The sequence below is a fragment of the Cibotium barometz genome, chromosome 4 (genome assembly GCF_041138505.1).
Source record: "Cibotium barometz isolate CiBa-2024 chromosome 4, ASM4113850v1, whole genome shotgun sequence".
In the NCBI taxonomy this organism is placed as follows: Eukaryota; Viridiplantae; Streptophyta; class Polypodiopsida; order Cyatheales; family Cibotiaceae; genus Cibotium; species Cibotium barometz.
The window spans coordinates 6,372,445-6,444,533 of record NC_141049.1 but is presented as its reverse complement, the minus strand read 5'-3'; the positions used below and the strand labels follow the sequence as shown (position 1 = coordinate 6,444,533).

Genomic DNA, 72,089 nt, shown 5'->3' with positions numbered 1-72,089 from the left:
CTGTGAGAAGGCAGCAAGTAGCCTCAAGGTAATCCTAGAGTTTGAGATGTATATATCCCTTCATTCTTATCTAATATCTTAGAAAAGAAGCTTAGATTGCTATGGTCTTTCAGAGAAAGAGACCAAAACTCCATAGCTTTTCTTTTAGAGAAAGAATAGTATTTATTCCGTAGCCCTGTAAGAGAAGAAGGCTATTTTGCCATAGACCTTAGAAAGAGAGAAGAGTCACAATACGAGTAAGAAGAGATAAAGCTTGGAGATTATTGGATAATTTCAATCAAAACACAAGGTATTAGAAGACTCTATTCTCATATGTCAAGTCCTAAAGCTCTTGTTAACGAGCAAAGGCAACGATAAATGACAAATTTCTATAAGGTATATACATATTTTGTTTTTTAATTATATATCATTCTTAGGGGTTGAGGTATGGCCCCGGCTTCTCTATTGATTATAGTGATCTATTTGATTGATTTACTATTTAAAGTTTATATTCTTTTAAACAACAGCATATGCCTTAATAAAGAATGTCTTATCGCAATCTCAAGTTGAAATGCTAAAGTCTTTGTGAAAAGGATTGTTTTCTTAAGAAGGTGACATGGATCCTAGTCCTATGGCTTAGTGAGTAAATGGATTGTTATCTTGGTTAAATTAAGGTACAGGTACAACTCTCCCTGCCTTGACGTTGCCCCGTTCTTGTGCTTGTATAGCTGGACGGCGGAGATGTTAGTAAGGCCCGGAGTTGGCCCATGGTATCCCTCATACCATTGGGAGAATGAGGTTTGCCGATTGAGGCGAGTGATTGTGATGCTGCCTAGTTCTGAGGGCCCAGGCTAGTGCGGTAAATTAGCCCACCCTAGTGCGCAGACATCCCTCTGAGGGGCGGGAGGATCGAGCGATGGAGCCTGAGAGGGCGACAGACCGGCTTGAGTCCTCGCTAGCGGCCGACGATGAGGTGTATGGTCCCGTAGGGTTTTGCCCAGCATGTAGAGACTGGAAGGCCGAATTCTAGATCATCGGCGGTATAAAAGAAAAGAATAAGAGAGCCGATTTGGCTGTATGGAATTGATTCATGTATAAACTTTATATATATCTTATCTTTGGCATGATTGTATTGTGTAAAAAGGCTGTCTTAACAAACCTTGTGAAAAGGGCCTTAATTAAGGAACATGTTTTTTTATATCAAACAGTGTGGTAGGATTAATTAGAAAACAAATTGACATGTGAGTAGGGTGGAAAGTGGAAGGATGGAATGCCCCGACGGCACCATCCTACGAACGGGTGGACCCGATTAGTCGGGTAGCTTTCCAATATATTAAGTGAAAGCCCTACGTTAGATAAATAGGTTCTCGAGCAATTCTATTCTAGAAGACTAGGCCAGCGGCTGTGCCTTGCATGGATGAGGAAAAAAGCGTTGTCTCTAGGAATCAAGACTAGTAGTTGCCTAAATTATAATCAATTACCCTATGGGTGATTTGATTTTTAGAAGACCACGCTCTCCCTGCGAGATAGAACTAGGTCTTACCTATGAATCGTATCCTTGAATCTCTGTATGGTCAAGGTATCGATGAGTAGGAAATTTTCTCCAAGATAAGACTTAGTGGACTATCTTAAGTGTTTCCCCTATTTTTGGAAGGGGGGAACCTTACACTTTTATTATGAAAGTGTTACTTTCATCAAAATAGATTTTATGCATAAAAGAATATTTTTCTTTTATTATGAAAGTGTTACTTTCATCAAAATAGATTTTTTTGCATAAAAGAATGTTTTTCTTTTATTATGAAAGTGTTACTTTCATCAAAATAGATTTTTATAGATAAAGGAATATTTTTAAAAGTATTACTTTTATCATAATTGATTTTCATGCATAAAAGTATGCACAAAAGATTATTTCTTTATATAAAAGTGTTACTTTTATCATAGATGATTTTTATGCATAAATGGGTGCATAAAAGATATTTTTTATATTAAAAGTGTGATTTTCATCATAAATGATTTTATGCATAAATAGGATGCGTAAGAAAATTTCTTTTATTCTAAAAGTGTAATTCCTACTAAATTAGATTTATGCATGGAAAGATGCATAAAAAATTATTTTAATCCAAAAGTGTTATTCTCATCAATTTTGATTTTATGCATAGAAAGATGCATAAAGAATCTATTTTTAGTTCAAAAGAGTTATTTTCATCAATTTTGATTTTATGCATTGAAAGATGCATAAAGAAATCTATTTTTAGTTCAAAAGAGTTATTTTCATCAATTTTGATTTTATACATAGAAAGATGCATAAAATCAAAAGATGCATAGAAAGATGTATAAAGAAATCTATTTTTAGTTCAAAAGAGTTATTTTCATCAATTTTGATTTTATGCATAGAAAGATGCATAAAGAAATCTATTTTTAGTTCAAAAGAGTTATTTTCATCAATTTTGATTTTATGCATAAGCAAAAGCATAAAAGATTGAATTTTAATTCAAAAGTGTCATTTTCATTTAAAATAAATTTATGCGTAAGAAGATGCATAAAAGATTGATTTCTATTTCGAAAGTGTTATTCTCCTTAAAATGGAATTTATGCATAAACAAATGCGTAAAGAAATCTTATATCAAAAATAAGAATTCTCTTGTATTCTATGAATAGATACGAGGATGTGAAACGAATCAGATAGATGAAAATGAACGAGGAATAGATGGAGATGTATGTATGTGAAAGAATGGACGTAGTTATATCTATGTGAAAGAAATGATGTGGATGTATGGATGTGAATGTGGATGTGGATGTGGATGTATGGATGTAGATACGGATGTGGATGTATGTATGTGGATGTGGATGTATGAATGAGGATGTGAAAATGGATGTATGCATGTAAATGTGTATGTATGAATGTGAATGTGGATGTGGATGTGGATGTGGATGTATGGATGTAGATACGGATGTGGATGTATGTATGTGGATGTGTATGAATAAATGTGAATGTGAATGTGGATGTGGATGTGGATGTATGGATGTGGATATGGATATGTATGTATGAATGCGGATATGGGATTGGATGTATAATGTGGATGTACGAACATGGATGTGTATGTAGAATAATGAATGTGAATGTGTATGTGAAATAATGTGTCGTCGATATGAGTGAATGGATGAGAATGAGTACACATATGAATGGAATGTGGAATAAGTAATGTGGACTGAGGAGGGATAATGTGGAAAGACGAGAGTTCGATATAGAAACTGTATTTTGTGACCTATTTGTAAATGACTGTTTTATGTCAAGAATGCTGGGGAAGCATTTTAACCGTCTTGTGGATTAAGGTCATGGAGACCTAACTGATAAAGTTGCAACTGCTGGAGGACGTCTCGCGTAGCAAGGTCGACCGAGGTCTTGACCAGCCTCGGTTCGATTTAAATGGTGAGCTTCCGGTATGGTGGATGAGGGACCAAGGAAGCGGTCTATGAGTGAAGCGCTAGGTCACCTGCGAAGGATCCTAGAGGGTGCTAACCATACGGTGCTCAGGCTTTGGGTCGCCAAAGATACCCACACGTGCGTCGTGGAAGATATTGGAACAAGGAGTAAGAGTTGTTTTCTGAAACCGGGCATGGATCTGGTTGATTGACCTTGCTGGTCCTCAACGGATGAGTCCATGGCTCTCTTATATGGATCTGTTGATTGATCTTGCTGATCTTCAACAAGGATTCTATCTTGATTTTTATATGTGAAAATATTCCCGGTTACTATAAGCTAGGAACTATTGAAAAGGCCCCTGAGTGAACAAGTGGTGAGCGTTTTGGTTGCCAATGATGCCATAAGTACACCGATGAATGAATGATTAGAAATATAGATTCAACCAGACATTTTGAGGATTGTGATCAGTGACTTAATGGTTTCATTAAAGGATTGTTTTAAAGTTAGCTAATGTGGAGAAAAAGGCAATTTCATATTGGGTGTGTAAGTGGTGTGACTAGTTTTATGTTTGCATGAACTTTCGGCTAGGGGGCCTGGGAACTCTTTTCCCTGGTACCCGGGACAAAACCTAATTCTAAATTGGATCCCATCACTACAGTGGTTGGGCGGTTGGCTAACCCATGGGACTGGATGGGGTTAGGCTGGACTGATGAATCCGTAAATCAAGACTCAATTTCTGTTATTACGATAGATGAAGTAAAGCCCGGATAGTAATTGTTCTATGGATAGGAATCAACGGCTGTGCCTCTTGATGGGGGAAAAAGCGTTGATCCCAATGATCCAAGTGCAAGTTTCTTCCTTGATCTGACCGAGTATCTTTATAGGTGCAGTCGGATCAGCTTGATCAGTAATGATCTTGACTACGTTAGAGTAAAAAATTAGCCTTGTGGAATCGCCCATGCTTTCCGGGCAAAGGAAGTTTTTTTTCGGATTCGGTTTTGGAAAAACCGACAGATTAGTCTCTTGTCCGGATATCCGTGGGGGCGAGGCCCCAAGTGTGGGATCCTGCCCCGCGCAAGAAGTGCTACTTCCGCTGCTAGCACCCCGAATCCATTGCGTGGTAGGGACAGGGATCTCACAGGCCTGTGGAAAGGGTGGTGCCTGTAAAGCGGGCCAAAGGTGGGGGGTGCGCATACACTTTCCAGGGCAATGGTTGCATGGGTGTCCACGTGGTGGCCAGTGGGTGGAGACCATATACGCTAGGGCGATCAATTTTTGGTTTATGTGTGGGTGCCCTCGTATGTGTACGATCCAGGGTAAGGTCCTTTGATGCACATTTCCCAAGGAGGTATATTTTGGGGCGAAGACCCTCTTATTTGGACATCGACCTCGATATACGTGTCGGTGTGTCTGATGCCTACCAATTTTTTTTGGGGTGAAATTGTCCGAGGTGTTTTCTTGGTCGCAAGGGGTGCAATTCATTTTTCAATCGGACACCCGAACATGCATTTATTAAGGTCGGAAGTTTACCATAATTTAACTAAAAATTTACGTAGAGGCATATTCCGATGTCTGTTTTGAGTGCTGTAAAATCCTACATTAGGATAAAATCATGTGTAGATTTCAAATGTGGACTCAAAATTTTAAGATTCCAAGTAGAAATAGTCAATTGTTAAAATGATGATTTTAACACTATAAAAAGAACCATTATTTCATTTATTAAATGGACATATATTATTATTGAAGGTGGGCATGTTACATCCTCCATCTCTTTAAGAAATTGAGATGTACTCATCATCTCGTCATGAATTCGAGGTAATCTCTTAAGAGTGTAGCTTCATCTTCCCAAGTTGCATCCTCTTCAGGGTAGTCTTTCCATTGCACTAGATGTTCTGTAAGGGTTCGATTACAGAGCTGCTTTCTCTAGAATCTATGATTCTACTAGGTTGCAACTCAAGGACTCCTGGAGTTGGGATTACAACTTGCTCATCATCAAGAATATGATCGAGAGTGTGAACCTTAACATGGACTTGAAGCTGTAGTTTATAGGCACTTATGTCTAAACACTTGATGATTGTATAGGGCCCACAATATCTTGGGTTGAGTTTCTTATATTTCCTAAGTGATAGAGAGCTACGCTTGGGTTATACCCATAGAAGAACTTTGTCTCCTTCCTTGAAGATCCTTTCACACCTCCTTGTGTCAGCATAATGTTTCTGCCGATCATGAGCAGCTTTAATATCTTTCTAGATAGCCTTGGTGTGCTCTTCCATCTCCTTGAGAACTTTTCTGGAGGCTTCAACTCTTAAGATTGGATCAAAGAAATATAGAGGAGATAAGAATTCCTTCTCATAGAGTGCCTTAAATGGTGACATCCCTATGCTCTGGTGGATAAGATGTATTATAGGCAAATTCTACTAGTAGAGAAAGATATTGAATCCATCTTCTTGGCTCCTGCCTGCAATATACTCTGAGAATGTCCTCAATTACTTGGTTGACTCTCTCAGTCTGGCCATCAGTATCTGGATGGTAAGCTGTATTGAAGCAAAGTTGAGTACCCAAGGCGTGAAATAAGAACTTCCAGATCTTTAAAGTGAAGTCAAAGTCCCAATCGTCATCACTAACTATCCTTTTAGGTAAACCATGAAGCTTTAAGACCTCCTTGATGAATAATCGGGTAACTTCAGAAGCTTTGAAGGTTTTCTTTGTCGGTACTTCATTTGAGGAATATCCAAGGGTTGAAGCTTTCTAGGCATCTTGACTCTTTTAGCTTTGATCCATTGCTTCAAGTATCGAAGGACATCATTTTTCAAGCCTGCCCAATGATAGCTCCTTCTTAGAGCATTCAAGGTCTTTGCATAACATGGGTGCCTTGCAGCGGGGCTATCATGGGCTTCATGGAGGATTTCCTTCTTTAGGGAAGGATCCTTAGGAATACACAGCCTCTGATTGAAGTGGAGGCACCCATCATGTGTGAAGTAAACCTTGATTAGATTTTTCTCCTTCTCTGAGGTTCCCCTTTCTTCATTTAAGTTCACCATCCTTTAGTAGTCAGGATCACGAAATGAGACTTTTTTCACCATAACCAGTATGGGGTCATTTGGCATAGAAATTGCACTTAAGAAAGATTTGCAGCTAAGTACGTCTGCTAACCACATTATCCTTCCCAGGGCAGAATTTAATGTCAAAGTCATATTCTTGTAGGAATTCAACCCATCTTCTCTGCCTCATATTGAGGTTAGGCTAGGTGAAGATCCACTTTAGCCTCTTGTGGTCAGTTACAAGCTGGAACTTGCGTCCCAAGAGGTAGTGTCTCCATAACTTGAGGCAATGAACAACTGATAAGAGTTCCAAATCATGGATGGTATAGTTGACTTCATATTGCTTCAACTTGCAAGAAGTATAAGCCATGGGTCTTCCTTCTTGGGCTAAAACACCACCAAGTGCTAGACTACTGGCATCAGTAACCACCTTAAATTTCCTACTGAAATCGAAAAGTTTTAGGACTGGTGTTGAGATAATGATGGCTTTGAGTAATTAAAGTTGACTTGATGGATTGGTAACCACACTATTTTGCAATTGTTCTTAAGAATATCAGTCAAGGGTGCAACTACCAGGGAGTAATCTTTGATGAAAATCTTGTACCATCATGTGATTCCCAAAAATCCATGAATTTTGCGCATTGAATTAGGGGGTTGCCATTCCAGTATATCTTTGACCTTGGCGGGATTTACTGAGATACCATCTTGGGAGACAATGAATCCAAGATACTCAATCTGGTAAGTAAAGAAGGTACATTTACTTTTCTTAGCATAAAGTTTATGTCTATGCAACAATTGCAGCACTCTACACACATGCTCCTCTTGTTCTTCTACCGACTTAGAGTACACTAGATTGTCGTCAAAAAAGACGAACAAATTCATCCAAGTAGGGATGGAATATATCTTGCATTAGGCAGTTGAAAGTTACAGGAGCATTGGTTAACCCGAATGACATCACAGTAAACTCATAGTGGCCGTAACGGGTATTGAAAGTTGTCTTGGGTATATCTGCTTCCTTGACTTTGATCTGATATTAGCCAGACCTTAAATCTATCTTAGAGAAAATCTTGGTCCCATGAAGCCTATCAAGAAGCTCGTCGATGCGAGGGATAGAGTACTTGTTCTTGATAGTGACTTGATTTAGTCCCTCGATAATCTATGCAGAAATGAAGAGTGTCGTCCTTCTTCTTTTGGAAAAGAACGGGTGCTCCCCAAGGAGAGTTGTTGGGGCGTACAAATCCTTGCTCAATGAGTTGGCAAAGTTTCTCCTTTAGTTCAACGGCTTGTGAAAGAGACATCTTATAGGGTCTTTTGGAGACAAGTTCAACATCGGGAATTAGCTCGATCTCATGGTCAACTTCTCGAGGAGGTGGTAGTCCTGTAAGCTCATCAGGAAAGATGTCAGAGAATTCTTGGAGCCAAGAGAGTTCTGATTCTTTACTAGGTTCAGCAACTTTGTTGAGCTTGACAAGGAAAACTTGTTGTCCCTTATGTGCTCCCTTTAGAAGATGTTTTGCCTTGACTACCCTAGAGTTGGGTATACTTGTCTTCCCCTGACATTGGCTAATGGTGATCATAGGCATGCTTTATGGCTTCTACTTCGATGTTATTTTTGGGATTGTGTGCACGAAATTGTAGCACATGAAGAGCTTATGAATGGGCACAAATGAAGCTTAGAAGACATGCTTAAGGGACTTGGAAGTGAAGAGATAGACTACTACATGTGATGGTTGCCTTGGTCATGGACATATGGCTATAGTGGTTGGCATGGCATCTTTGAATATGATTTTGGAAATTGTATCATTTCCAAATGTCATGATTTTGGGGATAAAATCTTAGAATGGGATGAATTGTAATGAAAATGTTAAATAATATCCTAAAAAGCTTGTAAAATTACCATATGGTCGTTTAGTAGGAGAAAACCTATAAATAGGGGTGAAAACCCATGAGATAGGACTTTTGGATCATTTGTAGTCCTTATCAGAACACAAAGAAGATATGTGATGTCGCATATCTTCCAAGAGTCGTGATTCACCCAATATTTCATGTTACTTGATTGAAAGACCGTCTAGGTCAAGAGATGACGTAATTCCAAAGGATGACTTTTCTAATCTTGAGAGTAAAAGCAAGTATGTTCTTTTAAAATTTTAGTTCGTCCTAAATCAACATATTAAAATATGTTTGGAAAGATTCTTAAGGGAAGAAGTTCGATACATCCAAGTCCAAAGACAAGTTACCATATCTAGCTTAGGATTAAGTTGACCTTGACACTAAGATAAGGCATCTAAAGGGGAGGGCTAGTAGTATAAAAAGACAATAGACTAATTATAGTTCCTAGCTTATAAGAGGACTATATAAGTCAATTTTTACACAATTCATGAAGACATTGATCATTACATGTGTGAGCTATGCCTCTAGATACCTTTAGACCTCCAACCTAAGGCCTCAACAATTGGGCGCTAAGCTAAATGCCAAGTTCTCAATTAGAAACAAGTGTGGTTTTGCAAGATGTGGTCCTTACACACACTCTCATTGCCCACAGCCTTTTTCACCTGAGGTGGTCCTCTAGATCCCATAAATTCTATGGAGGCACACGGATGCCCCTCCATGGGTAGTGGATGTTGAGGGTGTCTCTTTTATTATCTCATTGGCAAGAGGCTACCTTGTACTTTTACGGATTCAGTTTGTACTCACACATGATTACTGTTGTATAGGTAGCTAGTCTGTTCGCCTCTCTCTTTGTAACTACTGTAACACTTTCGACCCTTTGGGTCGCTTGAGGGCGTTAACTCTCTCTCTCTCTCTCTCTCTCTCTCTCTCTCTCTCTCTCTTTTTCATAAAATGGTGTTTTATATTATATGTAAAAATATACATCAGCCACATGGCTCACACAGAACCTATGGCCCCAAAAAAAACCCCACAAAAGATCCTCTAAAGGATCATGACCATGCAAACCTGTACACTAATAAGAAAGCCTCCTAGCCAAATAAGCATCCCAGATAAAAGCATCAAAGATGAGCCAGCCGAGCCGCCGTAGACCATAACGAAATAACATCTCCATCCAGTAGCTGAGCTGAGAGAAGAAAAGAAAACTGCTAAAGCAGCAAACCGCGGATACGTAGAATGTGCCCATGTATTCCAGACAAGGAATCAAAGATGAACCCATTCCGTGTAGTCCAAATATGCCAAAGTCATGTCCATCTAAGGAAATGGAATATCACAAGGTGACTGTCCAAAGTAATGACTTGAGGACAAATCCCAAATATCCACTGATGAGCCGAAACAGTAGACCTCTCTACTGCCTCCCAAACGTGAGAGACAAAAGACCAAATCTGACAGACCACTGGACAACTCATGAAGAGATGCATAACTGTTTCAGTGCATGTCGTGCAAAAGAAGCAAGAGGCCAATGTAATTTTACGACGACTGAGCTGATCCCGTGTAGGTCACCCTCCCACCATCATCCTCCAAATGAAAACCTTACCTTGGTAAGGAAGTTTAGACTGCCAACCACGCATAAGAGTTTTCTGCCACCATGATTTAGACTTGTGCAATCCCCACACCTTATTGGCCTTGGCTGAAACCCAATCTTTCTTTGATACGAGCTTATGATAGACCTGGTTAGCTGAAAGTGATATCAAGTCACTAGATTTACATAGTGCCCAATCAAGCCAAGGCTGATCTGCAGATGGCCGAGGCAATGGAGTAAAAGACTCAACTGCATGCATGATGTCAACCCATAGTCGCTGAAATGTCCGAGGAACCCTAAAGTGCTGCCGAATACGACGAAACGAATATGGCCTGTCACGACCAGGTATCACAGCATCTCGGATTCTAACCAAGCCTAACCTGACCATGCGGTTGAGTCGTATGCGTGAAGCATCTCTGTCTGGCCAAACAATGACACGCGACTCCACAAATGTTTCGAATTGCAAAGAGTTTAAAAGTAGTCTTTCATGACCAGGATCCCACCGAGCCAATAGTAGAACTTCATGCCAAGAAAGGAGAATATGCGATAAAATATGAGATGAGCGAATACGGACAGGATGAGCCGCATTCACAATGTCCCACCATGAAGCCTGCACACGTGTCCGTCCATGTGACAATCCCTCCAACTCAATCAAGTCACGAGCCATGAATACCCAAGGCTGCTCCTGCAAACACATATCCTGAAAAAGTGTCCACCTACGCGCCACCATATGCAAGCGGACATCCAGTAAAGCAGCCCCACCCATTCTTTTGGGTGTCGTAATGTGATTCCAAGCTATCCATGTTTGACCCATAATATTTCCTTGCCTCTTCCACAGCATAAACCGAATGGGAGCAACCAAACGGAAAAGAGATTTGTGCGTCCAAGGTAGTAAAGGCAAAAAATAGGAAATCATGCTAAGCATAATAACCTGAGCTACCTTAACCCTCACATGCATAGGCCACCCTTGAGCTTTCCAATACACAAATTTATCCGAGATCCGAGCAGAAATCCAAGCAAGAAGCGCTTGGGGGTCCACATCCACACCCACCGGATACCCAAGATGACGAACAATGTCTCCTGTATGCACCACACGACCTTGCCACCCTAATGCCTCAAGATCAAATTCCGTGCATACAATGAGGGCTGATTTTGTTGAATTTATTTCTCTCTCTCTCTCTCTCTCTCTCTCTCTCTCTCTCTCACACACACACACACAGTTAAGTTTGTTCATGCTGTTCCTTTTACTAATCTGGTGCTGTTGTCTGGCAGGCACACCTGAAATCAACCTAGCTACTACTTCGGATGCCAACTCAAACACGAACCAGACGATCATCACCCCCAGAGCAGAATAAAAGCCAACTCCCAAGCCACCACATGAAGCACACGAGACTCCACTAACACCCAACCAAGAATAAAGATTCCCAGATTGAGGTATTATAACCACTCGGATAAGGCAGGAAAACCGCCCCCTCCATTCTGGCATTAACATTTCAAGTAAAAGAAGCAATGGCTATGCAATTGCATGACCATCTCCCCTAGTCCCGCTCCAAAACTTGAACGCATTTTGCATCTTTGACAAGAATTCTTTGGTGCTCTATCTTGGATATACTTTCCATAGCCAAGTGGCAGTGAACGTGGAGATTTTGGACACATGTATGGGTGCCTCCTCAGATATATTGATTAGGGCACATGCTTCTCGCTCTACATAACACATCTGTCTTTACATCATTAGAAATATCCTGTGGCACCCAATGCAAACTCCACCCTTCCTTGAGAGGAAAATCTTCAATACTTTGCTTTCAGAATATCTATTACCTCCAACCAAAAATGAATGCACAATTCCGACAGTGACATCAGTCCCCCGACAATGTCCTGGCCTCTCTCTTATTTTCCACCGTCAACACCTCAACCATGTTCCCTTCCTCCTCCACATCAGCACCTGCATAGAGGTGAGACATTAAGACATAAGCTGCAGCATCCTTTTCATCCAAACACACTGCATGTTCAAACGCCTCTTTTCCAAGCTCCACATTTCCCAAGTTTCTACAAGCACCCAACATAGTATGCCACACCACAAGATTAGGACAGAATGGCATCTTTTTTATCATTGCTACTGCCTCATCTAATTCACCTGCACGGCTAAGGACATCAACCATGCAGGTGTGGTGCTCACTAGTTGGAACAATGCCATAGTCTTTGCTCATGGCCTCAAAGTACCTATGGCTCTTATAAAACAGACCTGTGCGACTACATGTATTGAGAACAATAATGAAGGTGACCGGATCTGGCTTTATTCCTTCACATAGCATTCTATCAAAGATATGGAAAACATTTTCACTTTCCCCAAGATGGGAATATCCTGCAATTAATGCATTCCAGGAGACTATGTCTTGAACGGGAAGCTTGTCAAACACTTGCTGCGCTATGGCAAGCAAGCCACATTTGGCATACATATCAACCAAGGTGTTGCCAACAACAAGGTCTCTTTCCAATAACCCCTTTCTGGCGACCTCAGCATGTATTTCTCGACCCTTGGCTGTGGCTCCTACGCTACCACAAGCTTTCAAACCGCAAACAATGGTGACAGCATTCGGGGAGCAATCCACAAGTTGCATCTGTTCAAAGTGCTTGAGTGCTTCCTCACTATGGCCATGTTCAGCATATCCTGTGATTAGTGCATTCCATGAGACTACGTCTCGAACTGGAAGCTTGTCAAACACTTGCTGTGCTTTAGCAAGTGAGCCACATTTAGCATACATATCGACCAAGGTGCTGCCAACAAAAAGGTCTCTTTCCAGTAACCCCTTTCTTTCAATCTCAGCATGTATTTCTTGGCCCTTGTCTGTGGCACTTATGCTGCCACAAGCTTTCAAGCTGCAAACATATGTAACAGCATCTGGAGAGACGCCCTCAAGTTGCATCTGCTCAAAACACTTGAGTGCTTCCTCGCTATGCCCATGTTCAGCATATCCTGCAATTAGTGCATTCCATGAAACAACATCTCGAACTGTAAGCTCGTCAAACACTTGCTGTGCTTTGGCAAGCAAGCCACATCCCGCATACATATCAACCAAGGTGTTGCCAACAACAAGGTTGCTTTCTAAAAACCCCTTTCTGTCAACCTCAGCATGTATTTCTCGACCCTTGACTATGGCAGCATGTATTTCTCGACCCTTGACTATGGCTCCTATGCTGCCACAAGCTTTCAAGCTGCAAGCAAACGTGACAGCATCTGGAGAGACACCCTCCAGTTGCATCTGTTCGAAACACTTGAGTGCTTCCTCACCATGCCCATGTTCAGCGTATCCCGCAATCAATGTATTCCACAAGACTACATCTCGAACTGAAAGCTTGTCAAACACTTCGTGTGCTTTGGCTAGTGAGCCACATTTAACATACATATCAACCAATGTGCTGCCAACCAAAAGGTCTCTTTCCAGTAACCCCTTTCTGGCAATCTCAGCATGTATTTCTCGACCCTTGTCTGTCGCTCCTATGCTGCCACAAGCTTTCAAGCTGCAAACAAACGTGACAGCACTGGGGGACACCCCCTCAACTTGCATCTGTTCAAAACACTTGAGTGCTTCCTCACCATGCCGATGTTCAACATATCCTGTGATAAGTGCATTCCATGAGACTACATCCCGAACTGAAAGCTTGTCAAACACTTGCTGTGCTTTGGCAAGCAAGCCACATTTAGCATACATATCAACCAAGGTGCTGCCAACAAAAAGGTTTCTTTCCAGTAACCCCTTTCTTTCAATCTCAAAATGTATTTCTTGGCCCTTGTCTGTGGCTCCTATGCTGCAACAAGCTTTCAAGCTACAAACAAATGTGACAGCATCCGGAGAGACACCTTCAAGTTGCATCTGTTCAAAACACTTGAGTGCTTCCTCGCCATGCCCGTGTTCAGCATATCCTGCAATCAATGCCGTCCATGAGACTACGTCTCGGACTGAAAGTTCGTCAAAGACTTGCTGTGCTTTGGCAAGCAAGCCACATTTGGCATACATATCTACCATGGCGCTGCCAATGAAAAGGTCTCTTTCAAGCAATCCCATTCTAACAACCTCGGAATGTATTTCGAAGCCCCTTTTCAGATCATTCAACTTTGCACAAGCCTTCAGTAAGGCAACAAAAGTATGCCCGCTGGGATGTACAAGATCATCCTTTTGCATTTCCTGGTAGAGTGTGAGAGCATGCTGTGGCTTCCCACATTTGATATAACCTGTAATGAGAGAATTCCAGGACCACTCATTCCGATACACCAACCTATCAAAAGCCTGATGGGCATCGCACATGCTTCCGACTTCCACCAATATCGAGACAAGGTAGTTCCCCAGTGATGTATGAGCTTCCAGCCCACTTAGGCACATGCAGGCATGCAAGCGTAGTGCAAGAGCTCGGTCTCGGTCCTTCTTGCACTTGCGCAAAATGCGCGCAAAGTCCTCAACGGAAAGCTGGGGTAGCACCCCCTCTTCCAAGGAAGGCAGTGCCTCCTCTAACCTAATCATTCGCCAACTACCACCAGCACCATTCTTCACTTCTCCTCCTTTTTGTGCTTTGTGCGTCCCCTCGACGGCACAAGGCTCTTCTGTTTCTTGGAGACTTAGCATGTCTTTAACCCTCTTTGGAGTATACAAGCCGTCTATCCATAGCGACTCCTCGGCAAGTTTATGCTTGAAATCTGGGACTATTGGGCTTGTCTGTAACACGCGTACAGGACGTTGGGCGATCCCCAATTTAACTATTCAAGCTAGGATCGTCACTTACTTCAAGCAAAAAAAAGGGAAGACAACAACTTACTTTGCTGGTCCGGTTGTCCCACCACTGGGACGAATCCCTCAGGTACTCCTTCCACAAGCGCTCGGTCCGTGCTCGTGGTCGCTGCATCTCTTCTACGTCTACATTATTGAACACGAAAGATGATGGCACGAAGTACCCCAAAAAAAAAAAATGGCACAACCAAATGATTTAAAAATTCTTAAATAAGAGAGGGAAGAGAGATTTTTTGGGGTTTCTTGTTTCATGATCATTGTGTGTTTGTGAGAGAGAAATTGTGTGTATGAGTGTGTGTGTTTTCGTTTTAAACATAATACAATACCCTACAGCTAAATACTAAATTTAAAAGACACTCTATACTCAAGATATGAATGGAAACATGATATATTTCATCATCTGTGTAATACATGATGTTTTTGGAGCACTGAGTCTCAAGTAAAACTTCAAGATGAAATTTAGATCTAGTGAGAGAAAAAAACACAACAAGCCGAGACAGATCCTCAGCAGAGAAACCCTTTTTCACACATGCAATCCAAAGAAGGTGAGTCCTGTTACTTGCATCCATACAAACAGACAAACAAAAGTGTTAGTTTGGATGTGTCTTGCAGGTGTCAGGGGACTCAACCACTTGTCATCAATGTCACTCAACACTACACATGTCATAGGTCTCTATCTATATAGTAAAAAAAATTTAAACACAAGTTATATCAAGAAAGCAAGCTGTACCCAATCAATGCAACCATTGATTAGACCAAGAGCATTGAGAGAATACCATTAAGATTTCTCTTTTATCAGTCTAAGCCAAACCCAGATACTCACTATCAGAGCTATCTGTAGATTCAGAATCTTTGTAGAAAAAATCTAAATCCTAATTCCAACCCTGTTTGGTCAAAAAATCTTAATATGTACCTATAGAATATACAGACGATTGTTTCCTAATTACAAAGGAAATAAGAACTTTTCCATTCTATACAAAATTTGCCTGTACAAAATTTACCTATTGAGACAAATCTTTAATTGAAACGAAGTTACCCTAGTCTTTACAAAGTTCCCTGTAAGGTTATTATTCTTATTATTTCATTCAATTTTAGAAAAGTTTTTTTATTGTTTAGATTTAAGATCATCCAAACTAGTCTAGAATTATAAAATTTTATCTTTTTGGTAAAGTAAAAGTGAATCTGTCAAAACACGGAAATGAATTGTATAGCATTATAAAATCTCAGTGAGTACCTACCATATACCAGAGTGTAAACAATCTATGCAAAAAGTAAAATGGAAAACTAAAAGCATCAGAGCTATGTGTGTATCAATAGGCTCTGCAACAAAGCTAGTTTTAACATTTTGTTAAAAAATGAACACTTGGCACTTTTAGCATACTTACCTTCTAATAGTATATTGAAAAGGAAACTTGGCCAAAAAGGGTGAGCACTTAGCCCAATCAAGTACACTTGCATATAAACAAATTTCAACAATAAATTCAAAAACCAACAGTATCAAGCCACTAATGTTTAGGAGCAATACTCGCTAGTCCAAGATAAGCAGCAATCCTATTATCAAAAAGGCCAGGTACTAGAGGCAATAGTTAGCCTATACAGTCTGAAATACTACAAGCAAAAAGAAAAAATTCTACAAGTAAGAGCCTGCAAGGTAGAGAATGTCCATGTTATAGCATCAAACAGGCCCACCCACAATCATAGCAAGGAAATGTGTGAAACAACCCCATTAGCATCACAGCATACCATGTGCAACAAAGTATGTGAATCATAAGCATGAACTAGAATGTGTGAAGCAGCATAGCAAAACCACACCAGGTGATAGAGCTAATTCTCTGCACATAGAAATCTAGTAATGTCCAGAACCTTGATAATATGCAAGGTACCTCCAAGTCAACCTATGACATGAGGAGTAAGACTCATGGTATAATATCTCCACAAGGAACAACACTGGCTAGCATCGGCCTCATCTAAAAAGGGCAGCTACTAGAGGCAATATTCAAACAATCCAGTTTTGAAAGCATATAAGCTGCAAAAAATAGTTCAGCAGTCTGAGCCTGCAATTCAAAAAGTATGCATGCTAAAGCAACAGACAAGACCTCCTATAATCATAGCAAGAGGATGCGTGAAACTGGACTAGTAGTAGCATAATATCACAATATGTGCATCATAGTATGTGAATCATACTGAATATCTCAGAATGTGTGAAGCAGCATATCAAAAACCTTCTACATATGCAATCAAGAGAATCCTGTACACACAGCAACCTACACATGCCCAAACCCCATCCAATATGTAGGGTACCCTCACGTCAACAAAAGAAATAAGTCTTATGGTAAAAATACCTCTGCAGGATTTTGCCAAGCAATATCTAGGTCCATGTCTTGTGGACATGTATTACCCATTAATCATTAGAAGTGAAAGTCCAGAGGACATCTATCCCAAAGAGATGAAAGCAAATAAAGTCCCTAATACAGAGCTACTCTGCTAAAAATATCTACATCATACTAGTATTCAGACCCTATCTGCCCAAGTAGTAAGTCAGGGTTTACCATACATCATAAAGCCAAGCAGATTATTTAGTACATAAGCCACAGGTTCAGATTGATGTGGAACCATTCTGATGAGAGCAGATAATGGCATGTAGTATGTACAAGTAATGCATTCCACTAGCAATTATCTCTTATGTGCTATGTAATCATTAGTGAAAAGCAAAGGGTTTTAGAATAGAGCTCCATTATCCAAATTCAAGACATTGTGCAACCATATTAGGTAAAAACAGAAATTCAAATATACATTGCACCTGTGAAGAAGACGCACTGATCATAGTAAGCAATAGAGCCATGATCACAAAACATACCCAAGGGGCTAAGTGAGGGACCTGAGTAAGCAATACACAAGAAGACTAGTGAGTGTATGCCACTCACCCCAAATTTGTCTTGATTTATAGCAAATCCTCAATTGAGGCATCTTCATGCATCAGCAACCCATGTGGCCTCTCATTATTGTAGGCATACAGTGGAGCCTTAAATAGAGCAGTCCAAAAGCAGAAACAACGCCATCATCTTCTCTGTCTAGTGTTACCCGTCTCCTTATTGTAGAGCCAGAGTTAGGTTCAATATGATAACAATAAAGTTACTCAAATTGTGTTAACCAATAAGTTATATTTTGGGACTCCTCCAAGTTAAAGTATATACAGTCTGGTAATGGCCACTTGTGTGTGGATACGTTGCAGGTGCAGGCTTTCTGGGACCAGATGGTGGATAGCTTGCCAGTAGATGGTAGCAGTTGTGGCAGGAACTTTCTAGTACTCCTGTTGGTAGTTCTTGTGTTCGTGAGTCAAAGGAAACTGAACAGGTAACTTATGCTCTGATGTCTCGTAGTATTCGGGAACAAAGAACCTCCAGTAGATGAGGATGCTCTTTCCACGAGGACCTTTTGGAAAGCCAGGCAGGTGGCAGTTGATTACTTGCAGAAGGAGGTGCATACTCCAGGCTTTGTGGTTCCGGATTCAGAGGGGGTGGTTGACAGGTTTCAGAAGGCCTTGCGTGGTCTTCAGCAGGTTCCAGGACTTGTTTTTGCACCGTAACGAGTGTTGATCCTTGTGGGCTGTGTGATGCCTCTTTGACTCAAAAGCAGAATGGTTCATTGATCTGGTTGATGGACACCAGATTGGACGGGAGCTTCTTGATGAGGCAGTTGAGCTCATGGTTGCGAATGACTCTTTGGGAGGCAGGATTGCGTTTCCTGTGGTTTCTGCGGCATGCGAAGGATCATGGACTCTTGTACACAACAGGAGGGGGATTGTTGGATGGAGTCCAACTCCATGGTTGGAGTGACTCAGTTTGGGGAGGAGATCCGGACACGAGGAGATCTACTTCAGGCCGCCCAGGAGCAATTTTAAAGAGCAGTAAGAGGCAGTCATCTTTTGCCTTGTCACGGACAGAGGCAGAGTACTGGGCTATTTGTGATGCTGCTTGGGAGGTGGTGAGGATGCAAAGGCTGCATTGCAGGTATGGGCTTCCACTGGAGGAACCCATGGTCATCCAGAGGCACTTTGTTCGTGAACAGATCATTGTTGATGACATCTTGCTAGAGTTTTGTTCGACGGAGGACAGTACAGAGTGGACCTCTTCACGAAGTCGCTATCTCAGGATTTGCTCACGTGGCACCCCAGCTTCCTGTGGTTGGTTTCATAGCCAGGAGCTGAGAGGGAGTGTTAGAAGTCATCTCCTGTCTATTTTTATACACCAAGGCCTTTGTTGTGGGTGTGCCCGCCCTTATGAGGTGTTTTCTCATTTTTCCCCACTCTCCGTATTTTTCCCCTATTTTTTTCCATTTTTTTGTGGCTTGGGAGGCAGCCCTGAGTTGGCAGGAGGATCCAGTTGCTAGCCGAATGCATCAGTTGTGTGTGTTCCCATTCTAGAGCTGGCCGACTGCTGTTTTTGCAGGTCGTGGATGTCCAGTCGACTGCCTCACAACTGGCCGACTAGTTGCATATGCTGGTCGTGGAGATTCAGGACCAGTCGGCTACCTGTAGCACAGGCCGACTGGTATATGGGGCCATATAAATAGGCCCCCAGTCCCCCATCTAGTTTTGTATCATACTCGGGATTTTCTTGTGTATATAGAGCAGAGCTACACGCCTATATCTCTCTTTCTCTCTTGTGTTGTATTTTTTATGCATGCGTTTTGCTCTTGTGTTCCCAGATACACCAAAGGGTCATACATTCAAGATATGAAGCAATGGTGTCCAAAGCTACAACTTGGACGGGCACCCATAATGGTGTGATAGCAGAGTATTTATGGCGATTCCCGCTTCAAGAGCATGGGTAGCAAGTTAGGATGAAGTCCCAAGTGAGGTACATTATGGATATATTATGAGAGTAGTCATTGTAATAGCATTAGGCCTATTATGAGCCTAAAGTGCCCGGTCGACCACAGTTTAAGTGAGTGTGAACACTTACGGCCATGTGTATAAGTGAATTTCTCTCATAATACAACATACTCTCCCATTGTGCAATTGAGTCTTGCTCTTGCTAATATCTCTCCCTAATGCATGCTAGTGAGTGTGTGTGAGTGAAGTAAGGTGAGAGGAGGGACGAGTGCCCGTAGTGCACTTGGCGATGTGACAACACTCGTGGGAGGCATGGTGGAATTGCTTCTCAAAAAGTTGTAGAGCTTGGAGATGTTTCAAGGGGGGTTAGGGTGAGCCATAACATCTTTGGCGCCATTGTCGGGGAGCCATCCCTTAGCTTTTTCCATCGTTTTTTCTCTAATCTATGCATTACCCATTTCCCATTAGCTTGATTAATAGTTTTCCATGAAAAATATGTGGATTTGATGGTGATTTGGTGTAGAATAGCTCTCTTTGTTGTTTTTGTAAAGAGTGCTTTTTGATTAATTTTTAGCTTAATTTATTTTTTTTTATTGTTATTGTGGTTTTTCATGTTCTCAAGGCTTGCACACAGTTTATATTAGGCTTAGTTTTCATCCATTGCACCAAACAATGCAATAGAATGTAATTTTTAGTGAATGTTAGCTCTCTTTAGTGTTAAACATAGCACTAAAATCATTAATTTTAGCTTAATTTTGTGTTTTTTGTTGAAATTGTTTGCATTAGAGTGTTAGCAAGTATTAGGCATAGCTCAATCCTTCAAAAAATTTCTCAAAACCATCAAAAAATCCTTGAATTCGACTAATTTCTCTTAATGTACTTGTTTTTGTAATTAAGAGTAATTAATCCACTTCAAGAGACCAAAAATTTAGAAAATACGTTATTTGGAGTCTAAATTGATCATGTAAGGAGTCGAAATTAGTTTTTTTGAGTGTTTTGAGAGCATCTAGCTACATCAAAACACCTAACTACATCAATTTCTTCATCAATTGGAGGAATTCGACTCTCTTGCTTAATTTTGCCTTAAAAGAAGAGACCAAAATTAAGAATCTAATTAATCTCCCATTTTAGATTAATTTATACATTTGTTGATGCACATAGATTAGCATTCCTTTGCTCTATCCAATGATGTGCTTAATTGTGTGAATTAATTAGGAATTAGTGGTTAATTAGAGTTCAAGGGTTCTCGAAGAGTATTGCAAATTTATACTCTTCTTGTTCTTCTGTATGTTGATGATCTGGTTTTCACAAGAAGAAATGAAGCCATGGTTGTAGCTGTCAAATCCAAACTCTCAACTGAGTTTGAAATGAAAGATCTTGGATACCCGCACTATATCCTTAGGATTAAAGTAGCCAGGACCATAGTAGGTGGTATCTTCATCTCTCAGCAAAAGTACTTGCAGACTATTCTCAAGAAGTTTGGTATAGAGACCTGCAAAATAGTGTCTAAACCAATGGAATCCACTGTGAAGTTGACAAAGGATGACATAGGGCATCCTTCTAATACTACTTTGTGCAGGAAACTCATTGGTTCTCTCCTTTACTTGACTATCACTAGACCTGATCTCTGTTTTGTATTAAATAGTCTTGCTTAGTTTATGTAGAACCCCAAATTGTCTCATTGGATTATTGCAGCCAAAAGAGTGCTCAGATACTTGAAAGGCACTCAAGATTGGAGTATCTTATATGCAAGTGACACACTAATTCTCAAGAATCACAGTTGGGTTTTATGTCAGCTTCCACCCAACAAGAAAGCCATTGGCTGCAAATGGATTTACAAGCTAAAGTGCAACAAGGAAGGAAAGATAGACAAAGTACAAGCAAGACTTGTGGCTAAAGGTTTTACTCAAAAACAGGGGGTTGATTATGAAGAAACTTTTGTACCAATGGCCAAGATAAATTCCATCAGGTTGACTTTTTTTATTCCCACTTACCTTTTAGGGAAAATGCCAATATCTCCTTAATTTTAAATTCAAAAAATATCCCCCCCCCAAACAAGAAAATTCGTATTTCTCACTAGACTCCAAAAAAAAAATCAAAAAATCAAAAAATGGTTCACGCGTGAACCATTTTCTACACTCACACCTTAAGGTTTCACGGCCTAAAGGTTCACACCAAAAAAAACAATCAAATTTAATTTTTTCGTGAGTCCGAGGTGTAATATGAATGGTTACGCTTTTTCACCTGTCAGGTTCACGGCGTGAAACATTAGGCATCTCAAGATGTGGAAAAAAAATAGATTTAATTTTTCCATGAAGTGTGGTTCACGGCGTGAAACACGGCATCTCACGTCGTGAAAAAAAAAACTCCGTGAAGTCCAGTTCACGGCATGAAACACTAAGCATTTCACGACGTGAAACACTCAAAAAATCCAAATTTGATAAAATGCGTGAAGTCTGCTTCACGCTGCGAACTGCACCCTGCTAGTTCACGATATGAAAGGGGGGGGGGTCAGTCAGCCAAAAACAACACCCTTGTTTAGAGGCTCGTATCCCCTAAACCGTGAATCCGATGTAGGCACTCTAGGGCTCATCGAAAAGCCGACATCGAGCTCTTCAAATTTGTTCTTGGTCATTCGAAGTCAAAATCAATCGTTTTGGCCTCCGACCAATAGCCTCAAAATTCAACCTAGAAGTTGAGACAAAATACAACCCGAAAAGCACAAAAATTTGCAAAAAACATCATGAAAATGACTTCGAACCATTTTGGGCTACTTTTTGAGGGTCTAAACAACAAAATCACAAACGACTCAAAGAGACAAAGTTGTAGTACTCCAAAAATACTACAACTCTCTCATATAGGGTTTTTCCAAATTCCTTTTGAAACACCCTAAAAAACGTGTTGTAAAACAAGGAAGAAATTCCCATGAAAAATTTTCATCTTACGACAATGATAAAAAATAGATTTTAGGACCTCCTCTTCTATCTAGGAAGTTACTAGCATGCACTTTTTTTGAAAAAATATCCCTAAGGTCTCGTCTAAGCTAGTTAGGGCAAACGGACACTCATTTGACCCAACGAAGAGTACGCCAGGCCTCTTGAGGCTGTAAACGAGCTGTGAGAAAATAAAAAAAAGTTAAAAAAAACACTTACACGTATGCTTGCTAATTAAGTAGCAATTAGGCAATCAGACATGGCAACAATAGAGGGATTGCCAGGGCTCACACACAGATTGAACCCAATGGCTAACATCTTCGAGCCATTGAGATCTATGCCCCAAATGCACCTCTCAATACCATTTTTCATGCCAACAAAACAAGAGTGTCATCGGGTTTTACACCCCCTGTCACTTTAATCCCACCAGGCTTTCGTCCTTTACCTAACCTTCCCACCAATCTCAGAGGTACCAACCCTTTTCAACCCCTAGATGCCCACACCTTAGATATACTGACTAGTCTAGGAAGGGGGTTTGCCCAAGGACTCAGTGAGTCCCTCCCAACAAGAGCACTCACATACGGCCTCAGTGACATACAGAAATACGATCGTACAGATTTTCACAATCGTGGGGGCAAATACAACGGAACAACAGATCCTATTCAATTCATACAAATGTTTGAATAGCGATGTGAGGCCTTTGGAAACCCAAACTGCCCCACCAAGGTACATGCGTCGAACTTATGCTTAGAGGGAATAGATTAAACGATTCTCAATTGAAGAGATGTTTCATGATGGGCTTAAAGAATAATAACTTACATAACTTGATCATTGTATCCAACCTGAAAACATTCGATCATTATTGTAAAGAAGCAATACGTTTAGATGACAACATGCTGGAAGATGATCATGCTATGAGATGTTCCTCATCTAAACCAAGTGAAGCAATGGCAAAAAAAAGATTGATCTTGGAATTGTCATTCCCTGAATTCTATGCAGCCTTGCTTAAAAGCTTAGAACCAACATCTCTAAGAGAGGATAACATCCTTCAAAATCAGCCATCTTTAATGCCTCTACAAGTGAGGAGAAAAATGCCTTTTGTTCAGTGCAATCACTACAACCATCCCAATCCACATTGTGCATACAAGGCACCTGTCTTTCTATAATGCATATATTGTAAATCCTTTGGTCATGATACTACAAAGTATCCCAATTCATCAACAATTAACTCAAAACCCGTATCTCCGTGCACCAAAAAGAAACAGTCCAAAGGGTAGAAGCTTCTCAAGAAGCAATTAATCAAACACTTCAGTGTTTCTATTGTCGTGGACCTCACAAAGTGGCAGACTGCATAGTTTGGAATACTTCCATGCCCATAGTCACTGACACTTGGAAACCCGTGTGTGAACGATGTGGCATTGATCACATGTTCCGAGATTGCCCAAGACGAGTTGCTTCAATGCAACTTGTCTCACAAAATACAACTCTTAACATCTTAAGTGTACAAAATGGGAAATTGTCCATGGTACCCTTGAATGCGCTTACACGCTTACAAGCTAAGACATGAGAAACGGTCAAAAAGAATAAGATAACACTTCGAAATGGGTAGAAGAACATGCCTTAAAGCAGGAACCAAAAGAGAAACAAAACCTTTTAAACCCAAGATAAATAAGGGACACCAAACTATCCAAACCAAGGTTGAATTAAAGAACAGGGAAAAGAAGCTTGTGGACATAAACCCAAAGGAGCCAAAAGCTACATATGATGCAGAAGCATCCACCTCCCATACGTGCGACATAGGATCCAAAAGCCCAAAAGAGAATTCAATCTCGTCGCATGGGCAAATATAAAGAAAACCTGACAATCCAAAGAAAGTCAAAAGATGAAATAAGTTCTAGTACGTCACTAAGTGAGGATGAAACAAGTTTTGACTCCTCACTCAGTGCACCTCATAGACCATTCAAGAAACTAGAACCCGCCCAACCACCCCAAATTGAAAATCATGATCACAAGGCATATGTAGAACACAAAAAGCAAGCTCAAGAGAGCATGGTTAAGTGTCTTATAGGATCACCGGTTGTGATTGAGCCTAATAATGCCAAACCTAAAAAAATAACCAAAATACAAAACCCGATGAGTACCACTTTCCCTTTCAAGAGGAAGACATACTCTCTACAGAAGAGTCATTAGAGACAGATTACAGAAGAGTCATTAGAGACAGATTGCACGAATTATGCGGTTGAGAAAGCACGTGAGGAATTTGATAATTCCCTTACAAAATTAAAGCAGTCTCTCAAAACCTCATTTGAAGGAATGCTCTTCTCTCACGGCGGTGAAGCCAGCATAATATCAGCACTTGCACCTTTAAGGGCTCAACATGAGTTATACCAAGACATAAAGAGCTCCATAGAATAAGACTGTGAGGATTTGCAAGTTTCCAAACAGGCCTCATTTAGAATTGTTAGAGGACCAAGTGTGCCATTGTACACATTGGGTACTCTTGAAAAAGCTGAGAGTCAAAAAGAGAATGAAAGTGAATGGGAATATGAAACAGAAACGAGATCTGAAAGCTGAAAAAAACTAAAACATCCAGGGTTCCTCTTGAAGATTCTATCATGATATGGTTGGATTTTCCTACAGGCAATGATGTTAAGCGCAAACGCGCATTGACTATCCCTCAAGCTAGTCATAACATCATGACAATAGACACGGGTGTCATTGGGACAACCTAGATTCATCCCTATAGACAATGGTCTTACAAGAGGAGCCAATGGACAAAACGTTGAAGTTCCTGGCACCATAATCTCATGACCCTCGAGTTATGGGATTTGTTAGGTCAACCAACACTCATGACTCATTCTAAAAGAATTCCCTTTACACAAGACTTGAACATGCCATGTTTGGGGTACTTTGAACATACAATGTATATTGAAATTAACCCCTTACTTGCAAGTTTTTTTATGGTTGAGTATGTGTTGGAAGCAGATTTGATCTTGGGGCATAAATGGATTGTTGTTGCCCAAGCACCATTGTGCTTTTCCACCACCAACGGTAGGGTCATCATGATGGTCAACGACAAAAAGTTAACAATACCATAATGCAAGGAAGAGGATCCAACTTTAATGGATTTCTATGATGCTGAATGCAAAAGGTTACAAGCCTCTTCCACAAAAGCCCCTCTAAATAATGACCTACCGTCTACGTCAACAACCGACCTCGATAAAGCATCTACTCCTTCAACCCCATCCTCACCAACAAAGTTCGATGCCAAAACCTCGCAAAGCAATCAATAGCTATTCCTAAAGAAGTCTCCCTCGCACAACCATCTATCTCTAACAAGAAACTCAAAGGAAAAGCCCCGGACTCTTCATCAAGACAAACCTCACCAAAGGAGATGGCAATATTCTTAAAAGCCTCATCATCGAATGCCACTCTACAAGAGACTCGCCCCTTATTGTCAACAATGCGCATGAGTCTCAAACCTGCAGCCTCAGTGCCAACCAGTGTGAAGGAGAACCCAAAACCTTCCACTTTCACCAAAAAGAAAAATCCACCAAGACAACACAAATCAAGGTATCATAATGTTATCAAAATGTGGGTAGAGAAGAAACTACTTGTTGCTCAAGGCTACAATGAAGGTGCCAATCAAATTTGGGTGCCTCGACAGTCACCGCCTCTTCCTCAACACAGCACTCAGAGGCCAAGGAAAAAGAAAAGTACTCCACAACACCGTCCACCACAAAAGCCTATGGGAGTTTCTCAAGAAACTCCACTCAACCACTCTCGTGCATTCAGCAACTACACAAGAGCTTATGTGTCCAAGCAATCCCAATGGTAACCTACCAGCAATCTTACCTACCACCTCGATAACATTTGAGCCAAAAATTCAAGAATCAATTCCCACGTCTGCACAACGGAGACTTATGAGCATATTAAAGACAAACTCACAATGCTCTTTCACCCCTCTTGATGTGAAGCGCAAGTGCAGAAGCTATGCGGCAAACATAAGAACCTATTTTCTCAAAAAGGAGAGTAGCCACAAGAACCTATTGTTTGCAAGGTGGTAGTGCAAAAAAAGCACACACACACACACACACAAACACAAAGGAGTCACACCTATGGCCTACCTAGAAGTGATAGCCATTATATTTTGTGAAGCTTATAGCTTACAATTCTTTTGGCTATGTTAACGTAGCATCTGCTCCATGAGTACATATCCATATTCATGCACTGGAGAACATTTGCACCAAAGCCTCACCATCAACAACTTCCAGGTACATCTCTGGATGGGGGGCCATGGTGGGCAAAATCCTGGTCAATGGTACAACCCATCGCCTCTCCAAATGATGCTACCATCTTCATAAATCAATGATCTTCAATCCTTAGTGAAGATATCTATATTAGCCTCGCAAGCTGACACAATTCTTTCAATCCTCGCCACCACCAACAAGTGGCTACTTTAACAAAAAGCAGCAGCTTAATAAGAGTCTATTCGACTCAATTCTTATACTTCATGTATATCTGCTTCATAAGAGCAATTAAATATACATAAAAATATAAAAAGCACATGGGAAGAAGCATGCAAGAACAGGTCCTACTCAACAACATTTGACAAGAATCCTACCACACAAAGGGACATCATCGAAGGCCAATTTCTTCAAATGATGAATGTCTCTTCAATGAATCAAATGAGGTACTGAGAATCACCATCTCATTTTGATGATTAAGTCACGTTCCTCCGGATCCTTCCTTCTCTTCTCTCCCATTATTAACATCTCTTAACATCCCCACTAACACAAATCACATGTAACCTTACTTATGATTGCAAAAAAACAAAGTGAGCCAAAAAAAAAAAGCTCACACAAATATAAAAATGCAATTATTCGCAAAAAAACCCCACCCCCCACCCCATTAGGAATTCCCAATAAACCACTAACTTTTTCATTCACTAACTAGATTTTCTTATTTCTTCCTAAGGAACTAAGAGCATTAAAGGTCATTCAACATCAAAGCCATTGACAAATCATGTTCATTCTCCCCACACAAAGGTCTTCAAAGTGATCACACGAGGATGTGATCACCATCAAGAAGGGGGGGATGTTAACCCATTCCTAGGGTTAACAAGAGCTACCTCTATTATCTTAAATCAAGGAGTCAAGGTAGATATACTAAAGGGTCATACATTCAAGATATGAAGCAATGGTGTCCAAAGCTACAATTTAGACATGCGTCCGTAAAGGTGTGACAGAGTATTTATGGCGATTCCCGCTTCAAGAGTGTGTGGTAGCAAGCTAGGATGAAGTCCCAAGTGATGTAATTCATGGATATATTGTGAGATTAGTCATTGTAATAGCATTAGGCCTCTTATGAGGCTAAAGTGCCTGGCCGACCACAATTTAAGTGAGTGTGAACAGTTACAGCCATGTATATAAGTGAATTTATCTCATAATACAACATACTCTTCCATTGTGCAATTGAGTCTTGCTCTTGCTTATCCTCTTGCTAATCTCTCTCCCTATAATGCATGCTAGTGAGTGTGAGTGAGTGAAGTGAGGTGAGAGGAGGGACGAGTACTCGTAGTGTAACACGACGGTGTGATAACGCTCGATGGCGCGAGGCACAATGGAATTGCTTCTCAAGGAGTTGTAGAGCTTGGAGACCTCAAGGGTTACGAGCTCGGCCATTGGAAAGATCCTAACGACAGTTGCGGTTCACCAGATAATCTTCTTGTTGGATTTGTTTCAAGGGGGGTTAGGGTGAGCCATAACAAGGAAGCGACACTATTACTGGTGGTCACACCTAGAGAGGAAGCCTTAATCACAACGCATCAACAAAGGAGCTGTTCATCCTGGATCATTATAAAAACATGTCTTGTATGTAGTTATGAATGGAAAAGTGAACACAATGAACTAAAGTGAACAAGACGGTGAGTAGAAGCCACCTGCTTAGTGTAGCCTGAGTCGTCTGCTGACACTCATAGCACTATATGAATTATCAGATTTGAGCTCCTTAGTACTAGGATTAGGGTTTTTGGGATTTACCCCATTCATAGATTAGAGTCACAATTTATTACTCTTATAATATCTCATCTGTTTCGGAAATATAAGCAATGCTAATTCAGTTTTAACTTGTTCATTCAATTAGATGTGCTGGCTATTTCGCATTTCCTCATGTCCTCACGATTTTAACATGATATCAAAGCCTCGTTTAATCCATTACGTAGAGTCTGCCTAGGCACCACCTAGCTCTTGAGATCAAACCAGCATCTACATGAACTTCAATCACACGCTGCCTCAGATCTATGCCATCTCAGATTTTTAGCCATTCTTCTCTACTTTGATGTTGCACAAACTGCTAAGTTAGTCTTCTACATTCTAGCATTTAACATTCTACACTTGGGTTGCAGATTTAGCATCAATCACTTCCACCTACAAACTTAGATTTGTAGAATTTGCATCAGCTTTCGATCTGCTGATGCCACATCATCTTCTAACATGCTGAAGCCATGTCATCTTCTAGCCTACAAAAGCGACGTCATCCTCCTCTGACCTATTGATGCCATGTCATTCTAGCCTCAAAGCTAGATGTTTGAAATAGCTATTACAGAAGTCAGCTGCCTAAATCAGCTGCTGAAATCAGTTTCATGAATTGGCTGATGGAATCAGCCATCTACATTAACTATCAAAGTCAACCATCTGTGTTGACCTATTGTGATAAGCCTTCGACCTACCTACTAATATACATTGAACTCTACTGCTAACAACCAGCGACTTGCTATGCTAATAATTACTGCTTGTTGGCTGCATAGCTTTCCGCATTCTAGAGTTGGCATTCAGCGTTTGGTCACTTAGATGAGTTTACTCATTTGGCTGGTTTTACTTTCTTGGCTAGGTTTACTACAGTCAAAACAACTTTCAAAGTCAGCTGCTCTATCAGAGTCAACTCCAGCTGTCGGAACCCAAAGAGGCAAAATTAGATGACTGTTCTACTTAGTCAATGGCACCCAACTCAAGTAGCCTACACTTGGAGGGAGTTGAAAAACTATGCAACATGGAAGCTAAAGATATAGTCATTATTATTATTTGAAGATTGTTGGGAGATGGTTTTCATGGAGAGACCAATTGATCTAGCGGTTGAAGCCCTAGTAAAATGGGACAAGAAGGCCATGTTTGCTATCCACACATGAGATAAAGCTAAGTGTGAAGGATGGCATCCTCGGCCATTTGAGGGAGGTGCGGACTCCCAAAGAATCTCACGATAGTCTAAAGAAGGTGTATAAGTCTAAAAGCACTTCAAGAGACAGATTGCCTTCAGAGAGCTAAACTCACAAATGAGACAAGGAAGCCCAATGAGAATGCTACAGACTTCATCAAGCGGGTAAAGGAATTTGCATCAGTTGTTGATAGATATGGGAAACAAGATGTCCAACAATGAGCTTGTTACAATCATCATCCATGGGCTGAAGGTAGGCTATGAAGGTCTTGTTCAAGGCCTCATCATTCTGAGGGAAAAACCCTCACTAGACAAAATGGAGTAGATCCTTAAGGATGAGGATTAGAGACAAGCAACCATGAAGAACATCCATGGTGGCAGCAACACTTCAGCCAAGTAACAATGACAAAGCCCTCTTCATAGCAAGAGGCAGAGGAAGATCAAATAATCAAAGGGGACAAGAAAGACATAACAGCTTCCAGTCCAACAACAACACCAATGATCAATGTACTCAAGAAGGTACTTATTATTCTAATACTAGAGGTGGCTATTCCTCTAGAGGTAGAGGAAGAGGTAGAGCTTCTCATAACTCCATTCAATGTTATTACTGTAAAAAATATGGACATTTTGAGAAATACTACATGAAAAAGCATGCTGATCTGAAGGGGAAGTCAATGAGCTATGTTGAAGATGGAAGCTCTCAAAGCTTCAAAAATGCCAACACTTTTCTCTCTATTGAAGAGATGCCAACATTGCAGGAACCATGGTGGATTGATAGTGGGCAAGCTCCCACACATGACTTCCCATGCATATTTTTCTAAGTTAGATTCTACTTACAATGGTTTGATTTATACTGTAGACAACGCTCCTGATTCTATCATAGGTAAAGGAGAAGTTTCCCTTGAGTTGAACACAAGGGAAAGGAAACAGCTTTGAAATGTCCTCTTGGTGCCTTCACTCACCAAGTACCTCCTCTCAGTTAGAGCCATGGTGGATAAAGGCTTCAAAGTGGAATTTGAAGGTTATCAATGCCTAATCATAGATTCTCAACATAGCTATAAGGTCATCAAAAGAGGCCAAAAGCATGGAAAACTCTTCAAGTTGAGTGGATTAGTAGCAAAAATGTCAGCAATGTAGGTTGATTGGTCAGCCTCCTTACCTCCATCATAATTATGGCATAAAAGGTATGGTCACCTAAAATCAAAAGGTATGGTTTTGGGCATACCATTCGTGCAAAAAGTTGATAAAGTATGTGAAGCCTGTTGCATTGGCAAGTAGTCTCCAGAGCACCATTTTCTAAAAGCACCAGTAGAGCAAGAGGAGTCCTTGACACCTCATTCACACAGATGTCTATGAGTCAGCCCACACTCCTTCGCTTTTGGTGGTAATACATACTATGTTTCCTTTATAGATGATTACTATAGATATACTTGGGTTTTCTTCATAAAATCCTAAGCTGAAGTATTTGGCATTTTCGAAGAATTTTATGTTATGGTTCAAACCATGACAAGTAGAAGCATCAAGGTCCTCAGGTCAAACAATGGAGGAGAATACCTCTCAAAAAACTTCAGCGAATACCTTCTTGAGCATGGCACAGAAGGCAACTGACCTGTAACTATACACCTCAACAAAATGGAGTTGCTCTATTGAGAGGAAGAATAGAGCCATGTTTGAGTCAACCAACTACACTGAAGCCATCAGCACATCATGCTATTCGATGAGTAGATCCCCAACAACTGAAGCACTCCAGGGCATCACCCCATATGAAGCTTTTTATGGACTCAAACCTCACATACATCTCAAAATATTTGGTTCTTTAGCTTTTTCTCATATTCCAGATGCAAATAGGAAGAACCTTGATGTGACAAGTCCAGAAAATGTTTGTTTGTTGGATATAGTAGTGAGTATAAGGCTTACAAAATCTATGATCCAATAAAAAAGGAAACATTTATGTCAAGGGATGTGATCTTTATGATGAGACTCTCAGTTGGACATCAGCTCATTCATCAAATACAAACACCCCTTCTTCATCTACTCTCTCAAAGGGGAGATAGCACCTTTGGAAGACTCCATTTTGAAGAACTAGAGGAAGAAGATGATGCCCACCAAGCAACCCTCAGGAGGTCTACCATTCCTCATCCCATGTGGTTCGAGGATTTTTGTCCATTTTTTTCGTTGTTAGTTGGGAATGTCTATAATTTTTTATCCATGTACTAAGTAGGAGCTTGTCGATCTGGAAACCCTTTGGAAATGAGCACCATTATGACCCACTAAAAGCGGTGGAGTGCATGACCCGACTATGGGCGATGTTACGAAGCTTGTATGGAGCATGCTCAACTCATTGAGCTAGCTGACAAAAGCCATCCAAGGGAGGTCCATGATCTCTTAGATGAGGATGCAGAGGACATGTGGGAGGAGATCTCCATTGTGGAGGATTCTGACATTCAATCAAGGACCTCGAATAAGTTTGTATGGGCATGGAATCTATTGATTTCTAGCCTTATTTTTGCCAGTCTTGGTATGAACATCAAACCTTGGGTTCCTCTTGGCATTATAGCATTACCCGATAGCCCGCTCTTATGGCCAATCAGCATGGATGCCCCTCAAGTATCCAAAGTTCATTGGAAAGAAGGAGGATGAACTGGATACCCATGTTGCCAACTTTGAGAATTATTTAACGTGTTAATAGCACACCACCCACCAGTGTCTCTAATGTCACGAAGCAGAATGCCTTCAATGGAACCTTTGATGGGGCCAGACAACCAATTGGCATGTTCAATATGACCCCAATCGTTTTTTCACTTTTGAGGACTTGTGAGATCCCTTCCTTCATCGTTTTTGAAAAGATAAGACATCCTTGCAAAGGTGCTGGATAAGCTACATCATGTGGAGAAAAAGAGTTTACTAGTAAAAGATTATGCTGTTAAGTTTCATGGTCTCCATAGTAGGGTAGATCACACGGATCAACCAGCTGCTAGAGCCTTAATGGGAGAGTGGTTTGTACATGGATTGCATGAAAAGTTAAAACTAGCTATTACATATCGGTGGACCTCACAGTGGGTGGTTTTGATGCACTAGTGGAGGCCGCCAATACATATTCTAAATGCAATTTGGAAGAAAATATGCTTAAGAAGGGAAAGTACAAGCATGATACAAATTTCTATATTCGGACCAGGAATTGGAGTTCAAACAAAGACTCAAATGCGGATTTAGATTCAGATTCAAAGCACCACTAGAAGAAGAAAAGCCAAAATCCAAATAAGAAACTCAAAGATTGGTTGTTGGTAGTATTAGCAAGGTTCACCAGAGGAAGTGCAGGCGTAACTAGATTCGGAGTCCGATCGAATGTCTAGTGTACCAAGTGCTTTAATCAAGGTCATACCAAGGAAGATTGTGAGTTAACCCCATACTATGCAATATGCTAGACTTCTTGATATAATAGCCGAGTTCATCGCCCACAACGAGCCCAGAGCTCACACAACCAGCAATTCTAGTGCAACAAGTGACTCCTATTAATCCAGTTAGCATTGATCCAGTACCATATCATCCATATGGGCAAGATAGACCAAGGGGAATATCCAGAGGCACTTTTTAATGTTATTACTATAAGACTCTATGGCACTAGAAGTTGGAATATCTGGTTTGGCAGCACCATCAAGAACTAGATCCACAACAGAATTAGGTAAAGGGGTCTACCTCAAATGCCCCAATAATTAATATGCTCTAGATTGAGTTGTTTACTATTGATAGTCCACCAAAGGGTTGTATTGGCACGGTCACATAGTCTCAAGGGGCTGTGACTGAAGAAGGGAGTTGGGCAGTGCTAAGGATGAAGGGCAAGCCCACAGATTAGGTGGAACAATGGCATGCTTGAGACTAGGTTGCCAAGTTAGTGCAAGAAGCACAAGGGGCGGTCCAGAATGATCAATACGTTCCTTCTTCCTAGTCAAGGAGGCTATGAATGGTTTGGTGGTGGACAATCCAGCTCCACAAATACAAGAAAAAGGTTTGAGAAGTAACTCTATCATGGTATTTTGGAGTAGTTTGGAGGACAAAAGAATGCACAATAATTTTGGATAGTACCAGAAGAATCCAAAATCCGAAAAGAAAGCAATAAGGTCATGGAAGCTCAGAGAGCATAAACCAGATGTGTGAAGGAAATCCAGCTGGATGGTGTTCATTTGAAAGAAAATACAATAACATTGAAGTAACCAGAAAAAGCAGGATACATAGAAAACACGAGGATACCTAGGACAAAAAAGTAAAATAGGGGAGGATACCCAGATCCAAAAAGTGAAGCCTGAAAACACGGGGAGGATACCTAGGACAAAAAAGTAAAATAAGGAAGGATACCCGAATCCAAAAAGTGAAGCCTGGGGATGATGATAAGCTAAATGATGTTGAGTATAACCTATGGGAAGATCTTAAAGACATGAAGCTCAACATGGCATTGGATCAGATGCTATGCTTGGTGCTTATACTGCACAGTTGATTCGAAAGCTTGTGGATATAAACTAGGCTACTACGCATATAGTCCAAAATTCATTGTGTAAAAATTTTTGTTGCGTTGGAAAACAAGGAGGATCTCCATCCTGGGTGGATATATATGTGCCACGATATGATTTGGAGATATTCCATCATTTCACTATGGAGGATAAAGCCCTTAAGGGGGTGTCCATGGTTGAGGGCTTCATTGTTGAGGTAATCCGTACGTGAAATTTGCTATAAGGAACTTTAATGGTTGTCATTTAGCACAATGAACATTGTGGATTGTTTTTTTGTGCTAACAAACAAGTGTTTTTTTTTGTTCAAAGATGGATGCATTCTACCTACTCCTCTTGTGTCGTAAAGGCTATAAGCCTTTGCTACGAAGAGCTAAGAGTGCAAGATACTTGCAGGAGGTGGGTATCGATGTTCGACGCGGTACATCCTATGCCACTATATGCCTGAGGAGACAAAGGTTTTGGAGGGTGGGAACTATGCCTTGTCTTGACCAGGAGTACAGCGCAGTGTCACTTTCATACACTACTTTGTAGAGATTATGTGCCCTCCATGAGGGTTGGTTTGTGGAGATGGGTTGTGGGAGATCCCTCTTTATGCACGCGTGCATGGCTTTAGGTCGACCTTGCTATTCCTTTGACAGTGATCCAAGGACAATGGAGCACATTTTGCAGCCATTGGTGGTGAGTTGTTCGAGCATCATCGAGAGTTCCCCCCTCAGATAGGGAGAGCATAAGTAGTGAGACTAATGATGAGACCTATGTCTCTCCTTTTGATTATTATGCACTCTGCTCTCAAACATTGGATCTGTGTTGGATTCTTTTTTGGGTTCGATACATGGATTATAATATGAGACACTTTGTCTAGTTAGGTCCTTCCTTTGGTGTGCAACATTTATGTTCGTGGTCTATCGCCACATTTTGTTGCTAGCTTTGTGATATTTAGGATCATGTGACATTGGAAGTGACACTTAAGATCACGTGAAATAACTATGCAAGGTTTATATGTGTGATTTGATGATGGTTGTGCTTGGGACATCGTTGCTTACATTCTATGACATGACATGATTGTGAAGTGTTTCTATGTACATCATGCTTTAAGGAACTATCCTGGGTTTGTTTACATCTCTTATCAACTGCTTGAGGCTTATGTGAGAACATGTCATGTTATTATGAGTTTGAATGAGTCGTGACTCATATTTCTCACTTGATTTTTTGTAGTGGCGCTACCTCGCTATGTGGAAAGGTTGCAAAGCAAATGTGTGAAGGCAAGCATTGTGATCAAGTGCCCAAAAAAGCAAAGAAAAGTCACTCAAGCTGCAAGTTCATAGATCATGAGAGCAAAGAGGATCAAGTTTTGGGACTTGCTTAAAAAATATCTTGGATGTTAGAAATTTGACTGTTGGTTGTCTCTATGGTGATGTATTAGGTTTCCAAAAAGAGTTTAGAATTTTTGTTTCATATATCTCTGCCAATAAAAAGAAATGAACTCTCTTTCTCATTCTCCCACAGTTTTCTCATAGACAACAAGCACTCTTGGATATTTATTACAGACTTGCTCGGATTCATGTTGCTCGGTTTTAATCCTTGCTCGGTCCTTGGTTGCTCGGTTTCTAGTTAAACCCAGTATTTTTAAGTTTTTCAACACTAGTTTTTCTAATCACTTTAGAAACTATAAAAAATTAACTAGTTTTAAATTATTATTTTAATGATAAAACTTCCTATATCTATTGATAACAATCTCATGCAATCAAATACAAAAAAAAAAACTAAGCTAAACTACGTTATGTTGAACCATAAAAGAAAGCTAAAGGGTGACTAAATGCATTCATAATAAAATGCAACTTACACATACTAAGCCTAGGAATTTTTATGTGCACCCTAAATGAGCACAAAGAACCAACCTAAACACAATATGTATAATTGGCAAGAAAGGCATTAAGCCACTAGTAGAGATTGAGCAATGGGTATGCCATATAAAATAGAAAAAAAAAACAACAAAAGAAGTCAAGAAATTTCTCCTTGACAGCGGTGCTAAAAATGTTTAGGGTTAGAGAACTCTACATGTACTCCAAACACTATCGTAAGGATTTCATCCATCGCCCGGAACGTGAACCATACTCTAAGAGACTCACAACTCCTTGGAAAGTTACTTCCATCGTTTCTCTCCCGTGAGTGTTGTCACACTACCCCGTTGGACTATAGGTCCTTATCCCTCCTCTTACCTCAGACAAGCTCACTAGCATGCAATATACAAGGCCTTTGTGTTCACAAAGGTAAAGTGTGGTCAGTCGGATACCCTCCTCTTATCTCTTACCCATGGTCAACCTATCGCTTATACTAGTCTCATAGCACATCCATGATTACATGATCACGAATTCATCCTAGCTTTCTGCCACATGCTCTTGAAGTGGAAATCATCATAATTATTCTATCACACCATTACGAATGCCCGTCCAAGTTATAGACATGGACGTCATTGCTTCATATCAATCATATACCCATTTGCTTCATAGCTTAATCTCATAACACCTCCATGATTACATCATCACGAATTCATCCTAGCTTTCTGCCACATGCTCTTGAAGTGGAAATCATCATAATTATTCTATCACACCATTACGAATGCCCATCCAAGTTATAGATATGGACATCGTTGCTTTATAACATAATCATATATCCATTTGGTGTAGACATCTTTGCTCTTTGGTATAGAATATCAATGGCAACATTCATTCATCACAAAAATAGGTTGACATCTTACTTGTTCCCTTATTTCTACACTTTTTACCTGCATATCCCTTCTTATTGCAATGGTAGCATTTTACATTATTTTTCTTTAAAGAATGCCAAGGCTTTTCCTTTCCCTTTTGTATTGGTAGAGAATGTAGAATCTCCAACATTGCATACCTTTATTCCCAACTTGTCCTCCGCTACGATGGAGCTGAACTCAAAAGTAAGGTGTGGATAAAACTCCTATGCTCAAGGGTACCACTAAGCTTTCATACTTTTTAAGGAAGACCACACTTACACACCTTCAAGACAAGTCTTTAGTGGTGATAAGTCATGTCGATTTCCACCATTTGATCTCAAATGTCATTGATCCTTCTTAACAGCCCTTAGGTCCCTTCTCCAAGCTTCTCCAAGTTCAGCTTTCTAGTCGGGTTAGTTGCCTTATGTTGGTTCTACAAAGCATCCAAGAGACAAATGTTGTGCCATGGTTAGCATGCTATCTCAAATACCACCACCAAGGGTGCATAATGCATCCGCTTGTCCACAGCTCCAAGCCGCTAGAAGAGCAAGATCGGGTAATATTGCAACACCTTCTGGCTTGACTACAGTATGCCTTAAGTTGGTGTCCAAAACCATCTCCAATAGGTCATGAGTATCAAGAGTGGACCTCATCTTCAACTTCCAAAGGTTGTAGTTGGTGTCCTCCAACTTTGGACCTCATCTTCAACTTCCAAAGGTTGTAGTTGGTGTCATCCAACTTTGCATTCCAAATAATTTGGTGGAAGGCGAGAAATATCGACATCCATTTTTCACAATCTAATGTGAACTTTACTTGCTACGAAATTGCATACATAACCAAGAACTATGAACCATGTAGCCTAATCTACAATGGCTGTGTAAACTTACAACACTTTACTTTCAAAACCACAACATAAGCATAATAGAAGAAAATAATAGAGAAAAGTAGTGTATATATACCTAGATGAATCCAGGAACATGCCCAAATTCACCTTTTAGGAACATGCATGTTCTATACTTGTGGTAGTCAACCTACAAGACTATATAGCTATCAACTCCATTATGCATAGTATGGACCAGATACTACAACATCCCCACTAACGTCATCAATGCCTAATAGCAAGTGTAGAACACTGTATCAAGATATGCACACACACACACACACTCCACACACACACACAAGAGCATATATTCGCACAAAGGCCTTCATATTGAGTTTCTATCAAACCTCTGGAGATACAGGGCAAACTCGGCCATAATGAAGCCTAGCACTAAGATAAGTAGCAAATAGAAAGAATTAGTACAGCAAATAAGTAGTCGATAGGACAAATGCACCGTTAAAGATAGAAAGAATAAGCACAATATCAACTGGCCGCAACTCGAACAAAACTTCACAATGTGAAATCTGCATGTCTGCTAATATGGTTGAATTATATACCTAGATGATTCCACGAACATGCTCAAATTCACCTTTTAGAAACGTGCATGTTACATACTCATGGTGGTAAACCCACAAGAAGTAGTGTATATTGCACTAAGCAACGATACATGCAAGTCATATTTGTACACTCCCACGAAAAGACCTGAGACAATTGTTAGAACCATCTTAGCTCCCACAAAGGGAGCAAAGATGGTTGCTAGAGCTGCTAAGAGTGTGGTCGTATGGTAAGGAGAGAAAAACACACATTAATTATAGATGAATTGTGTAGAGATGGACCTCAAAATGCATCCATATAGATCTAGAGATGCAAGGTGTACCCATGACTAGACCACATTGGTATGTAGACTTGACCAATAAAGAACTACTAGGTAATGCATAACAACTTTCCCACCTCCCATGGCTATTAGAGCTCATCTTGGGCACCACAATGTCAAAGACATGATGTCCATGAATAAGGCCTACCTATCTCCATGCGTCCTGTTTTTTGACTAGCGGTATGTATCTACCTCTAGCCTTACTAGCATTCTACTAAAACTACCGACGTCATCTAGCCACTAAGGCCACCCTCCAATGTCTAAACCAAGCTGATGTATTAAGTTGCTCAACCATGGCTTCTCCGCATAAAAGGAACCTTACAAAACATGACCTAACTAAATCCATTACAAAATGTAGCAAGGGTGGACATTGATATCCAACAATCATTACAAAACTAAAGAACTCTATATCCTCAAACAATTTTAAAAAACATAGTTACATGTAGTAACAAAAGAGCTTACTTCAGCTCAAATATTTGAGCCAAAAGGAAGTCAAACTATCCACAGTTCAGACTTCTTGTAAAGCGAGAAAGTGGAGAGCCATCATCCATGAATTTGATCCTTCAACCCATATATCTCTAGATCGTGAAGCTATCAGAGCTCATTTTAGTTTTTTATTTCATGCTCAAAGCTTACATTTGGTCCCATGAATCATACTCAGCCCCTATGAACATTAGTTCGAATCTCTCTCTCTCTCTCTCTCTCTCTCTCTCTCTCACACACACACACACACACACGCACACACACGCACGCAATGAGGAAAGTGGCAAGGACATACAACTACAGCAAGCCTTGAGATCCCTATCTCCAGAGCCCTCATCACAATCTAGTGACAATTAGCTACATCTAGACACCAGCAAATTTGTTGAAGGACATCTTTAAAAGCCAGACGTGTTCTCTACATCTACTACCCAAAAGAGACCACAAGCGTGGAGAGGGATTGTGGACATATTCTGTGGACACACACAGAGGGCTCACCACCTCATCCCTCAAAAGATGCAATTCTTAATCACCTGCAAAAGATGCAATTCTTAATCACCCCAAGGAGAGTTGCAACCTTAGTAGCAGCACACAGGGCCTGAGCTCACTTTGCCTTTCTTGGACTAGTCATGCAAATGCTTTATTACATTGACCTACCCAATTCATATTACATCTCTTTGTTATTACATATTAAATACCCACTATACCTTCTTGGTCTCATAGGCCATTTTGGTATCTCAAGGATGTTAATAAATCTCTCTCACACACACACAGACAAAATTTGCCACCTGTTTTGTCACTTACGGAGAGCCTGTTCCATCAAGTATATTTGCTTTCTTGAAGTTCAATGAAGGGAATTATACAAACCCCACAAAAGATCATGATGCTCGACACTTCTTGAAAGTCAAACAACATAAAAGAGAAGCCTTGAGAACCATTTCAATATAAGACCATGACCACTTTGCTAGGTGAAAGAAGACTTGCCATTTCCTCGACACCATTCATGGGTGTGAAGCGGCCATTTTCTATCCCTCCGCATGTAATTGCAGGTAACAAAATAGCCCACAGACACAACCTCAACCCTTTCTTGGAGAAGGCCTGGAGAGCCACAAAAGCACCTAGCTTTCATAAAAATCCATCCTCAAACCAAGTTCAATAAGCTGAGACCATCTCGGTGTGAATGCCTTAGGATGGTAACTGTGATGTAAATAAAAAAAGCATAATAATATATCACTGATGTTTCTCGAGACCCTTCTCCTCTTTCCATTTGTGTCGAGCGATCTCTCCTGAATCAACAATCCGAACTTTTTTCCGTGGTTTGCCGCTGTATGTTCCAGCTCCTCCTTCAATGGCAAATACTACATCCATGCCAGATATTACTCTTCCCAAGACCACATGCTGGCCATCTAACCTGGTAGCATAGGTTCAACATAAATCACATTTCACATTGCAATAGCAGCACAAGTTCTATGTACTTTTAGCTACTGAATAGAAATATAGAAGAGAACTTCTTTACCAGCTTGCCTTCACAGTTGTGATGAAGAATTGAGATCCATTGCTATCTGGCCCATTATTTACCATGGATATGACTCCTTTATGGGCCGGCAGTAAAATATGCCAGAAACATAATCAGTAACTCAAACACATGCCACAGAAAAAAGAAGACAGAATCACAAAGGATAACTAGCTCCACTCTTTCTGGATAAACTGAGGCGAGAGAGAGAGAGAGAGAGAGAGAGAGAGAGAACAAAAGAAAGAAAGATATATTAACGTCTACAAAAGACCCGCAGGGCATATGAGACCATGAATAGTACAATGATACCATTGGTATACAGGGCCATGGAAAAACTAAAAATGAACAAGAAAACTGAAACTGAAACATGACTCGATAAGCCTCCTGATGGCAGATGTGGCTATGCTGAGGGCATGTCCTGTCGTCGAAGAATCTCATGGATCTATCTTTGCGGTGGAGGTCCTCGGTGCTCTAGGGCAGGGAGGCGCCTGACATGTAAGATGGAGCAAGCCTGCTCACTCAAGGCTCCTCTAGGACGCGAATATGGCCCGTGTATGGCTGGTATGAGCTGATGTCAATGCAGCTGTGTCGGCGTGGGGTGGCTGAAGTGAATGCTCGTGCCGTGAAGAAATCAGTGATGGTTCTCTAGCCATGTCTTGTATGGGCTGTGTCACAATCCTCCAGAGACCTGTGACATGCGGAAGGATGTTGTCTTGGAAGAATTCGGGAGCATGATGGATTCACTCATGGAAGAGTTGGTGACTCTAATGAGTGACTAGAGTTAGTGACTCTAAGTCAGTAAGAAGAGTTGGTGACTGTTTTTACTGAGTCTATGCATTCATGCAAGGGTTGGTGACCCTAGTGAGTGTGTGCACTCATGAAAGAGTTGGTGACTCTGTTCAGTGAGTATGTGAACTCATGGAAGGGTTGGTGACCCTAGTGAGTTATCTGAACTCGTGAAAGGGCAATTGCTCTCGTGAGTACGTGAGTGCGTGAGTACAGTACTCGGATCCTCCATGGGTGGTGCCCATGGTCGCGACTATTATGATGTACAAGATGGCAAGTTGAGAGATTTAATCCAAATCATTGCGCACAAGCATTTGCCTGTGAAATGCACTTGCATGTGTGACTTGTTTTGTCTGCTTGGTATTTTGCATGTGAATGTCCACGAGCGCATCGAGGAGGCTTGGACACCCCGTGGACACGCGTGTGCACACCTGTTCGGGACTAAGGCGGTGATTTTGTGTGTTTTGCAAGTGGTAAGTGTGCACACTCAACCTTATTTAATTATTATTCCTTTGTCTACTAAAGTTTATGGTTGCAGGTTCAAACTCATTAAAGTTTGGGCGGACAAACTTATAAATTATAAGAGAGTTCACATCGGGACTTTGCTAATGTACCAGGGCCAATTATAAGTAATGGGCACCCGGGCAGTGGGTCAAAATCCCACGAGTCGCTAAAAGAAGCTGAAGAGGTATTTTTGAAGTACACGAGTTGCTTTTCTGGGAGCATGGTGTGCTGAACAAGCTAGGGAAGCCAAAAAGAGCAAGTCGACTCCTTCAAGAGAAAGCATAGGGCTGTTGGACAGCAGAGGGAGAAGGCATGAAGCTGGCCGACTGCTTCTCCTGGTGCTAGATGGCTGGTTGACTTCATAAGCATGTGCTATAGGGCTGGTCGACAGGGATTTCTCTCTTCTCTTATGCTGGTCGAGTTGTATACAAGCCACAAGAAGCTAGTCTAGGGCTAGTCGGCATCTTCTCCTGTTTCTCTACAGGCTGGCTGTGCTGTTCTACAGCATAATTCCAGAAGATATCAAGGATTTCTTGGGTCGGAACCGTTACAGACTGTGCTTGGCTTCTACCCTGCTCTCTGGCTGCTAGAAGATTTAGCCAAAGTGCTGTTTTGGGCCCGTTTGGGGCTGTTGGACAGCAAGCAGGCAGATTTTCAGTCAAGAAGACCTAAAGGATGTTGTCCCGGATGAGCCTGGAGAACTCATGTATGATTTATCATTTGGTGGAAACTTCGGGAAGCCAAGAAGCTTGAAACATGGCTGGCTGTGCGAACAACTGTGGGGACAGCCGTGTAACCAAGAGAGCAATTGGTGACTGCTTTGCCCTGGTTGGTCAATGGTGACGAAGGGCTTGGTTTCACTGGAAGGCAGTTGGTGACTGCTTTGCCCTAGTTGGTGACCGAGGGTTTGTTTTCTCTTTGTTTTCACTAATTTGGATAAATCTGGTGCTCGTGGAGGAGTGGATCTCCCTCGCACCTACATCTTGTACAAGAGAATACTCTGTTGGTAGTAAATATACCTCGGGCGGTGGGGGGCTGGCCCAACTTCAGCCCCAGTGCTGTGTCAGGTGCAAGTGCAAAGATTATCTTATGTGGTTTCAGGATATATATGTTTATGATGCCTATGAGTGACAGATGTATTGATACACGCTCAAGATGTGATGGATGGGACGCTGAATGTATACTGTCACCAATTGGCCGACCATTTGGTCCATCTCCAGTTTTTGCGTCTCGTTCACTTGAGGCCAGGCCGGTGTCTCGTGTGAAGAGGCCAGTATTTTGCTGACATGGACGGGAGCCAGACTGGTGCCACCCGTGTGTTAGCAAGATGGTGTCGTATGGACGGGAGCCAGATCAGTGCCACCCGTGTATGACCTGGACCGTGTTCGATCCATGGGACTGTCACGCCATGGAAGAGCCAGTATTCGTGCCGTGTTTTACCTATGGGACTGTCACACCATAGGGAGACTCGTGCCTGGAACTGTGTCTTACCTATGGGACTGTCACTCCATAGGAAGACCAGGTTTTTATGTTTTATGTCGTGCCAGTTTTGTGCCGACAGATATTTTGTACTTGTTCCATGAACGGGAGATATGTCCATGTTACTATTTGCACATGCACACATATTTTGCATGTTTGAAACTGTTTTCGCATGACATGTATTTGTGTGTTTGCCTGCCTGACGTGTTACTTACTGAGCGGGGACGCCTGCCAATGAGTCGTGAAGTCTGCTCTGTATTCTGACAAGTTTTGGTGCATGTGAACAAGTGGTAAGTATGTCGCACTTGTTGTTTTAATGTTTTTTTATTCTAACCCTTTATTTTATAAGGTTAGGTGTTCACACTTATTTAAAAGTGGGCACCCCCTTTGGGTACCCACTTTGGGGCCAAGGTGGGGAGCCCCACTTTTAAGTGAGTGTGGGGGTGGGCATGGTCACCTACCCCCACTAATCCCCCACATGCATGCGTGGGTATCACCAAAGTTAACTCCACATTAATTTTATTAAAAAAAAGGCTTCATCCATGAAGCGTAAGGGATCAATCGTTTTCTCTCCTTCAAGCGTGGGCATCCATTGCTTCCATCTAGCGTTGAATTCATCAACCGGCGATCACCTTGGCTGGCGGCTCTTTCGTCTACAGCACCTGGCGGCTGCTTCACCACCCCTACAAGCGGCTGCCATCTCTCCCTTTACTACTGCACGTATTCTGCCCCAGGCGGCTGGCTGCAACAGCACTACAGGCGGCTGCCATCTTTCTCTGTACTGCTGCGCATACACCCTTCAAGGCGGCTGCATCATCACAGGCTGCAGTTAGGCGCCTATCATCCATCAACCGGCTTCATCAACTGACGGCTGTGGTGACTGTGCGCCTGTTTTCAGCCAGCAAAACCCTTTCCTCTTGCAAACAACAGTGGGTGAATACTCTCTTCATAACAGGTTGCTCCTCCACACAGCAGCCAGGTCTCTATCCTTCTTGCAAGTGGATACTTCTTCTCTCACAGCAGGCGGCTGTACCCTTCGTGGTGGTGCTTGTCTTGTTAGTTCTACACGAGGCAACTCTTTCTTCAACAAGGGTGGCTTCATATTCTACACAAACACCACAAGTATTGGTTTTCTATCAACCATCTACAAGTAAGTGATTTTCAGATTTGAAAAAGTATTTTATGTTTAAATCTGATAAAGGATTCATCCCGCTCGGCCAACACCCGTTCGGTGCCGGGTTGTCCAAGCTATATTGGCGAACCTCGGTCCAAAGGTGCTGAGATCGGGAGAGCCAGGCGTTAGTACGAGAGCGCCTGTTTGTGCGTGGTCTCGGAACACCAGTGAGGCGCTCTCTGCGGAGTCCAGTGAAAGCACAGGACCGTAGCGATTGGACCACACTAGTGGTCGTTCTGCTTCGAGCTTCTACATCGAAATTCGAGCCTATTTGTTTGGTACTGTTTTCATATGTACATGGACATTATCTGGTTCTTGGAACCCATGGAGCATTGTATTTATTAAATACTCCCAATAAATATATCATATATTGAGGGGGGGGTCGGCCCGTTCCGGCCCCAGTGCTGGTGTCCATCTTTCCATTTCATTTCATTTAAATTTCAAGTTGTTTTAAGTTGTCCATTTCAAATTTGTGGTTTTAAAGTTGTGCTATTAAGCGTGTGGGTGTCCAACGGAGTCTTTCCCACTTGACGGGATCGGTTTCATATACTGTGTTTTGGCCATTAGTTTCTGTATTCACGTGCTTGCCTGTGAGACAGGCTTGCCTTGTCTCTCAGCATGTCCTTTCAATACTCCGTCCCTTTGTCGTCTAAGCTTTGTCAAGTACATCCCGAGACATCTCTAGTCGTCCCGTGCCAATGGGGGCCTGAACCCCTCCCGGAAGAGGCAGTGAAATCTCCCCCATATCTCATAATACACTGCACATCTGAACATACAAAGGTCCTCTCTCTCTCCTATGGTGCATACTCTGCATATCCCCTGAGCCCTCCTATGTTGGGATGTTCTTGGCTCTCCCACCCAGTACTTGGCCTCAGCTGAAGACCCTGCAACGGTATCCTGCTTCTTGCTAGACCAAGAGAAACAGTCAGATCCAAGTGAGTACAAATAACCACTATGAGAACGTCGAGAATCGATATCACCGGCCCAGTCAAGTCCGTGTAACCACGCAGGGTGATCCCACAACTGTAGTGAAGTCCAAACATATAGGTACCCGCTAGATAGCGAACAACCCTCATCGTTGAACTCCAATGTGTCTCCTTAGGAGCATTGAAATACCGACTTAAAATGGATGTGCAATAGGAAATGTCAAGTCCACAATTTGTGAGCCATGAGTTTTCCAACCATTTGGCGATAGGCTCGCTCTTCATGTGGCAGTGAGTCCTCTTCCTTTGATAGTTTGATGGTTGGATCCAATGGGCTAGCCACAAGGATAGCACCATCAGGAAAGTATGAAGTAATGAGTTGAAGACAATACTTTTGTTGTGACACAAAAATACCATTAGGATGTTGGATCACCTCCATGCCAAGGAAATATTAGAGAAGACTGAGATCAGTCATCTCAAAAGTTCGTCTCAACTGAGCCATGATATCAGCCACTTTGGCGAGATGTGATTCAGAGATGATGAGATCATCAACATATTGCACTAGATAGCAAACCATCCCTTGATCTCTGTGGATATAGATGTTGGGATCACAATGAGATGGTTGAAAACTTTGGCTGCATAAAAATTTGTCGATCCAATGATACCATGCTCGGGTGGTGTGCTTAAGCCCATAAAGAGCTTTATGCTGGCGGAAGACTTTGTCCTCATACCCATGGAGCAGGAAGCCCGGAGGTTGGTCAACATAGACCTCCTCCTCAACAATGCCATTTAGCAAGGCACTCTTGGCATCAATCCGATAGACTGGCCATGTGTGGTGTGCGGCCAGATTGAGTAAGAGAAGGATTGTCATCATTCGAGCTGTAGGTACGAAGGTCTTGTCGAAGTCAATGCCTTCTTTTTAGCGAAAACCTTGCACCACAAGCCGGGCTTTGTACTTGTTCAAGGTAACATCAGCTTTAATTTTGGTGCGAAAGATCCATTTGATCACGGGGAAGCATGCCTAAATCATGCATGGTCTGTTGGTACCAACGGGGTAAAGGGTCCCTCGGTGGCTATTGGGAGAAGAAAGGCTCCTCAAGAGGCGGAGTAATAGTTGATTGATGGGGTTCATGTGGCACAGTAGGAGATTCTTGTTTGGGTGGTATGGGCAACGAAAGGCAAACTAAATCCCGCTCATCAAAGACAATGTCTCGACAAACGAAGACTTTGTTCGATCTTGGCTCAAAGACTTTGTAAGCCTTTGATTCAGAAGAGTAGCCCACAAAAATGAGCAACTCACTCCTTGGCTCAAGCTTACCCCTCGTGTCATTTGGAGTGTGAGTGTACGCACGACACCCACACACAAAGATGGGAAACACTCGGTTTTTCATCATAAAATACCTCAAACGGGATCCTATGAGGGACAACGATCGTGAGGCAACAGTTCAAAAGGTACACCGCAGTGTTGATCGATTCTGACCAAAGGCGTTCAGGCAGCTCAGCTGCAAAGAGCATGGAGCGTGCCATATCCATCACAGTTCGGTTCTTGCGCTCGACCACTCCATTTTGTGAGGGGGAGTTGATGGAGATGAAATGCCCTGTTCTTGCAAGAACTCGGTAAATTGATGGAAGACAAACTCACAACCATTGTCACTGCAAGCAATCCCAATCGAGACGCCCATTTGGTTAGTGACTAACTGAACCCACGTAGAAAAGTATTGGAAGGCATCTGATTTATGCTTCAGGAAATACACCCACATGTACCTCGAATAATCCAATTAGCATGTAGTAGAGAGGACCATTCAAGGAGGGGTTTGGGGATTGCCCACTCAAGTCGAAGTGAATTAACTTGAGGATACCCTGAGCACGATGAGTAGCATAATGTAGAACGGTGAACGATGCTGCTTACCCATTTGACATGACTAGCACACATCCTTTGTCAGTTTGAAGCTAGGCATGCCTTCAACCAGCTCGTCTTTAAATAATTCATAGAGTGTGTCATAGGGCAGGTGACCCTAGCGATAGTGCCATAGTCGTTCAGTGTTTGAAGGAGCTCTGGTCACATAGGCACGAACCGGATGAAACTCAGAACCCTCAAAAGATGGCTCAGATAGAAAAGTAGACACCCAGTATAAGCCATCCTTTTGTGCTTGACCTCGGGCAACAACAAGACCAGTAGTCTCATCAATCACCTCTACAACTCGCTTGTTGAAGTAAACTCCCCGATCAAGTTGGGTCAGCTGGGATACAAAAAGTAAATTACGGCCCAGGTTAGGAACAAGTTAGAGATTGGCCAATGTTGCCTGGTTGGGGCTTGTGTTGGTGTCAAATAAAGCGGTGCCAACAGATTTGATGGGCATCATTGTGTTGTTGCCACATCGAACTTCACCCTTAGCAAGATGCTGAGAGATGAAAATGTCAGCATTGTGTACTATATGGTGTGTAGCTCCACTGTCAACTACCCAAGTGACCGGATGGCCACAGGGAAGAGTTGGGTGGACTTCGATGATGGGCACAGGAGGATCATCAGGTAACTGACATATCTGAACGAGCTCCGACGCTTCCACACGTTGACTGTCTCGTCTAGGCCGTTGTTTCTTCTTCCTTTCGGTGGTGTAAGAGATGACCAATCAAAGGAAACTGATGGGGGGGGGGGGGGGCTTGAGCGACTTGACCAGTGGGTCGCCACTAAGAGAATCTAGGCCAATTCGTACCATTGCCTTGTTGTTGGTTCCTGGGTGGGGAACCCTGCAGAGTAGGTGCTGGATTATTACCCCCTCTAGACCGCAAATTTGGGGTATTGTTGCCACCTTGGTTGTTTTGGCGATTCGAGTTAGTGGTGTTGGGGTTGTTACCTCTATTTTCCTTGGCTTTAATGCCACACATCATCAACGTGTCCAGGCAATTGGGAAGAGTGCAGAATCTATTCTTTTTGGGAATATTTTGCCAATAGGGAGTGGGTGTTGAGGCAAGGTTTTTGGGATCAATATTGTTGCCTTGAGGTTTGCCTCGATTACCTGAGTTGATGTTCCCCTTCCCTTGCTGCTTTTTTTAAGTAGAGGTGATATTAGACACAAGGGTCCCCTCTTGAGTAGAGGAGGAAGAGGAAGACTTCTTGGGATGAAACTGGTAATGCAACCGAGCGAAGCGTAGGAGTTGGCACTGACACTCATATAGGTTGGGCATAGTTTCTAAACTAATGGTCCGTGTGACAAAAGTAAAGAAACTAGGTGGCAACTTGTTCAGTACAGTGATAACCTAGTTCTCCTGAGACTTGGCGGAGCCAATGGTGGCGTACTCCACGTTAAGGCGTCGGTATTCGACAACCTTGAAGTTCAGGTCATCCCCCTCTTTTAAAAAAGAGCTTTCGGGAAGCCCAAAAGGGTGGTAAAGCTGAAAGAACCCCATCCAAAGATATTGCGCCAAAGAAGAACAAGTTTGGCTTGACCCCCAAGTAAAGGGAGCAATATGCCAAAGAGGAGAAATGCTTTTCTTGTGGTAGTAAAGAGCATATGTTTAGGCAATGCCCTACCCGCAAGCAAAAGCATGAAGACAAGCCACCAAAGGCAAATGTGCATGCGATACCCGATGTGCAGGGTCCCACTGAGCATGATGGCAAAGAGAGAGTGGTATGCTAAGCTTGGGGACAAATCAAGGATCAGCCCGCCTTATTCATGTTTGATGATTGTGCAACAGATAATTTCATCTCTACACAGATGGCAGCCACCTTGGGCATAGAGATTAGGGACATGGGACCCCAAATTGAAGCAAAGGCAGCTTTTGTTGGCAAAGAGATGCAAGTTACTCCTCTTATTGGAAAGTTGCACATTCATATACACGGTTATTTGGATCATTAGCATTTCTTGATTGCCCCACTAATGTATTACTTGGCAAGCCTTGGCATCATAGGCTTGAGCCCCGCAAAGAATATAGAACCAACAGGATCACCTTTATACAGAGAGGCCGCATGCATGTTATTGATGCGAGCAAGGAAGGGGATTCTATCCCAGTTGTCTCTCACATCCAAATTAATAAGGCAATGAAAAATAGTCTTTCTGCGTACTTGGTTTTTGTTCGTCACAAAATTGAACAAAGCAATGTGAATGTGGATGTATTGACTCAAGATAGGCTGAATTTTCTTAATGCATATAAAGATTGTTTTGCCAATGCATTGCTAGGAGAACTACCACCTGAGAGGCCCGAGGATCATCGCATAGATCTTTTGTCAGATAGTTCCCCACCTAACAAACCCGCATATCATGTGAGTGCCGCTGCCCGCACAACAAGAGGAGATTATGCAGCAGGTTAATGAGCTCTTAGAAAAGGGTTTGGTTCAGCCAAGCTCCTCACCCTTCTGTTCTCCCGTACTTCTTGTGCAAAAGAAGAATGGATCTTTCCGCATGTGCGTGGATTATCAAGCTCTAAACAAGCTCACCATCAAGAACAGGTTTCCAATCACACGCATAGATGACATCTTGGATAAGCTTGATGGTTCGGCTTGTTTCAGCCGTATAGATTTAAAGAGTGGTTACCACCAGATTCGTGTGGTACCCCATGATGTCCATAAGACTGCATTCAGGACAGCTTTTGGATTGTATGAATTCTTGGTAATGTCTTTTGGCCTTACCAATGCCCCGGCAACATTCAACCGTATGATGGACAGGATATTTCGACCCCATCATAAGTTCACAAGTGTATTCTTTGATGACATCTTGGTTTTCTCCAAGAATGAGGAGCATAAGACTCATTTGGCTATAGTGTTTGAAGAGTTGCGAAAGCATAAACTCTTCATAAATGCTAAGAAAAGTGGGTTCTTCCTCTCAGAGATACACTATTTGGGGCACATCGTATCCAAAGAGGGTGTAAGAATGGATCCTGCTAAAATTGAAACCATTCAAGATTAGCCAAAGTTGCAAAATGTACATTAAGTGCGTAGCTTTCTTGGGTTATGTTCATTCTATAGGCGATTCATCAAGCGAAGCCAAGATTACCTCGCCATTACATGATCTTACAAAGAAGAAAGCCACCTTCAAATGGACTTCAAATTAGCAAGATGCCTTCTTGTAACTCAAAAATGCTATCATTTGTGGGCCCGTGTTAATTGTTCCCGACTTGCAAAAGCCATTCACGGTGGAATGTGATGCATGTGGGAATTGTATAGGGGCTGCCCTAAATCAAGAGGGTCATGCAGTTCCTTATGAAAGCCATCAATTGCATGATGCCAAGATCCATATGGACATTTATGAAAAAGAGCTCTTGGCTGTAATTCATGCCTTAAAAATATGGAAGCATTATCTTCTAGGACTGAATTTGTAGTCAAGACAGATCACCAAAGCTTGAGATATTTTCTATCTCAAACAAAGCTTTCAGAGAATGGCAAACTTTCTTTCCATGTTTCATTTTCAGATTGTACACACTCCGGGAAAGAAGAATTTGGTGGCAGATGCTTTGTCCAAGAAGCCTTATATAGCTGCAGTTTCAGTGGCCTCTCATGGGGACTTATCTACCATGCGTGATTTGTATCATTTGGATGCTGATTTTTCCCATATATAGACTGATTTGATGGGGCTGGTCACTCACATGCCTCTTATGTGATCAAAGAGGGTTATCTTATGAAGGATAACTGCTTATGTGTGGTGAAGGATATGCGTCCAAAGGTTATGGAGGAATGTCACGCTCCACCTTATGCTAGTCATAGAGGTATTTTACCTACAACACGCATGATAGAAAGATATTTCTTTTGGCCAAGCATGCGTAAAGACATTGACGCATATGTACGCGCATGTATTACGTGCCAAAAGGTGAAATTTGATAGGCAAAAGCCTCCAAGTTTGCTTCAGCCATTGCCTATTCCCTCATAGCCATGGGAAAGCATTACTATGGACTTCATTATGGATTTGCCTAGATCTTAGTATGGGAATGATGCTATTTGGACCATAGTTGACAGGTTTAGCAAGCAAGCTCACTTTTTGCCCGTCAAGAAAACCATTAAAGTTGATCATATGGTGAAGCTTTTTCTTGCTCACATCTTCAAGCATCATGGTATGCCTAAGTCCATTATTGGGAATAGAGATCCCAGGACTACGAGCCTCTTTTGGAGAGCTTTATTTGATAACATGGGCACTAAGCTTGAGTTCTCATCTGCTTATCACCCCCAAACAGATGGTCAAAGTGAGACTGCAAATTCTGCTGTATTGGATTTGTTGAAGTGTTAAGTGGCAGATCAAAAAGGTACTTGGGAGAAGTATCTTCCACTTGTAGAGTTTGCCTACAATAACACGGTAAATGCCTCCACGGGAAAGGCCCCGTTTGAGATTATTTATGGCAGAGTGGTCTTGCCACCCATCCTTCGTACAAAGGATGAGATTTTTGCAACCAATGAGTTTGTGCATGACTTGGATGTAGCCTTTGCGCAGGTGCGGACAGCCATTGCAAGGTCACAAGACAAGCATAGAAGGGACATGCAAGTCAAGGAAGGTGATTGGGTATTGCAGAAATTTGAGAAAGCTAGGCTTCGGAAGAGACCAGGACGAGAGGGATCATATCCAAAGCTTTCTACTCGATATTATGGACCCCTCAAAGTGATTGACAAGATTAATGAAGTGTCCTACAGGCTTACTTTACGCAGTCATTGGAAGATTCACAAAGCTTTTCATGTGAGTCTTTTGCGGACGTATGTGGGGCAAGATCCAGAAGAGCCTGTCACAGAAGATCCACCCGAGATTGATGAGCTTGAGGAGATCCTCAAGCCAGAGCAGATTGTGTTTCACAAGGAGAGAGAGATACCACATGGGAAGCTTTCCAAGAGATACCTTGTGAAATTCAAAAACTATTTACCCATTGATGCAAAGTGGGTAGATGAGGATTATTTCGTTGACTACCAGCAGCTTTTGAAAGCATGTCTTGAGGCTTTTCAGTTGAGGTCAACTGTTTAGAAGCCGGGGGGGATGTCATCATTTGGTCCATCTCCATTCCTGGAGCCACTTCTATGGGACTATCACTCCATAGAGCGGCCAGATTTGTACCATGTTCACATGTGGCTAGGCCAGTGCCCCATGTGAAAGGGTCAATTATCTTGTGTCACATGGACAGGAACCAATTTTGTGCCATCCGTGTGTAACTAGTATTGTGCCATATGGACGGGAGCCTGTTTGCAGCCACCCGTGTATGACCAGGATTGCGTCTTATCCATGGGATTCTCACTCCATGGTAGGACTGATATTTGTGCCGACCTTGTCTATGGGATTGTCACTCCATAGGAAGGGCCATGCCAGGATGTGTGTTTTGCCTATGGGGCTGTCACTCCATAGGAAAACCAAGACTTCATATTTCTATCCCGCCAGTTCTGTCCGACAAGAAATCCTTGTACAAGTTTCATGAAAGGGAGATTTCGCCCATTACATATGCACATGCATTTATGTTTGTATGCATAAACTTGTTTTCGCATGACTTGTTTTCGTGTGTTTGCCTGCTATGACGAGCCAGTACACTGGACGGGGTCGCCCCCAGTGTGTCATGTAAACCTTAATGTTTATAAGGTTGGATGTTCACACACATTTAAAATTTTATCCGGACACTTTCTAGTGTGGGTGCCCATGAGCTAACCTTTGAGTAAGATTTAATAATATTTAAAGCATCTATTGCATGGGCAACTTTTCTTTCCCCACACGTGGGAGGTATTGAGGGGAGTGGTTGATGAGAGGGAGGCGACTACAAAATTGGGAAAAAAAGTTCATTTTTGCCTGCTGTTTTTGCACCCGCCTGCTATCCTTGTGCTCGCCTACAGTTCTTGTACCTTGCTGCAGCATCAGCACCCGGCTGTCAGCATCTGTACCTACCTGCCAGTACTGTACCTGCCTATCAGCACCTGTACTCGGCTGTCAGTATCTGTACTTGTCTGCAGCACCTGTACCCGACTGCTGAATACCTGATTACAACCCTACAACACATGATATTACTAATCTACAATTACCACGACTGTACTTGTTGATTGTCACCTTTGTACCGGTTGGCTGCTCTATTGGTACGTGTTGTTTGCACCCATTAGGAGTACAACAAAAAGGGAATGATCTTCTCTCCTGAGATTTGAATTAAAACCTTTGCCAGGTATTTGTTTCTATACTTTATTTCTATATTAAAGTTAAATGTTGTTTTTACAAGCTTTGTGTAGGCAAGCATCACCCCCAACTGCCTTCACCATGGAAGGCCGCCGGGATAGTGATTTTTTCCCATGATTGCCCTGACCGCGCCGCCCTCACCTTTAGAGGAGCCAGTGAGGGTCATGTGGGTATGAGGAAAAAACAGGAAGCAAAGCTAACCTGGGAGCACCAGGTATTTCTCCCTCCAGGGTGCTTCACCTTGCCACGCGTTAGTACGGGCGTGCCTATTGGTGCACGATCCCGAAAGACCAGTGAGGGCAGGTGTTCACCCAGTGAAGATAGGAGACTGCCTGTGATTTGGTCTACTACGACGGCTCATTCTTCATCGACAAAATCTTATTGTATTTCAATTGTTCTCACTCCATGTTATTGAGGAATCTGGCCATGAGCCCGTGAACACTTGTACATAAAAATACTCCAAGAAATACAAACTATATTGAGAGGGGCGCCGGCCCTTTCCGGCCCCAATGTTGGTGTCAAGTGTTCTTGGTCATTTTCAATTTTAATGTTGCTAATAATGTCCATTGTTGGTATTAGTTAAGTAATCTAAAAATGTGTATTTTGTCTTCCGATTTGTAGGCCTCCTGTAGGGAGCAATTAAACATGTGCAACAGCATGGTGATTAACCGCACGCTTTCCTTTGTCAGCAATTGGGGGTTTCTCCTTGGAAGTGGAGAGTTCAACATTAGAATTATGTCGATGGGTTGGTCTTTTGGGACACTCAAACCAATGATGAGGTCCATTGCAAATTGTGCACAATCTTGTCTTTTGTTGATCCCGAACAGAAGGGACAGTGGAAGGACGAGTATTGCGAGATTGGTCATGTCCTTGGTCCCGTCCACGATCTGAATTGTGTGGTTGGAAGGACTAAGGACGTCTTGACTGAAAAGAGGACGATCCTTCTGGTCAGTGAGGTTGTTGAGAATTATTCCATTGGGGATTAGGCCGGGAGGTAGAAGTGCCAGAAGATTCTCTTCGACTATCTCGGTTCATACGAGACCCATTGGCTTTCTGAAAGGCATTAGCTCGTCCGAAAGAGGCCGAATTTCGAGAATTAATGTCTACAACACGGTCTTCGTAACGTATGGCATCGGTAAGATCAACAGGATTATATTTCTGAGCATCGGCACGCAGTCTGGGGTTAAGACCTTCAACGAAGGCATGGAGTTCGTCCGCTGAATCAATCTCCAGTATCAAGTTGGTGAACTGGGAGATATAAGAGGCCAAGGAACCATTTTGGTGCAAACGGCGTAAGCGAGTACGGGCTTGAAAACCCGCATTGGCAGGTATGAACTGCTTACGGAGGACCCGCTCGAATATTTCCCACATTGTAATCGATTTTCCGACGTGATGTCGTCGTTGCCACCACAATAAAGCAGTGTCTTTGAGTAGGGATACCGCAAAAGTAACCTTTTTGGAATCAGAAAGGTCATGGTTTCAAAGTATAACCGCGGATTCTAGATCCATTGGTCTAGGATGTACTTATTGCGTTGGCCACCATAAGATTCAGGGGGTTTAATTTCCAATTTCTTTGTTTTACTGGCTTGTAAAAGACGATACAGAGTTTTAAGGTCGTCGCCTTCTACCTCGGAAGGAATGACGTCTTCGTCTGCTGGTACTGCTTCTCGAGCATCTGTTGCTGGTACTGAACTCGTGTGGTGGTGGCAGTCCGTCTGGAGCTGTTGGATCTGTGAAGCCAAGGACACCATGGACTCCAAGAGTTGCTGTTAGAACTATTGCTGAAGTTGCTACAAAGCTTGCTGCCATTCTGGAGGAGCCAATGTGTCAAGTTCTACCATGAGAGAAGATGTTTATGTAGAGGCTATAGGGTGACGAGGCTCTAGGGGCTTTTGGTGCTGATGATGCCGCTAGGCTCTAGTAAGAACCATCGATTGGAGGATGCAGCATCTGTAAATCCAGTGAGAAGAGGCTACGTGCTAGTGAAGCGGCTATGGACCATCCAGTGTAACGAGGGCGATCCTCTGGGATTAGACTCGCACGAGAGTCTGCTACTGATAAAGAAGGTATAGGAGTAAGGGACAACTGGTGTCAAAGGTGTATAATCTAGTGTAGAAGCGCGCACCGTGAACAAAGATGGATAAAGGTGTTCTCGAAATAAGTGAAATAATCATGAAAAATGATGCTGCACTCGAGAAGGATAGCGCCCATATAAGGATAACGCTCGAGTATAAAACAATAATGATCCAGATCTTGTGCGAAAGTACGAACATGGATCACCCACACATGGAACTCTTGGGGGTGAGAAGTCAGTGTGACTATCTGAACACGGTAATGAGTGGGTTGAAGGGGAGGGGACACACTCACTAGAACAGGGCAGACCGGTGGAGAAGCACGGGTAGGAGAGGGCACTATGGAGTGTGAGGGTGTATCCTGTAACTAATTGAATTCATAGGTTTCCTCTGCCATAAGCCGTCTGAGAAAAGGGTAATGTGAGTCCACGTGATCTGGGACGTGCTCAATCATGTGCACAGTGTGTATCTACCGTGTGCTACACGCATGCAAGACTAGTTTCGAGGCTTGGGGAAGCTTGGAACTAGGCAGGCTGATTGACGAGCTGAGTTAGGGATATACTAACGGACGGGCACCAAGTATGGACGGGCGTGCGCCCAAGTGTGGACGCCCGATGACCGGCCAAGAGTCTATAAAAGGGTGGCCAAGGTTAGTTATTGGATTATAGAGAGTCTCGCGAATTTGTGAGAGCTCTATGGTCTTGGAGCCTGGATCTAGTGCAGACGTGCACCTGCTTTATGCAGCCGCGGCCGACAGCAGTCTCGAGGCCCGCGAGGGCAGCTTCGTGGCGGTATGGGACGTCGCGAGGAGGAGATTGGTCGGTACGTCAACCTAGTTAGCTCAGCTCGTGGCTCGGTGGGGACAGCCAAGACTGGGAGCTCGCCCACGGCTGTCATGGTTGGGAGGTGAGTCAGGCCTGCACCCCCTTGCTTGTTTGTTTGTTCGTTTGTTTGCAGGATTCGAGTTTCGAACCAAGATCGATCACGAGGGGATCCGTGGGGATTTGACAGTGGTATCAGAGCATACCTCGTGAACGAGCAAGTCGGTAGGTAGAGAAGAAGAGGTCGAAGAACGGTATGTGTTAAAAAAGCTTGCTGTTTTTTCTGTGCATACTGCAGATTTCAGAATAGTATGTGTTTTCCTTCATCAAAGAAACCCATGTTAATGGGGGGGGATGGTAGTTAAGTAAGGTTGATTGCTTTGCAAAGAAGAGGCATGTTTGTTGTGCATACGCATGTAAGTGCCATGTGGAAACCTATTTCATTGCTCGATCTCTCCCAAATCCTCAAGAGTTCACCATACATACTTTTCACTTGACACTTAAGCTCCAAAGCCCATTTCTGTGTCCAAGAAACCGTCTCGAGTGCCTGGACCATGCTACGAACACTTGGTCCTCTGTACTGGATAATCCCCCATTCCCAAAGCTTGTACATTCTTGATCCAAAGCCCATCCACACACATGAATTCTAGAGATGCCCAAAATAGTGACACACACTGTCCAAGTCCTCCTGAACCAGCAAACTAGCAAGGCCTAGAAGCGCTCAAAGTAGAAGAATCAGAGTCACTTTCTTGTGTCACTTTCTTGTTTTTTGTCCTTATCCTTCTTCTTTGATGAAGACTTGTCCTTGACCTTGGATTTGTCCTTCTTCTTGGACAAACAATCCTTTGCCAAGTGACCTTTCTTCCTACAAGAGTAACATCGGCTCTGACCTTTCTTCTGCAATGTAGCAAGTGCCTGATCTTGACCATAAAGAGACATCTTGACCTTACCCTGTGAAACGAGGACAAATTCTAATTACAAGAGAAGGGAGTTAAGGTCATCAAAATCCAGCTTGCTTTTTGTGACCTGGCACTGCAAAGCCCGAGAAACCAAATCATACTCCAAAGGAAGCTTTGTGAGGATCAGTGCAACCAACTAAGGAGAGGACAAGGCAGCACCCATTACCTTGGCCTTCATAAGAAACGACTGCATAGAACTGCCTGTCAAAAACAACAGACAGTAGAGCTGACCTTGCAAAGTAACTGCCCGCATCGAGAAATCCCTAGCATAGATATTCGCCAACTTCATGTGCACTGCCTAGGGTTTGCACTGCCGGTGAGACCTCTTTTGTAATGGTCCGCACAAGCACCTAGTGCGCCTTATCACAATCCTCCCAGTCTTCAAGTTCCGAAAGAAATTCATTCTCCTGAGCCTGGGTCCAACGTCTCCAGGTTTGGAGATGCTCGGGCTTCTTCTCACTGCCTTGAATAATATTCCACAAACCCTTGTGAATGAACTAGACCCGCATATTCAGCTGCCAATAAGCATAGTTAGTTCCGTCCAGCTTATCCTCATAGGGGGGGACCCATATCCACAACAATAGTCCACCTTCCACAGGCAAGCCTTTGAACTCATTGAATCTCAGCACTCCAGGACCAATCTCCAACACTCTCCAACAACACGAACCACGGGAACCTTTCAGCCCCCCTCAGAAAACTAAGGTAGAAAAAGGACTGGAGAGCAGTAAGCAGGGCCACAAAATCCACCAAGAAGCACCCAACGGGAAGGGAGGGTAGCCAAGGAAGAAGTAGGACCGCCAAAACCACTTGTCAAGCAGCACCACAAGAAAAAAAAAAACGCCTTCCACTGCTGTCCTTGCTGCAAGAAACAGCCCACACACCACCAGCTGCTGCTGAAAATGCTCATAGAAGCAAAAAATGCAGCCTACTAGAACAGCACCTTGGCACCTTGCAGAAGATTTGCAGGGCAAGAGCATGGCTAGAACAAATCGCTGATGAGGGAAGGCACGTGAAGAAGGAAATGCAGCCACCTTAGGACGCAGCATGGCTAGAACAAATTGCTGATGAGGGAAGGCACGTGAAGAAGGAAATGCAGCCACCTTATGACGCAGCTACCAAAACGCAGTAGGTGGCAACCACCAAAACGCAGGAGGGAGAAAGAGTTCACCTTGTGAAGCCACCGGCGGTGACGATGATACCATGTTAGAGTGGCACAATGCAGAAGCAAAACAAAGGAGAGAGAGAGAGAGAGAGAGAGAGAGAGAGAGAGAGATGTCAGACACGATAAAGCTTTGATTATAGCAAGAGGTTTATACAATGGCGATAGTTCAACCAAAAGATCAAACGTGTAATATGCATGTGAATGGATAATAAACAAGAGTGGGGAGGGAGGCCATTAAATAGGCACGTCATGAAGCATCACAACCTACAAAGATGTATCATGACTTGCATAAAAAATAACCAACTTAATAAAATGTTTAAACCCACATAAGACCTAGTTCCCACACAACACATGAGATGCACATATTTAACAAGGCACTGGTGGTATGGGACACCAGGGGGCTAACTGGCATGGACTCGTGAAAGTGGAACCTTAGCCCCTAGCTCGAGGGAGGTTTGTAGACATGAACCTACAGTTGACGCCTAGCTCGAGGGAGGTTTGTAGACATGCACCTACAGTTGATGCCTGCACCCTTCTATGTGTTCTAGCCTTGTGTGTTTAGCTTGTGTATTAGGTTATCCTTGGGAGGAGTCTCTCAAGGTTGCTATCAGAGCTAACCTAATCACGGAGGCAAGAAAAAGCAAGGTTTGTGTGTCGTTTGTGTTTTTCAAGGTCACCTAAGCCAGTATCTCTTGGCACCATATATATGTTTTCATATGCAAGAAGTAGGTGCTTTTTTAGGGTTTTGTTGACACGACAGGATTCATGTGGATTCTGCGAGAAGGGGTAGAAAGGTGGGATTTGTATGCATGTGTGCCGATGATAATTGTCTCAGGAATCCCTGTTTTGAAAGAAGAAAACCCTACTTCTTTCTGATATGTCAGTGCTCCAGTAGTGTAGAGCCTTAGCCACACTTCGGGCAGGCTTGTGAATAAAGCTTTTCCTCCCAGAAGCAAAATAGTGCATACTTGATTAGGTATCTGTCTGTGTGTGCATATGAATCTTCTTGTGACTTTCATTGCTTTATTCATATCTTCTATCCTTTTAAATAGATAGGCCTTACATGTTCACGTGCTCCACCCCTGGCCAAGACTTGGGCAAATGGCCACAGCTACTTTTCGGCTGCGTTAAGGGCAGTCCAGACCCTTCAAATCAGACCGATTCCCACACACAAGCTGCCCATACTGATTTCTCCTTGGCTGCTCTTTTGTTCCCGACTGCTCATTTTTGTAGGGCAAGGCCTCCAGACACTGTTTCTCCCATCCTATGCTAATCTACCCAAATGCACGCCTAAACCTCATTGCCACTCAGGCCTCTTTCAACAGGGCTTAAAGATAATCAACACTCACGAAATCTCTCACTTCCTTAATAGTACATGAGTGACAATGCTCCAAATGACACCGTAGTACTGTTTGAGATATCTGATCATCTAACACAGCTTACCTGCACTGGAGTGCTTTAACTTGAAATTTTCATCTGGAAATGTTAACCCATAGATAGACTCGCCACCTTTCCCATTTGCAAGTGTGATATCGCCTCCCTGGATCATGAAACCAGGGATAATTCGATGTAATGTCGTTCCCTTGTAATGCAAGCGTTTGCCACTTAACCCTTTACCCTTTTCACCTGCAAGGGGCAGAGAAGGTGACATTGTCACATGAGTTCAGACCTGGACACCCAATCTAGAAAAAATGCATGCTGCCAACAGTTGTATGTCAATGCTCACAATATCACCTGTGCACAGAGCTCGAAAATTTTCTGCAGCCATCCAGAGAAAAAAAAAAGCATGAGATAATGGCTTCCTAAAAGAAAACCTGAGCTCTATCATGAAATCAAATAACTAAACTGAGCTCTAGTTATACTAAAAAATGCTTCTTTGTAAACCATCTGAATAGTAGTTAATCATAATTCATACTAATATATTGTCTTCTCTTCACAAGGCTAATCAGTACTCCTAAACCCTTGACACTAAAAGTATTCCTAAATGTCTGTAACACGTGTTCCATCATGTGGAAGGATAGAGCCATACCCACCGTCTTGGGTACTGTCTTCCCAAAAAGACCTATGACCATCCTTCCTGCATGCAAACAAGACATAGGCAAGTCAGATGGAAACGCAAATGTGCTAAAATTCATGATGGTGTGTAACTTCTACATTTTGTGACATAACTTTAAAAAAATAAATCGATCAATTTATGTGATATAACGGTTGTATATGTAAGGGCACATCAACCCCAGAGCGTTTGAAAACTTTCAGAAACACCCTTTAAAAGAACAACCCATTTTCTACTGAAGATGGAATAAATTTTCTAAACAAAAAAACCCCAAAGAACACCTTTTTTTTTCCAAGAAAAAGAATCTACATTTATAGTAGTGATAGGAATCGCTACAGCGAGCCCCCATCTCTCGCTCAGCGAAACCACACCCGCGGTGAAAAGGAGAAAAACATTTTCTAGCTCAAAGAAGGCTTACCCCAACGTTGGCCATCGATTTCAATATCGAAGAACACCCTGTGTGTGATCTCCTCTCTGGTCTCTCTTTCTCGTGCTGCCTGTACTTATCCATTGTCCCATAAACAAAAACAACTCGGCGTAAACGATTAGAAGGAAAGGAAAAGAAAAACACAAGGCACCTGATAAGAGAGGAATGTGAGTAGCAGCGCAAGAGGCAAAAGCGCCAATGCTGCGATCCTCCATTTTTCCATACTTCGAGCTCCTCCAAAAGTACGCTAGAGTAGGGGTAATGTAAGTTCCACCCACGCTTGATTACACACGTGTGGGCGCGCCGATAGCATGATTCGACACTATTCACGGGTAATGTCTTGATTCCACACTATCGCTTGGTGTGGGCTAATTTAAGGATGATTTAGTGGTTCCTCTATGGAATGTTTTCCGGGAGGTACTTGTGGAGTCAATTTTTGTACTTGTTGTACGGGCCGATGGCACTATGGTGTGCACTTCACTTGCGGAGCACGTGGGGATTGCTGTGCAGGAGGCAGTAACTTGGAACTTCACATTGCAAATGACTTTGTTCTTGAACGTCCCGCGATATCTATACGTCATGTTATAAGATGACCAAGAAGAGTTGAGTGTAGGATTCTTTGGTTTTTATCACATTGAAGCTCAATGATTTCCCTCCCTAACATGCTTACTACGCTATCTTTAATGCGAGCAAAGGAGAGCTCCTCCAGGCTCCAACCCACGTTGATTACACACGTGTGGTGCCACCGCGAAAGTGGGGCACGGAAAGACGGCAGATCGCAAGCTTACACATGGCATGTGGCTTGGGTTTATGTTTTCTGTAAACTCGGGCATGAAAGCTCGTCAAAAAAAGCAAGGCGAGGTCGAAAAGTGGTTTTCGGGCCCACTGTTCTAATGGCGGTTGCGACTCGGGTCCAAAAACTGAGGTGGTCACTTCGGTGGATATACAAAATGCCATGTATAGTACCAAGGGTGGTTGCATGCATGAGGAGATCACGTGGCCCACTTGTGCGAATCATGCGCTGCGTGGTGCGAATCTCCCCTCCTCGAGGCAACATTTGTGCTCGGGTTTAGAGAGCCTGGCACATGAAAGAAGGCAACGCCCCATGATTTGTATACACCATGTCTAACACTGTAGGCAGGAGAAAGGGAGAGAGGGTGGGACCTAGGCAACTACCTCGCAAGTCTCTACCACTATCTGGAGGAGTGGAGAAGGGTCAACCTGCCAAGAGGATAGTTGCGCTTAGAGTGACTACGACGACGGAGGACACCCCCCCCCCCACGATGAAGGTGAAGGAGGGCAATAGGAAACACACGGTCTTTACAATGACGATGGACCAAAGAACCACGATAAGTACTTCATGCCCGAGTTTACCTGCACATAGCGGGGTTGATGTTGCGTTCCGCTTGTGCTCCAGGTGGAGAAGTCCAAAAAAGTGATGGGTGATGGTGAAAAAAAGAGAAAACGAACGGGGGTTGCAAACAATGGAGGGCACATGCCCCACGGTAAGTATTTGGTACCCTTGACTGAAATATGCCCGGTTTACTTGTATATGCCCGGGTTTACCTATATGACCGCAGGTTTACCTGTGTATGCCTGAATTTGCTATTGGGTTCTGCTTGTGCTACATGCATGTGGAGAAGTCTAAAAAGGCGACATATGATGGTGGAAAAAAGAGAAAACAAATAGGGCAATGACGACGGAGGGCACACCCCCCAGGGTAGGTATTCGGCGTCCGGGTTTACCGGTATATGTCTGAGTTTACCTATAGATCCCCGAGTTTACCTGTAGATACTCGGGTTTTTCTATATGATCGTGGGTTTTGATGTCAGGTTCTGCTTGGGCTGTAGGTCGAGAAGCGCAAAAAAAAAAGACCTTGTCAATGGGGAAAGAGAAAACAAACGATGGGTGTTGTAACAACAGAGGGCACACCCCCATGGTAAGCATTCGCAAATTGGGTTTACTAGTATATGCCCTGGTTTATCTATAGATGCCCGGGTTTTTTTGTATGGCCACAAGAGGACTTGTATGTTTGGTCGGTAGGTATTTAGTGCCCCATTTTACCTGTGTATGCTTGGGTTTACCTATATAGATACCCGGGTTTTTCTGTATAGAGAGAATGAACAGTGAGGGCAGCAACGACTAAGGGCACACCCCCTACAATAGGTATTTGATGCCCGGGTTTACCTATATTTTCCCGGGTTTATCTGTGTATACCCGAGTTTACCTATACATGCCCGAGTTTAGGGTGTATGAGCTTGGCCGAGTTTACCTGTGCATAGTGGATAAGAAGTGGATAAGAGGTGGGTTCTGCTTGTGCAATAGGTGGAGAAGCCTAAAAAGGAGACGGATGATACTGGGAAAAAAAAAAGAGAAAAAGAAGGAAGGCGGCAACGAAGGAGGGCACACCCCCCATGATAACTATTTGGTGCACAATTTACTTGTGTATGCCTGGGTTTATTTGTACACAATGGATTTGATGTTGGTGGAGAAGCCTAAAGAGGAGAAGAAGGTGGAGAAGGTTGCAACAACTCATAGGAGGGGCAAATTAGCAAAACAGGCTCCCAAGCCCACCCGTCAAAGAAGGCCTTCAAAAGTGAGACAAAAAACAGTTCAACGCAAGGTTTGATCGCTCTCTCTCTCTCTCTCTCTCTCTCTCTCTCTCTCAATCCTTCCTTCCCTGTCTATCTCCATCTATTTGCATTTCATGTATGTAATTGGGTATCTCTCTCTCTCTCAATTCTTCCTTCCCTATCTATCTCCATCTATTTGCATTTCATGTATGTAATTGGGTCTCTCTCTGTAAGATCCCACTGCTCCCTCTACGCACCGGATTCCCGGTTGGTAGAGCAGAGCGGAAGTAACTGCCTCTTGCATGGGACAGGGTTTCCCACTTGGGGCCTCGCCCTCGAATGTCCGGCCACGAGACTAATCTGGTGGTCATTTCGAAATCGAAACCGAGAAAATTTTCCTTGCCCGAAAAACAGGGACCATTCTACCTTTTTGAATTTCTTAAACGAATTTTCTAACGGGGTCAAGAGACTAAACTAACCTTCATCTGATTAAACCAGATAGAAGGAAAACTATTACAGACTTAACTTGAAGAAATCAACACTTTTTTCCTAATTGAATCAGGCGCACAGCCATTGATCTATTCATTTGAGAAGTCTTCAGGCTTTTATTTAACTACTCGAGTTCTAAGCATATTCCTATTAATCAATTTTATTATTAAAACTCTACTGATTCCAGCCTAACCCCATCCAGCCCATGGGTTAGCCACTGCCCAACCACTGGAATTGGTAAAACTAGACAAGTACTCACCCACCCATAATTGAATGCCTTTCTTAACTTTTGCTTTAGAATACAGATACGCACACACTCCTCTTTAAACTTTAACTTATAAAACAATCCATTGACAAACAATTATTAGTTACAGATGTCATAACTCAGAATTTCCATCCAATCCTTGTTTCTCAACAAAAACAGTATCACTCTAGACTCTCCGTTGAGACCAGCTGGTCAGCAACGAGATCCAATAATAACAGATTACAATAAACATTGGTCCATCATACAATATCTTCCTCGACATATGCATGGGTGTCCTCGGCACCGCGAGCCCGTGCATCGCCTGGTCAAAACCCTCCAGGATCCTCCTTAGGTGTCATGGCACTTCACTCATGGATCGCTTCGTCGGCCCTCGTCCATCGTACCGGAAGCGCACCATTTTAACCATATCGAGGCTGGTCAAGACCTGGGCAGGCTTTGCCGGCGTGAGCTGTCCTTTGAACACTCCCCGCGCCAACTGTTGTAACCGAACTTCCCTTAGAAAAACACATATACCAAATGCTCCCTCCAGCATTCTGGCGTAAGACAGTCCTTTAAGAAAACAGGGTTTCTATGCAAGTTTTCAGTTTTGATTTTCTTTTGAATACAATGAGTATATCTTAAATCCGTATCCCAAGACTTCTTGATCGTAGGTCTGAATTCCAAAACAGAATTCCTCGAATTCTGTAACCTTGATCCTTAGATCAATTCAAAGGGTCTCAACTCAGTTTCAGATCTGGTGGGTAATTTGAGTGTATTTTTCCTGAACTGGTCACATCATCTTTCCTTGAAACTGACGAAGAGTTTGGTCTTGGTCAAAGTTTGATTCTGGGTTCAAGTCTGGTAAGGTACTTCCTGAACTACCTTTCTTGAAAGGGGTGATATTTCATTACTATTTTACTGAATTTCATTCATTGAATATTCATTTAACTGATTTCTAAACTAATCACGAATTTCTATGAGGAATAAATTAATCAATTGTCTGAAATTCCGACTTCGATAGATTTTCTGAATTTTCTCATTAAAATCCGAGTGAATATGAAACGATAGAAATTTCTCTCTTAGAGTATTTACTTATTCATTTATCAAATACTCGTAGAATTTAAACATAGAATTAAAGAGAATTCTAATTTTGATATAAAAACTCTTTATGCATCTGCCTTTTCATTAAGGCTTAACATCCAAAATCACATTAAGAAGCAAGGAATTCAAAAAAACCATAGATTAGAATTTTAAAAAATAGAATTTCTAACTTACATGGTGTTTTGTGAGCTTTCCTTTGGCTTGAGGGATTGAGGGTTCTACTCTTGTTTGGATCAAGAGTGGCCACTAATTCTTTGTAGAGGAATTAGTCAAAAACAAGTGAATTATCAAGTGAATTCAATGTTTTTGGCTCTGGGGAGGAGTAGAGTAACAGTGCATAAACACTATTAAGCTTTTACAAAGGGGAAGGCTATCTATTTATAGGAAAAAGTGAGCCTCTAACCAAGCAAACTGATTCTAGAATTTTTTAGATGAGTTTGGTCAGTTTTTGACCATTTTTGGGTCAGTTCAGCTTACTTTTTGGAACTAGACTTGAATTAGGAGAGAGAAGAGATAAAATATCTCATTATTTGAGAGTTTAAAACTCCACCACACATGTGAATTAGGTGCCTCCTTCATGAGGGGGAATCCCCACTCTGAGGTGTCAAAAATTCATTTTTTTAGTATTTCCTTTGGTCCTTAGTCCACTCTTCATCTTATGTGAGTATTTACTCATTTTTGGGAGGATTTTCTTTATTTCTTCAATTTATCTCCTTCCTACATTTGGATTAATCTGATTGGCCCCTCAGAACCTTAATCCAAAATTTTTAAAAAATCTGGACGCTTAGGCTAAGGTCCTTTTAGCAGATTACAATTTATTTCTAATGCACCTTAGGAAATTCTTTTTAAACTTCTGTTTCAGGGGAATTTATTTTAATAAGAAAGGATATTTTTCCATCCAAAGATATCTAAAAACTGAGTTATCTCTCTCTAGAACATTCTCTCTCTCTATGCCAAAACAGGTAGAAATGAGATCTTTTATTATTCTGAAAAGGGGATTGATTACAGGGGAAGATACTGAACATCTTGAGGGGCTGGGGAGGAATCTTACTCTCTCTCTCTCTCTCTCTCTCTCTCTCTCTCTCTCTCTCTCTCACTTGCCTGCGTTTACCTGTATAAGTATGGGGATAAGGGACCATGGATTTGGATGGGGCTGAGATGATTATCCCTTTACTTGCAGGTGACTGAAGGGAAGGGAAAGGAGCTTGTGACACACTCTAGCACTCAGAAAGGCAATCCGACAACATGCCTGAAAGAGGACTGTTTTTGCGGGCCATCCTCCCACACGAAGAGAGGATTTGTTGTGATTGGGTTTAGGGTTATCTTCCTCTTGCCACCACTAGTTTATGTATTGGTTTCCAAGTCTACTTTACAACCCTATATAGAGCTATTCCTCGAGAGGGAAAGCTGTAAGGCAATGTCGTGCCATGCATGGAGAAGTGCACCAAGATGGTCAAACATTTGAAGCGTGCACATGGCTTACATGTTGACATCCCACATAAGATTGGGGGTAGACCCATGGGCTTTAGGCTTGGGGGTGCGCCAGGGTCGTCAACAAGAGACCAAGCACGGGCAATTGATTGATTTAAGGATGTAGAGGGCAAATGGGATGCAATCCCCAAGGAGCAACGTGTTATGCTACGGGGTAAATTCATCAACGGCTTTGTGAAGAGGCATGTCCTTCGGTATGAGGAGAGGTAACAGGAAAAGAAGGAGGCCATACAAAGTCATATACGGGAGGGGTATGATGCCAATGTGAGTATGTGGGGCACTCTTTTAATTATTGTTGGTCTACACTTGTGCTTGTGTGCTTTGTTCGTAACTTCTTGTTTATTGATTGTAGAGGCGTATACGTGGACCCAAAATGTAGAAGCTAGTTTCGAGGATGATGATGGAGACACTAAGGGTCATGGGCTTGTTGGGGGTGCCATGAAGGAGAGTGACAGTGGTGGTGTCAATGGTGGAGTGAGGAGGGGATCGAGGATAGTGCAGAGGAGGAGGAGAACAAGGACACGGAGTAGGGTGAGGACCCAGATGAGGATGATGAGGGCAATGATGAGGAGGCTGAGGAGGGTGATGAGGGTGATGATGACTACGTTGAAGAGGGTGATGTTTGGTGAACCCAACAGAATCCTGGGATAAAGATCCCTTGGTGATGAGGGTGATGATGACTACATTGAAGAGAGTGAAGAGGATGATGAGGGTGATGAGACAACTACGTCATGGAGGGTGATGATGACTACGATCCAGTGGTGGGTGATGATGAGGGCAATAGTCTTGATGAGGAAGCTCGCGGGGATGCTGACAATGAGGGTAATGAGGAGGGGATTGAGGAGGTTGAGGAGGAGGAGGCAAACAAGGTGGTTGCTCATATCGCCCCACCACAAGGCTGAGGAGGCCTTGAATGATGTGCCCCTCGCCGATAACAATAATGAGTCCCCTCGAGCCTAAGGTCAGGTTCAACTTGTCCTTCCGCATAGGGCAAGCTGGAGCCCGTGGAGATAGGGCATAATGTGGGCCAACCAACCAAGCACTTGGCCGAGTGGAGGTGAGTATATGTGCCTTACTTCTTAGTATACAAGCAAGGCACACTATATGTAATTGTGGGTTTATGTGCCCAGGTTTACCTGTCACTCATTGACCGTGGAGTTTTGTTACATGTAGGCTGGACGTGGCTCGCTCCATACTATTTAAGGGAACAAGGATGCCTCCTGTTGTGGTGGAGATTGACAAGGCCCTCGTAAATAGCCTTGTTGGGGGGGTGAGGCTAGCGGCAAGGCAATGAACTTGTTTGCCCTATGCATATGAATAACTTGTGGCCGACCTCCTTCCAAAGAGTTTGTTTCATCGACTCATTATGGTTTGGCGTGCCAATTTGGTCACACCCACACAAGGAAGATGACGATAGCACGGTCGGTCAGCATGCTGGGGGAACTCGATTTCATGTCCTACATGTTTGTCTTCTTGCCGGTTTTGATCCGGTAAGGGCCCCTTCCTAGTAACTTGTACTCTCTTTATATACTTTGTGTCACTTGTTCAATGCAAGGTTTGTGCTTCTCTGTAGGGGGCATTGGTGCTTGTTTACACTGTATAACAACTCGCATAAGAGGGTGCCGCGGCTTCCCAAGGTGAACCTTGGGATTCTCTTCTTTGATTCTCTCAACCTTGTTGATCCAAAAGACTACCTTCCCAAGGTGTACCGATAAGTGTCCCCACCATCCGTCTGCGCATTCATGCCCAAGTTTATGTATCTACCCGGGCTGAAATTTAACATGCCCACTTCTCCTATGGTATAAGCATGGCCAAGACGTGTTTAGATTACTTTACAGCATTGTTGCCATCCCCATCAAACAGGCTTCGAGTTTGTGACCATTGAGGGGCCCCAACAACCCAATGCCATTGATTGTGGCTTCTACACCATGATGGCAATGAAGTGCTTGGTGGAGGACATCTTCGCTCGGAAGATGCCTAGGGGTTGGGTAAGCTTTCATATTATAGATCTTGGTTCACACACGATAATGTTGCAAGACTATGTGTAGACATCAGGGGTTGGTTATTGAAAACGTTGGAGCAACGAGCCTTGTTGTTGTGCCTTTGAAATCATAGATGTGAACGTGCACTCTAGTTTTGGCTTTGTAATCGTTCTTTGACTTGAAATATAAATCAAAATTTTACACCTTGTTCCACCTTATCTAATTCTCTTTTTAGCTAATGTACATTTAAACTTATGTGAAATGTAAAAGCGCTACATACTTTTAATTAAAAATGTAAGATAATGCGATGTTTTCAATTCACGTAAATGTTTATATACTTACCTTCATGATGAGCATGCGTAAATATTTTTTTATAACATGCCTTCCGTTGTGATAACATGTCAACGATTGTTACACCGTCACTCCATGTCTCATGTATACATATATGACTCATAACAAAGCAAGTAATCCTTTGTACATTACATATGAGTAGGTATAAGTAATCTTGGGAGATTAGCAAAAAATGTTGTTGTATTCAAACAAAATATGTTCTCAACCTTTATAGCAGATTATATTGAGAAAGTGTAAGTAATCTTTTGATAATAGCAAATACAAACTAGTGGAGATTACATTAACACCATCCTGAGCTTTGATGCATAAAGATCAAACAGCATTTGACCATTGGCTAGAGTCAACACAAAGCATCGCTCATCATCCCTTTTGATGCTTTCCTCCTCTCGATCTTAAAGAGCATTGCTGACTCATCAATGATCTGAAGAGTGGATGAGTCACCTTCGTACCTCCAAAGTATACCTTCTCCACTTGCTAGCCTACCTATCTGTGTCTTGTCGTTACCATAAATGTTGTATCGTCCCAAGTCAAGTGCAATCAAACCCAAACAAATCATATGCAAGGGAAAGAAACTCGGGTACTCAAATAAGCCCAGACACACAGACAAACTCATGTAGCAAAATAAACTTAGGCATAGCAATTATCTTTACTTGTGTTCCTGATTTTGCACGAAAAACTTAAGTGTTGTGCCCCCCATCCATGTGCATGTTCTTGAGTCACCCACAAGAGCATGTAGAAGGTCCATGGGTGACCTATTGAACCATGCATCCAAGAGCATATACTTAACATATTGCCAAAGTCTCTCAACTAAGTTTGGTGTGTCCACATTGCCACGTGGAAAAAGACGACCAAATTTCGGCCACATGCATTGCTAAATGCACATCTTGCAGCACCACCCATTGCTGATGTAACGCACGACGTGGTTGTGTGTTAAATACTCTTGGATGAGTTGCTCATACATACGCTCAAACTCTACCTCGGTGGCAGTGTGCATAAGGTTTGACGTTGATGTCTACACATTATCACGCATATCCTTTACAAATAGAACAGTGTCTTAGTTTGCATACATATTCATTTGCATTGATTTAAATCAATGTATACCCAGTCTGAATGTACCTGTGGGAGCAAATCACCCTACACGCAATCTAAAACGAACTCCATTCCCATCTTTGGCCCAACAATGAGGATCATTCTCGACAACATGTATGATTGCTAGTAACTATTTGCAACACTTGTCAATGACCAGTGCTACAAGGCGAACTTCATTCATTCTCTCAAACACCACCGTCAGTGCGCTCTGTAAGGCAATGCTCTCTTGGCTTATATCCGCATCATGGTGGGTGCAAAGCATGAACCATACATGCATGCCAATCCCATGTTGATTTGGTAGAACTGCGACATATAAAGGCATCCCAAACACATTTGCCTTGAATGTGGAGTCTATGGCCCAAGAATTATTCCTTGAGAAGCGCAAGGACATGTCAACATCCACTCATCTTGGATAACAAGGATGAAGGGTCTATCCCTCTCATCCAAAGCTTGCGGGTTATATGGTTGGCAGTACAACACCTTGTTTTGTGCCCTCAATTGTAGAGCCTCCATGTACATGGAGGTCCAATCGTCACCTGCGAGCCAGCCTGCAAAGCAATGATTAATGTTCATAAAAATTAGCTATGCAAATTCAAGACGTGCAACACAATGTAGCACAATCAAACCATACATTACCTTCGATGCACAATTTGTATGTCATCATTTGGATCTCTTTTGAAATCATGAAGAATATATATTCCACTCGATCTATCAGGGATGACCTCTCGATGCAAAATGCCTCCTTTGACATGCTCATCTTTGCGACATGACGACATGTCCCCACATCGAACAATTCCTTTATGCAACACTTGATAACCCACGGGTGCATCGGCAAACTGGTAAAAGTTGCTACGTGATCCTGGCACATGTCCCTCGTGGCCTCCCTGCACTATGATGGCCACATCCTCCATGCCACAAGTGGCAGATAGTGGACCGCAACCTTAAAAGGGCATCCGCACTTCTTTGATGTGTGCAATCTTCGGTGGTCACCTCCCTTTCTCCCCACCCACCTCTAAGATGGCATATATATTCCACAACCATCTTTGGCCCGGATAGGTTGCAATGCCTACTTGATCTTTGTGTAACAAGCCTAACCTTGTGCTGGATAATTATATTCTCCAGCTCCCCCCATCAACATTAGCCCTATTCACGAAATGTTTCTCAATAGCATTTACACTTGGGTCACTCTGGACTTCGCCAAGATGTAAACCAATCTTGTTGCACAACAAGGTAACAGCTCTCATGTAAACCCGGGCAATGACTCTTTTGTAACCTAGGGCAGGCTACACACCCACATGCACCGATCAACTCCATGACATATGGTAGAGGGATGCTATGTTTCTTCACATAAGTGCACCATGTTGACTTGATCTTGGTAATAATTTCTTTAAGTCCAAGGTGTGCATGTGAGTGACATGCCATGATAATGCCCTTTCACTCTTCTACGCATGCAATCCTCAAACTATCCCCTCGATGCAAGATACCTCACGCCAAGATCACTAACCACAATACATAGATAATCTCTCATTCTCGCCAACCTCTTCAAATCCAAGAGGCCCGTGTGTCCTTGTTTTTGAGCATGTCCAAAGTCACTGAGAACCCATCATCAATGCATGCTATC

At 42.5% G+C, this 72,089-nt stretch overlaps 2 protein-coding genes across 3 annotated transcripts; both read right to left on the bottom strand.

The window, feature by feature from the left end:
• Window positions 1-9,630: 9,630 nt before the first annotated feature.
• LOC147638836 (pentatricopeptide repeat-containing protein At2g39620-like) lies at window positions 9,631-14,864 on the bottom strand. Its single transcript, XM_086784980.1, has 2 exons — window positions 14,723-14,864; window positions 9,631-14,622 (listed from the first exon to the last, which is right to left on the bottom strand). The coding sequence occupies exons 1-2, from the start codon at window positions 14,807-14,809 to the stop codon at window positions 11,770-11,772; spliced, it is 2,940 nt and encodes a 979-aa protein (XP_086641106.1). The 5' UTR covers window positions 14,810-14,864; the 3' UTR covers window positions 9,631-11,769.
• Window positions 14,865-39,973: 25,109 nt separating this feature from the next.
• On the bottom strand, window positions 39,974-61,464 carry LOC147638835 (Cyclophilin-like peptidyl-prolyl cis-trans isomerase family protein). Of its 2 annotated transcripts, none has more exons than XM_086784999.1 (7): window positions 61,300-61,464; window positions 61,140-61,218; window positions 60,702-60,745; window positions 60,403-60,426; window positions 60,112-60,208; window positions 40,675-40,750; window positions 39,974-40,569 (listed from the first exon to the last, which is right to left on the bottom strand). In XM_086784999.1, the coding sequence occupies exons 1-7, from the start codon at window positions 61,369-61,371 to the stop codon at window positions 40,389-40,391; spliced, it is 573 nt and encodes a 190-aa protein (XP_086641125.1). In that variant the 5' UTR covers window positions 61,372-61,464; the 3' UTR covers window positions 39,974-40,388. The 2 variants fall into 2 exon arrangements, with proteins under 2 accessions (XP_086641125.1, XP_086641115.1); XM_086784989.1 differs by having other exon boundaries at window positions 60,112-60,294; window positions 60,698-60,745; window positions 61,300-61,458.
• Between the last annotated feature and the right edge of the window lie 10,625 nt (window positions 61,465-72,089).

Bases quoted from the DNA above. Each gene is read 5' to 3' on its own strand.
- LOC147638835 (XM_086784989.1), bottom strand. From the start codon at position 61,371: ATGGAAAAATGGAGGATCGCAGCATTGGCGCTTTTGCCTCTTGCGCTG. The intron at 60,746-61,139 runs GTAAGCCTTCTT...GTTTGCATGCAG, and splicing joins AATCGATGGCCAACGTTGGG to GAAGGATGGTCATAGGTCTT. The intron at 60,427-60,697 runs GTATGGCTCTAT...GGATGGCTGCAG, and splicing joins GACAGTACCCAAGACGGTGG to AAAATTTTCGAGCTCTGTGC.
- LOC147638836 (XM_086784980.1), bottom strand. From the start codon at position 14,809: ATGCAGCGACCACGAGCACGGACCGAGCGCTTGTGGAAGGAGTACCTG. The intron at 14,623-14,722 runs GTAAGTTGTTGT...CGCGTGTTACAG, and splicing joins GGGACAACCGGACCAGCAAA to ACAAGCCCAATAGTCCCAGA.